Below are 72,089 nucleotides of genomic sequence, written 5' to 3' on the forward strand. Positions count from 1 at the left end.
AGGGGTACAGCCTACAGAAATCAATCCTGGGTGCTCACTGGAAGGACAGATCCTGAAGCTGAGGCTCCAATACCTTGGCCATCGCATGAGAAAAGAAATCTCACTGGAAAAGACCCTGATGTTGGGAAAGTGTGAAGGCAAGAGGAGAAGGGGACGACAGAGGACGAGATGGTTGGACAGGGTCATTGAAGCGACCGACATGACTTTGACCAAACTCCGGGAGGCAGTGGAAGACAGGAGGGCCTGGTGTGCTCTGGTCCATGGGGTCACGAAGAGTCGGACACGACTAAACGACTAAACAACAACAAATATTTTTGTATGGTATTTGTTTGACCTTTTTAGTATTTGTATACTCACTGTTATTACTAATCTCAAATATTGTCTTTTAATTATTGTAAGCCACCCCCTGGGTCCTCTTCTCAAGGAGAAAGGCAGGTTAATTATTCAAAATAGTAATAATAATACATAGAATGCTATCATTCTATTTTGCATGATAGTCAACAGGAAGGATGGAGCTGTGAGCTTCAGGTTTGGGAGAGATGAATCAAAGCACACTGGCTCCTATGGGGGTCCAACCAGAAATTGCCTGCTTCACAAAAGCACTGAGTAAAACATTGATGGCTAACCTTTTTTGAGCCCGAGTGCCCAATCTGGGGGGGGGGGGGGACCCATCAGGCAGCGGCGGAAGTGGGAGTGCCGGGCATGGAGGTACCTCCAGACCCCACTTCGGATCCGTCTCCAATCGTGGCCAACCCCCACCAGCGCCAGCTGCTCCGGATCCTGGCCCACCACCTGTCAGAGGCTAGCACCACGGCTGCAGCCGCCTCCTCAGGTTTGGCTGTCGGGGGGGGGTAGCGATCCAGTGACTTACGGGTCACGTGCCCGCAGAGAGGGCTCTGCATGCCAGCTGTGCAACACGTGCCATAGCTCTGTCATGGCTGGAGTAAAAGATTCAGACCAAATCTTGAGGTCTGCTGCATTTTGCACAACATACAAATGGAGCAGAAAGAGGCCGAGGAACGGATGATATGTTATGGATAAATTGTCATTAGAGATGAAATGACGTTAATGTTCCAGGGAGACGAGTCAAACAGACAGTCGTTTCTGAGAAATGAGCCAGCAAATGACGAACATGCTGATGTCCTAAAGACCAGCCATAAAACAAAGCAAGGTAATTTGCAAATGGTGGGCATGAAAGCTGCCAGTGGTGGCACTTTGCGTGCAAGCAGCCTTCAAGAAGCTCCTTCTTCAAAGAACACATCATCTGCAGCGCATAGTAGCTCTTCTGTTAGAGGAAAGCAAAAGATAGAAACACAGCAGTAAGGCTAAAAGTAATGGTCATGAATAACTGCATTGGAGGGAGTGGTGGAAACTATGAAATTAAAAAAGAACCTAAGCGAGGGAGAGGCAGGAATGGATAGAAATTGTTTCAGAACTCGAACACCATCACGGCCTGTAAATCAGAATAAATTTTGAAACCCCTGTAACTGGACAATAGCATAGAAAACGGAAAGAAAGGACAAAACCTGACATATTTTATGTAATTTATGTCTGTCTACCAAAACATGGTAAATTGAGAACTCCTGGCAAAACATGCAATAGGTTTAGAAAAGTAAACCAGGAATAAGTAATTTCCTTCCCTCTCTTCTCTCTCCAGCACCGTAAGCAAAAGTTGAAAGAAGACTCTCGTCCCTTCCACTGCTTTTCTAGTTCCTAAAGCTCACGTGAGACGGGACTTTGGAGGGACGAGCCATTTTACTTACAAAAGCAGTAGGGTTTTGATTTTGCTTATATGAATTTAATGCACGCCACTACTAAAACTTTATTCGAGAATTTGCACATCCACACTTCCGTTTATTTTCTCATCTTATTGGAGCAGAAACGCTAACCTTGTGTCAGAAATCCACACAATGGCAAGGCTTCAATTATGGTTCATGCGCAAAAGGTCGTGCATGCATACGAAAAGCTTAATGCGTAGGTGAAATTGCATATGCTCCAAAAATATGTTCTAATCCATAGGATGAACGTATACAGAAATGTTAACAGAGTGAAGAGTGTGCAGGTAACTGCATGCATGGCGTAAAATGAGGAAAGGAATGGATATGGAAACGGCATATGCGTTTTCATGTCGAGGGAAAAACAAACGTATGGAAACCTGAGATCCAGATTCCCACACATTGAGCAGGGGGTTGGACTCGATGGCCTTACAGGACCCTTCAAACTCCTTGATTATATGACCTACACAGTGAGGCAAATGCAATTTCCCCTGCATTTCCTTGCTGTGAAGTCATACCAGGAAATTCAAATTAACTAACCACACAGGAAAGCCTTCTCTGTAGTCCGCATCTTTGGAACCAAGTCCTGAATCCCTATACAAAATACATTTTTGCGCCAGAAAAGAAAGGGAGAGGTGGGTGGGTTCTGAGTTGCGAGTCACGTCCGAGTCACTGAAAACAAAAAACCCAAGTTGCCAGTGCCGCTGAAGTCCGACTTGACAGGGAGCCCCAGGACTGAATTCCCCATCTTTGGAATCTGGTGACTCCTTTGTACCTTCGCTCCATTCAATGGACCTCCTACCCTCCTTGGTTTGTCTGTCTGTCCGTTTCCACTTCTATCCCACTCCATTGGTGTGAACACTCTCTGGACAGCTCACAATATATCAGAAATACCATACAGTGAAAAAAAACAAAGTGTACAAAAAGTCAATGGAAATACAATAAAAAACATGCTGCTCCCTAAATCAATAAGCCTACCATTAAACAGAATTATACATATTAAAATCTATTTAAACATCTCAGGTCAACAGTGCAACATGAGCCGAAGGCAGCTTGATATCATTCTGTCTGCATCAGCTTCCCAAAACCTGAGAGAGATGGCGCTTGCCAGACCTTTGGCAGGAAGGGTATTCCAGAGGGAAGGGGCCACGATCCAGCCCGATCAGTTCCTGGTGCTGACTCTTTTGGCCTCCTGACGGGAACGCCAGGGGAAAGGCGTGACTTGCCACATGGAGGGTTGGGGAAGCCCCACGCCAGCCATGAACTCCTGATCTGCTCCAGTGAACCTCCACAGGTAGGTTGAAGTCCTCCTGAAGCAAACATCTCGGGGGCTTCCACAGAACAAAAGACCTGTCCTATCAGTTCTGGTAGACAGGGTGTCACGGAGTCATGGAGAGAACAGGACATGGTGATCCGTCCCGCTCTATCCCAGTCATCCAGCATGAGGCGAAGCCCCTGGAGACCTGGGTCGAAGAGGACAGAGGACTTCCTGATGATATTAAGGGAGTTTCTACAGCAATGCTTGCTCCCCACAACTCGGAACGGTCATGAGGTTGGACTGAACATCCTAGAAGCATAACTCTAGCCGCCTAGAGTGGTCCAGTGGTCCAGATAGGCGGGGTATAAATAAATAAATAAATAAATAAATAAATAAATAAATAAATAAATAAATAAATAACTGGGGAAGGTCTACTCAGTCTCAGTTATAAACACCAGGTGGGCTTTCTCGTCTTCTATCAGATCTGATATTAGTTCAGATTGATTTTGGACTGACCTGGCATTTAACAGCAACACCTGCCGATCAGAAGGCTGGCTGATCGGGTGGATTCCGCCGGCTGGGAGGAAGACCAGAGGACGCAGCAGATATTGTGCAACTGGGGCACCCTTCCCTACAATGGCCAGTCCTCCATTCCGGCCCTGCTCTCAAAACTTGAGTCCAGGCTTGATTTCACCCCTCGATCGCCCAGCCGCCCGTGCTATATCCAGTGTAAGAAAAATGGTCGTGAATTACTAGTGGATTTCAGCAAAATTCAGTATTTGGGTTCGGATCCAATGGGTAGAAATACTAAAGGAGAAGGGGAACTCACCAGGGAATGGGAATCTCTTGAAATATCAAAGGTGACTAAAAATGATAAGGAAGAAGAAAAATTGGAGATTCAAGAAACTGGGGGTGGGGGAGAATAGATCATTCATTCATTCAATTTTTATACCACCCATGTAGCTACCCAGGCCACTGTGTGTGTGTGTGTGTGTGTGTGTGTGTGTGTGTGTGTGTGTGTGTGTGTGTGTGTGTGAGAGAGAGAGAGAGAGAGAGAGAGAGAGAGATCCTTTCAAATTAATGACCTCAATTAGATACCTGGGTTACAGCCAAACATTTTGTCTATAGGAACACAGAGCAGCTATTCATTACGCATCTCAACAACCAGTGCCAGCTCTAACTTCACAACTCGACTGGGGTCTCCATCTGGGCAGCAAGTCTGGCTGACTGTAGGAGGACCACTAACTACCTCTGGCTGGAGTTTTGGACTGCATGTCTCTTCCCCCTCTCATACATTTTGTACCGTCTCGATCTTGAAAGGGCCAGGAATCTGATGAAAATGTCCCGGAAAACTCAGATGCTCCTTCCTTCTGTGACATTTTAACAGTTTAGTGGTACAGTATTACCCAACCCTCCTTTTCAGAAATAGCTGCTTTACAAACCATTTTCATAAAAGCTATCCCCCCCTTCATCAATATCTGAGGCCCTGTTCTGCATCTCATGATGAATTGCCTTTTCCCACTCCAATAGCATGACCGCCCCCCCTTGGATGCACACCTTACCAGTGACACTCAACCTAGCTTCTGTTCACACTGTGCAGAAGAAGGTAATGGTAAACCACTGTTTAATAGTTCCTACCTTGAAAACCCTATGATGAGACAATTCAAAATGAAGCACATTAAAAAGGAGAAAGAGAGATAGTGCTGGAAGATTTGATTCCCTTGTCAGAAGGCACTCATTCAGTTTCTGGGGAAGAGTAAAGGATAAGTATAAATAGTCCGGCCTCTAATGACACAACTGGATTACAGCTGAAAGGATGTCTAGTGGCCAACATGCACAGAGGTGAAAGGAAAGTCCAATGTTATCTAATAAATACAACTGAATGTAGAACATGAGAAGTACGAATCAAAATAAACCAGAAACTGTAAAATAAGAAGTGCAGTGCTTAAACATAGCAGCGACCACAACCACAAAGACAGCATAGTGCGTTGGTTGGACCAGAAAGTGCCAGAGTCTGAAGCATGGTTGACTTGGGGCAACCCGAAACAGACCTCTTGGCTGGTGCAGATGAAGGAAGAGGACCCGGGTTAGCTGTTTTGCCGGCCTCCTTTTCTTTCACAGTAAGGAGTACAGCCCATTCCATCAAAACATCACAGAAATGAATGGAAATAACTCTCCGGTAATGATTTGGCATAGGGTTCACCCCTTGGCTGTACCCTCCAAAGAGCCCCACTCCACGGCCTTATCGTGAAGAGAAGGTGGAAAAGGGGGTTTCCTGGAGGATTGCAAGAACTGGGAGGGGCCACCAAGTTATCGAAACTTTCGTTATGTCCCTTGTTGGGGAAACACATGTCTGCCACCAAAAGTCCTGATATTTTTACCCCACCTTTCTCCTTGAAAAAGACCCAAGATGATTGACATCATTAAAAGACAACGCTTAAAGCTAAAAACGATAAGGATGCAAATACTCAAAAGGATCAAACAAATACCAGTCTAAGAAATGGTAAACACAAGCTGTACCAGAAACACTTCCAAGCCGTAAGCAACAGACCCTCTAACGGTCATTCCCGCTGCACGGGAGCCTCGCTTGCCTGGGGTGGGGGGCAGTTCATCCAAAATCCCGATGTAAACAGGCATCGCCCCCCCCCGGTGGTGGCTGTGTGACACCACTGTGTGCCTGTGCACCTTACAGGGAGCACCGGCAGGAAGGCACAACACTCCATTGGCGAAAAAAAAAACCCCTACTCAGGCAGGCAGTCATTGAAGGAAAGCTTGCCTGCTCACATGCCTTCAGCACCTCCCGCCTGGACAACCACAGCCCGCTCCACATGGGGCTGCCTTTGAAGACAGTTCAGACACGTCAGCCGGTTCAAAATGCACCTTGCCAGACCGCTGAATGGGGGGGGGAACCACAGCTATGGGGGCATTTAGAGGCCCTGCGCCAGCCGCTGCGCCAGCGGCCCATCTGTTTCCAGTCCCCGTTAAACTTGTGTGGGTGATCCCGGCCGAAAACCCTCCATGGCCCGCCTGAAGGACTGTCTCTCCCCATGGGAACCTGCCTGGCTTTTAAGGCCTCCAAGGGAGCCCCCTCCCCTCGGTCCCATTGGCCTAATAAGCTCCCTTGATGGGGACATGAGACGGGGCCTTCTCGGTGGCTGCTCCCAAGTGGTCTGAACGCTCTCCCTTGGGAGTTCAGGAGTTCTGTTCTTTTATCCTTCGGCCAACCGCTGAAGACTCACCTCTTTGGGCAGGCTTTTAGCCACTAGACCTGAGTTCCTGAATGCTGTTCTTTAGCTAAGTAACTTTGCTTTTAAAGTTTTAAATGTTTTTAATTACTTAAAGTGTATTTTTAAATTATCACCGTAGTTTAACTGCTTTTTAATCTGTAATTTGTTGTATTTAATTTTACATTGTGAACCGCCTTGAATCCTGTCCCTGAGAGAAAGGGAGCCGACAAATGACACAAATAAAATAAAACAAAATAAAACAAAACAATAAAACAGGTGAATTGAGTTTAGCTATTTTAGTTTCCGTCAAATTGGACGTGAAGCTGGAAGTCATTTACCAGTCTGAAAGAAATTTTATTCTATTCGCGAAGGCTTTCACGGACGGGATCTAATGGTTGTTGTGGGTTTTTCGGGCTTCTTGGCCGTGTTCTGAAAGTGGTTCTTCCTAACGTTTCGCCAGTCTCTGTGGCCAGCATCTTCAGAGGACAGCAAACTGTGCTGTCCTCTGAAGATGCCGGCCACAGAGACTGGCGAAACGTTAGGAAGAACCACTTTCAGAACACGGCCAAGAAGCCCGAAAAACCCACAACAACCAAATTTCATTCTGTCAATTTTGGTAATGGGAACATGGGGCAATGGGTTGAAGGCACTAATATGTATCAATGCCTACTGTCCACCTGATAAAACAGAAAATCCCACCTCCTTTTGGAATGAACTAGAAGAAGCCATCAACCGCTGCGAGTCCCTGCATCCGAGAGCAGCTATAGTTTTGTGTGGCGACTTTAATGCCAGAGTTAGCTCTGGCTTAACTGAGACGGTATTTGATTCAGATCTAGAGTACAACGAACCCTTCCTATCTGACCGTCTTTCTTTAGATAAAGTCCTCAATAAACAAGGCAGGAAGCTAGTCGAGACAATGTCCGGCCTACAACTAATTTGCCTTCATGGCAGCTCTCGGGATGATTCAAAAGGATACTTCACATTCCTTAATAGTTGGGCAGGGAGTGTCATTGATTATATATTTTGCTCCCCTAGGTTGGTGCTCCAGGAGACAAAATATAATATAATAGACCGACCTGAAAGCGACCACCTACCCGTCTGTCTCTCCATTCCCCTGACGACTCCACAGTTGCCCCCACCTCCAGCTGATTGGGCAGAGAGAACTATGGTTGTAGGGAAACGCTTAAAATGGTCCCCCCTTGTTGACCAAACAATTCGGAAACAGTTAAACAACCCACATCTGCTGAGTGTACATAGGGATATTGCAATTGGACATAGGGATCCAATAGAGGGCATCAACTATATCAATTCTAACTTAAGACCCCTATTAACCAAAAAGCCACAGGAGTCTTCCCCGGCCCCTCATAGAGGGGGATGGTATGACCAAGAATGTAGACTAGCTAAAAAGCATCTGGCTCATGTAACAAGGAAGACGAGGAAGATGCATTCAAAGAATGTTGAGGGACTGGCTCTACAAACTGGATAACGACCAGGACTTATCCTCAATCCACTCTTCAAATTTCTCTCAGTGGTACCATCTGCTGAAAACAAACCACTCAAGGGCGCAATATTTACAAACACTTACTTTTCCCTCCTTGAGAACCGCATTCACAGAACTCCGTTATCAAACCATGCCAACTGCTGTCTTAGACGGCAGGTACATGAATGTACCTAAGCATCTGAGGTTGTGTATTTGCGGAGCAGGTGAGGTAGAGGATGTTGTCCACTATTTACTTAATTGCCAGCTCTATCAAAACCCCAGAAAAAAATTCCTGGGTAACATTTTGGCTGCTCTACAGGACGAAAGCCCCCAGACAAAGGTGGTCAGGTTGCTTTTGGATTGTGACCCATATATCACTTACAGAACAGCACTGTTAGCAAAAGCGGCCAGAAACATTCGCGCTAATTCCCTGAGAGCCATGGCAATCAATTGTGCTGGAGACTCCCAGATATGAACAGTCTCTTATTATTTTATATCTCCGTGTTTTTATTCTGATTTTATTCGATTATATTTGTATTTTAAACAATTGTGACGGCTTTTAGCTAATACAATAAACTTAAACATGGAAAAAATAAAAACAAAACAAAACAGTAATCACCCAGAGATTGGCCAGGTGAATTGAGCCCAGCTGCTGGGGACACACGGATGGTGCGAAGGCGCTGCAGCCTGGACTGGTGTGGGAACCAACATGCACTGCTAAAAATCGTCGGCCATCAAGTATTCACAGCAATAGGGTTTACATGTGGCCTAAAAGAACATCTAGTGAGGCTTACTTCACAGGGAACATAATTACAATTGTAGCCATAATTGATTTAAATCAGCCTCTCCCAAATTTGCCCCCCCCACCAGAGGTATTCCTGCACATCCATCACCTGCGGCCAGAATGGACAATGGTTGGAATTAGAGGGCCTGGAGTTCCACAATATCAAGCAACCGGAGGCTGGGCAAATCTGACTTAATGGGGAAAACGTTCTTGGTTTGAACCAAAAATGAATAGGACAATTGACAATACCTCCTCCCTTCCAGGCATAGAAAGGCAGCTGTTATCCGGATCTGTTCCACTGAGCAATTCTTAAAAGCCGGTGACAGCTGGCTGCTGGCGGTGGTGTAAACCAGCTGCCGGAAATGCAGTGGGAACGCTCACCCTCTTCCATGTGTTGTGCTCATCAACTGCTTGCAAAGCATTGGTCTCTTGGCCATCAAAAGGAGACTCCAATCCAACCCATCGGTGTCTCCTTAGATTTTTGTTATGCACTGTTTCTCTGCTCTCTCATGGGGACAGGATGCTGAATGCTCAGTAAATGCTGAGGCTAAGTAAGTCCTTCTGGATCTGGCGGACAAGGACTCAGAGGTGGCAAGGGTTCAAATCCCCCCTCGGCCGTGGAAGATCACTGTGGAGTGTGAGATTGGTACTGTAAAACCATTCCTTAAATATCTCACTTACTTTGAAAGCCTTATTTGGTTGCTATAAGTCCATCTTGAAAATTGGACCTGCTTTGACTTGGATCCCTGACTTGAGCAGGGGGTTGGACTTGATGGCCTTCGAGGGCCCCTTCCCACTTAATTATTATTTGATCCCATAACTGATCGTACCTGATATAAAAATGCAGAATTAAGATTGCCAGAAGAAATATCAACAACCTCCGATATGCAGATGATAACCATTCTGATGGCAGAAAGTGAGGAGGAATTAAAGAACCTCATAATGAGGGTGAAAGAAGAGAGTGCGAAAAACGGCCTGAAGCTCAACATCAAAGAAATTAAGATCATGGCCACTGGTCCCATCACCTCCTGGGAAATAGAAGGGGAAGATATGGAGGCCATGACAGATTTTACTTTCTTGGGCTCCATGATCACTGCAGATGGGGACAGCAGCCATGAAATTAAAAGACGCCTGCTTCTTGGGAGGAAAGCAATGACAAACCTCGACAGCATCTTTAAAAGCAAAGACATCACATTGCCAACAAAAGTCCACATACTCAAAGCTATGGTTTCTCCTGTAACGATGTATGGAAGTGAGAACTGGACCATAAAGAAAGCTGACTGCCGAAGAATTGATGCTTTTGAATTGTGGTGCTGGAGGAGACTCTTGAGAGTCCCTTGGACTGCAAGGAGAACAAACCTAACCATTCTGAAGGAAATCAATCCAGAGTGCTCACTGGAAGGACAGATCCTGAAGCTGAGGCTCCAGTACTTTGGTCATCTCATGAGAAGAGAAAACTCCCTGGAAAAGACCCTGATGTTAGGCAAGAGGAGAAGGGGACGACAGAGGATGAGATGGCTAGACAGTGTCTACAAAGCAACCAACACGAATTTGACCCAACTCTAGGAGGCCGTGGAAGACAGGAGGGCCTGGTGTGCTCTGGTCCATGGGGTCACGAAGAGTCAGACATGACTAAACGACTAAACAACAACAACAAATATATTAAAAAGTAAATGAGAGACACTGCAGACTAAAACAACCAGAAAAATCTGCTGTAGCTGAACATGCCATAAAACAAACTGGACATGAAATTCTATTTCAAAATACTGAAATACTGGACAACACCAGCAATCATTACATCATACTGCACAGGCAAGCCATTGAAATCCACAAGCATCAACAAAACTTCAACCGGAAGGAGGAATGTCTGAAACTCAACAAAACCTGGCTCCCAGCTCTCAAAAACACAGAGTGCAAAAGGTCAACGAACTCCACCCAGCCACAAGGTCAGGGAATTACTGCACACAAAAGACCAGCTAATGACACCCATCAACCACAGGGACAGATAATCTCCCCTCCTCATCAAAACAATATATCCACAACAAAACACATTAATCAACCATCTCCTGATTAGGACAATAGCCTACCTCACAAACTAGCCTTCTCACAGCCATAAATACTCCACCCACTCTCAAGCCTACCCAGAGCACAGTTTGCTGTCCTCTGAAGATGCCAGCCACAGAGACTGGCGAAACATTAGGAAGAACCACTTTCAGAACACGGCCAAGAAGCCCGAAAAACCCACAACAACCATTAGATCCCGGCCGTGAAAGCCTTCGCGAATACGTAAATGATTATTGCTGTTGTTCATTTGGGAGCTTTTCTTTTCTTCTTTTTAAATCTGAGATACTGCTAATTATTTCTGGCAAAGGACCCTATTGGTACAGCAGTTATGTTTCAAAGAGCAAGAGATCCCCCGCCATCAACGGATGTACTATTTTGCCTACGAGAAGCCCATCTGTACAGTGTTTTACTAAAATGACTTCAAATATACTGTGTGTCAGTGCACCCATCACAGGCACTCCACACAGCACATGGAGAGAAATGCCAAGAGCGGCTGGATGAATGAAAAGCGAGCAAGTTGACCACAAAGGCAGGGGAGGGCCTCGAAAACGATTGAGGTCCTGCTGCTTGGGGAATGGATGGAGGGTTGCCTGAGCCTTTTAAAGCCACCATGATCGTAATCCCGCCCTTTGCTGAAACATCTACCAGCTCTTGATGAGTGGAAATATATTACAGGCCAAGCAGACATTTCTGAGGGTTCTTTGTTTCCTAACGCCCTGGGATTTTGCACAAATATTTTCTGACTGCTTATTGTGGAGGCATTTCCCCCCACCCTATTCTGCAACGACCCGCAGCCCTGGCTCGTTCCGGGCGGAGGATCCAAAGCAGAGGCCCAGCTGCCGACGGAGGGGATACGACGGCCTCTTTTAAAGGAAGAGGGAAAAACCCAAACCAATCCAGACCATTCATCTACGGCTGTGGCCACCCCGGAAACATGAACCACATTTACCGTTGTTTAAATCAATTTATCATAGAATCTTGGAAAAGCTTGGAGGGGGCTGATAAAGCCATCCGATTAGATTTTATCGTTCAGATGACGCAAGGGTGAAATCAACTCGTACAGGCTGCAGAGCGAGTTTGTTTTCAATTGGCTGCCAAGAGCTTTTTCTAAAATCGATTCAATTCCATGCGGTTTTGTGGATGGGAATGCCGCTGTCCTTTTAATTTGTCCCTATGTGGATTTGGGGTGGTAGGGCACCACCATTTTTCCTTTGATTTTTTTTAAATTAACAATTTAAGATAAGGTAGGGGATGCAGAATGTAAAGGAGGGATATGAGGGGGGAAGTAGGGGGAGAGGAACACAAAATGTATTGCCATCCAGTCTATTCATATTGCCATATCAACTCGACTTTCCGCTTTTCTACTGTATGATTTCCCTCCAGGTTATAACTTGCATTTACATCCTAGTTTTAACCTATATTATTCAAGTAGTATCTGGTGATTCTAGCCATTTATATAATAAATCCCATTGTTCATTTGCCTTTTGTATTGGACAGTCTTTCAACACTTCAGATAAGATATCCATTTCTGCCGCTTCCCGTATCTTCTTAATAAGTTCCTCTTGTATCACTGATTTCTTCCAATTCTTGGCATAAAGAATTCTAGCTGCAGTGACTATGTCTATAACTAAGTAGTTCTTTGTCTTATCTATATTATCTGGTATAATACTCAATAGAAACAGTTCTGAGGTTAGTGGAACCTTACAAAGCAATATTTTTTGATAACAAAGTATGTACATCTATCCAATATTGTTTCGCTACTCTACAAGTCCACCGCAAATGATAAAAACTTCCCTCATGTGCTTCACACTTCCAACAAACATTTTTCCTTCAATTTTTTTAAAATATTCTTTCTTAAAATGTTTATCAATGCATCACTTTTATCAATACGCTCTGCATTACAACCACCTATCCTGTCCTCTCCATTCAGCGGATGAAGGAGCCGGCACAGCAGCAGGCGACCCAATGAGAACAGAGCAGATGTCCCTGGATCTGGAAGATGGTCTGTGGATCAGGAGCATCGCCCCCCCCCCCCGCAAAGCAGCTGGAACCCTTCCCCCCCCGTCTCATTTTTTCTTCATTTATCAGCTAGGGTCACCTGGAACCTCCAGAAATAAACTGATTTCCATTCAGGACATGTGAACGCGCCCACCGGTTGAAGTGCACCATGACTTGAACCCGATTTTTTAAAAACACTGAACGGAAATAGATTCAAATGGCCCGTGTGACCACAACCTTAGGAAACAAGAAAGAAGCGCGAGCAGCTGATCAGCAGGGAAACATCCTGCCCCTCCCACCCTTTAGGCATTACCCACGGAAAGAAAGTTGGCCACAGCCACTACCCATAAGGAGCCACGCTGCGCCAAAATGGTTGAAGAATCTCTTTGCTCTTTTGGGTGTTGCAGGAGAACAGGCCCCTTCACTGGCCCAAAACAGTCACCTTGGGTTCCCCAGATGTTCTTGGGCTACAACTCCCGGAAATCACAGTAAAGGCTTCTTGGAATTTTATTCGAAGAACATCTGGAGACCCCAAGGTGGGAATCACTGGCCTAAAAGGACTTAAAAAAATAAATAAATCCTAGTGCTGGTCTTTGGTGCAATGAAGGTCTGGCCTACTGAAATTTACCGTAATTTCCAGCTTAAGGGATGTTTTTCTACGTTTCCCTTTGGAGTCAAGCCAGGCGTTGGCGGCTTTGAAAAAGACCAGGGTCATGAGCCCCCGTGCTCGGCTGGCGGGAGAGACCGGCTGTGCCTCTCAGCCGGAGGTTAAAGCGACCCGTCAAAAGCCCTTCTCTCTTCAGGGTGGCCACATTCAGCTTCCTGCAGCGACACAGACACTCGGCTAGTCTAATAAAAGCGATCTTCCAGACCCGCTTAGAGGCCAGGAACCTCATCGTTTTTAATCTCCTCTTCCTGGAGAAACTTTTGTGTAATGGTCCCTTCTATCCACTTTAAAAAAAGGAGAAGAATTTTGAAAGGCCAATTCTGGAGAGGTCTCAACCCGTCTTTTGCCCCACCCTTCCCCTCACTTTTAGATGTCATTTACATGCCCCCTAATTCTGAATAGCAAAATATTCTGGTGTACCACTATAGGCACTGGTTTACAGGTGTGGCAGAGGAAAAAATAAGGTCGTTGTTCCACTCGTTTATCGTCTGTAAAATATATTGGTTTGCTTTTTTTTTTAAAGGTCATATTTTGCTCTAATTTTCCATTTCAGTCTGCAGGGGCCTCAGAAGGGACTCCTTCCTTCTTTCCCCTTCGAGGACAGTCTGAAAACCGGCACGAAGGGTTTTTCTGGACTTCTAAGGCAGAGCTTTGGGATGTCAACAGCGAATCTGAGGGAGGGAGAATGACTCATTTTGTGGAAAGCCCGGGTAGGATGATCACCAGCAGTGCATGGCTGAATCCTATCTCTCTGCTCTGGCTCTCTGCACATTTACAGCCGCTTCAACGATCAAAATCTGCAACCATGGCAACCCAATCTCCTCCCGAACACAGAAGTGGGGCACGCGCGGATGCCTGCGATGGTTCTTGTGCCTCTGTCATCTCTGGCGCATGAAGGTGCTCTGCGGGGACGCTCTGGGAGGGCTGAGCAGACCCTCTGCCCACAATATGCAGACCTCCCGTAAAGTCCTTCCGAGGTGGCACCCAGCTGCCTAAATCAGCTGAGTTCACTGCCAACCAATTAACAGCCGCATTATTGAACAGCAATAACTGCCGAATGTGACACGAAACGTATGTATATCTGTAGATGTCTAATTAAGTCGAATTTCAGGGCCAGAGATGATTGGCTCTGAGGTGCTAAGAAGGAAACAATACGGGAACACACACACACACACACACACACACACTAACTTTTTTCTATGTCAGTGGGGCGGGGGATGAACTATAAACTTTGATCTTATCCCTCTTTCCCATAAAGGGGGGGGATTTATGCCAACTCTTTCTCTATCTGCATATCCTCACCACAAATCCCAGGGATTTTCAGAGAGTGTCAAAGAAAGGAGAAAATGGGAGTAAACCCTGCTAAGGCACCAGTGCAACGTTCCAAGATTTTGGAACCCTACCCTATCTACCCCAATATATTTGGGAGTCACTCTGGACTGAACTGTAACCCGCAAAATACAAATATCAAACAGAAAGTTGCCGCTGGAAATAATATACTTAGGAAATTGGGTCAGACTGGGTTACACACTCACAAACTGTAAGAGCAACTGCTTTGTCCCTGTGCTACCCCCACAGCAGAATATGCTAGCATCACATGGTATAAAGCAGCACATGCCAAACAAGTGGATGTAGCTCTTATAATGCAGGATTATTACTGGATGCCTGAACCTACCCCCACTGAAAAAGACTTATTTTGCTGGCATTGCCCTTCCAGACATATGTCAAGAGGTGCTAGCAAATAATTAACAAAAGAAGGTAATACAGCACCAAACCCACCCCTAAAATCAAGCTAAAATCAAGGAACCGTTTTCTCCACACCTCTCAAGCTCTAAATATTAAACCAGAAGTGCCTAGGCTAAACCTATGGAGACCAAAAGCTATACATCTTGCTGAATGGAAGTCACTTAGTAGGCTTCAAAGTAAAGTAGGAAGATCAAGAATAATCAGGTAAAATGGGCTACCCGGATATAACACAAATTGTAGAGAAATTCAATCAATGCACCATTTATATACATGCAATTTATGTCCCTCTATGTGTAAAAAAAAGGATCTAGCAAATGACCAAGATAATGCTATTGAAGTAGTCCATGTCTGATCAAAAATTGCCTAATTATTTTAACATTTTTATTTGTTATTAATTTTATCTATATTTCATATATACGTTAAATTCCACAACACTCTGATACCAACGGTCCAAGACTCTGGACAAGTCTCAAACCTGCAATTAACACATATGTAAAAGGACAGACAGAAAAGAAGTACTATATCATATCATCTTGATGTGACATTATGATGTGTCTTTTTATTTCTAATTACCAATTACTTGGTTCTGTAGCTGCTCAATGCCGGTTGCTTTCCAGATCTGATAACTACAGATTCCTCAACGCAAACTCCACATTTGGTGACTGTGGAAATCCTAACCATAAACAATCTAAGAACTAACGGATCCTACTGTTTACAATCCACTGGGTGCCTGCAACCTTTCGTTTTAACCGCACAAGAAAGAGATGGCAAAACCTTCGAGAGCTTTGTGGCAAACAAAGCAAGGCGCCGACAAGAAAGCTAAAACTACGGCTCCTAAACCAAGGATAAAGAGACTCTTACGATTTCACAGCTAGAACCTAAGACAACAGCAAATGACGTCGGAACTTATTTGATCTAAGGAAAGTTTTGGAACTGAATGGAGTTCTGCATTAAAAAAAAACATCCATTGGCAAAACAGCCGTTTGCCCACAAGTCCAGTCGCCGCCATTGTCAACATGCCCATAAGAATGAGTGTCCATGTACTGTATCTGCAGCAGGCATCAAAGTCACAAAAGGGACAGGCAACGGATCCCGACAGCATTTCCAAATATCAAATAAAAGTCCTACCTGTTCCAGATGTTCTTGGTGGTTGTGTCACTGTTGCCGAATCTGGCTGTCTGATAAAGAGCCCTGTAAAAAGAGAGAGAAAACAAAGTTCCAGTGTTGTGACAAGATGTGCTTTCTGTGAACAGGATTTGGCCTTGCTAGCTGGGTCAGCTCGGGGAGTGGAGAGACAGTGTTGGGGAGCTCAGTTCCCAAAGAACCTCCCTAGAAAAAAGAAGCCCTGGGCAGCTTCTGCAGTGGCACAGCGCTGTGCCAACAGAAAGGCCCACGGACTCTTGACACCAACAGGGCAGGATTGCAACCATTAGGCGATTTTATTTTGACTTTAATCTGGCCCCAATCGGCTAAACCTAGTGAGTGTACTAACTAAATGATCACCCCAGTTCCCAGAAGGAGGGTTTCCTGAGTTATTCCCCCTCCTCCCTGGCCAAGCAGAGACGGGTCCATTTCTAAGGAAAGCCAAATGGGTGTGTGTGTGCGTGTGTGCGCATGGCCTGTGCTACATGGCCTGTGCTCCTTTGTCTGAAGAACTGGGGGGGGGGGTTACGATTCAGTCCACCACTGCCTCCGCTGTAACCTGGAAAAACCACACCATACGGCTTCCACCACCTCTGGACTTAACCCTGTTTTCCTGAAAATAAGACCCAACCTGAAAATAAGCCCTAGTCTGATTTTTCAGGATGCTCGTAATATAATCCCTACCCCAAAAATAAACCCCAGTTAAGTGAAACCCCCGCCCTCCACCCTTGTGCAGCAACCAGAAGATGACATGACTGTAAAATAAAACATCCCCTGAAAATAAGCCCTAATGCGTTTTTTGGAGCAAAAATTGCATTTGTCTTATTTTTGGGGAAACATGGTACATCTTAGAGAGACGGCCCCGGCCCCCACTCCGCCCTGCCAAGACATTTTTTACTTTACATTTAAGAATAACTTCCCTGGCCAACTCCACCTGGCCATGTCCGTACTTCGGTTCTCCACACTGCTCCAAGCCTGACCAGGTGGGGTTTGATCCACGAAAGCTTACATATTGTATGATGCCTTTTGTGTTTTGTTTTGTATTGATCACACTGCTCCCATTTATTTCAATAAAACTGTGAGAGTTTGTCAAGGCTGAGGACTCCAAATGTTGTGCGCATACATACAGTAATCAGGATGAATGATGCTCTGGATTCATCTTGGGTAAAGATGGAGGGGGGGTAGAGAAGGGGTGTTGGGCTTTGTCTATTGATTTTAATCTGTCTTGATGGGTAAAGAATTTTGCCGTGACATTTGATCCATTTGGCCAGTCGGATAAGGGAGGCCTCAACAATGGACTGTGGCCGTAAGCCTGCACCAAATGTCAGGCTCAGAAAAGGCTGGTGAGGCTGAACGTGAGTCGTCAACATGATGGATCGCTTGCCACCACGAGCCGTTTGCAAAGCATAACAATAAAAATGCAGAACGCCAACGGTCCGAGGCCGACAGTCCTCAGATCTTGTCTGTCCAGGAAGAACATTTTGAACAACTCAGAGTTATTAATCTATCCTAAAAAAATATCAAAATAATGGATTTAGGGAGTTCACTTTGATGGTAACAATTAGTGTATTAAAACACTCTGACTCTAATCACAAATGGTTTTTCACAAATCTCTTTTGGACACGGCTTGTTGGGAGAGCAAAAGTATTAGAATTATTGCAAGCTACACCTTCAAGAGGTTTTGGCTGGGAGGGCCTTTTGTGGACTGGGCTGAATGTCCATCAACCCAGGAGCAGCCAATGGTTTCCTCTCGGCCTCAGAATGTTGAAGAGAGCCCCGCCTCTCTGCTCAGGAGTTCTTTCCCCCCTCTTTTTTGTCAGTCCGTCTGTGAAGCTATGGAGTCTGTCAGTAGTTAGTTATGAAGCGAGTTAACCCATTAAGCTCTGTTTAAGTAACCAGTCATTATTATTCTATCGAATGCTGTTCTTCTGATCTAAACAGAAACCTCTTTTTGTTCTTTCTCTTACCCAAGTCTCTGATAGAGTTATTGAGACAGTTGGTGCCAGTTGAGGAGAACAAACCAATAATGGGTGGCCTTTTGTGGGGGGACTTGAAGTTAATTCTGTTCTGTAAGTCCCCAAACAGCTGCCCAGTTAGAGGTTTTTAAACCAATCGTTTCCACACTCTGCCAATAAAAACACCAAATGTTTTAAGAGTTCTGCTATTTGCTGTTGTTGTTACATGCTGCCAAGTGGCCTCCTCACTCACGGTGGCCTTATGAAAGAGTCACTTCCAAGATGTCTTATAATTCATTGCTTCTACAAACTCAAATCTGTAGTGTTTTTTTAACTGAGTCAATCTATCTCATATTTGGTCTTCCTCTTTCCCTGCTGCCTCCGACTTTTCCTAGAACTACTGTCTTTCCTAGCAAGTGCTGTTTTCTCATGTTGTCCTCAAAATACAATCGCCTCAGCTTCCTTATTTTCACTTCCAGAAAAAGTTCAAACTTGGCTTGACCTGGGATCTCCTGGTCTGTCTTTCTAGTGGTCCGAGCGTTCTACAAAGCTATCCTCCAGCACCACATTTTATAGGAATCCGATTTCTTCCTGACCGCTTTCTTCACTATCCAGCTTTCACACCCGTACATGGTAACTGGAAATACCACACGTGGATGATCTTGGTCTCGGTCTCCAGTCTTTACACTTGAGGATTTTTTCTAGTTCCTTCATTGCTATCTTTCTAAGTGGTCCATGTTCAGATTTCTTGGCTGCAGTCTCCTTTTGGCTCGATGACTGATCGGAGGCCTACACAATCTTTAACAATCTCAATGGCTTCATGATTCATCTGGCACTGACACTGATGACATTTTGGCACCAGGTCAAATACCTTCCGTTTCAGGTTTTTAATTGAAATAATGTCAACTGTGGGTCCTGATGGCAATTTTTTAGAGCACTGTATTTTAATTGTTTTATATTTTTATCTTTTAATTGTATTCAGATTGTTGTAAGCCACCCAGAGACCTTTGGGTAGTGTGGGCAGCATGATAGACTGACTGACAGACAGACAGGCAGGCAGGCAGAGAGACAGACAGACAGATGACAGACAGACAGATGGTCACCACTGAAGTTATGCAGTTCTTCTCTCCCAGGATTCCCCAACATTGATTTCTTCAGTCCTATTTTTTTAAAATATTCTAAACACATTTCAAATAAACATTACTTTGGTGTAGCTGCACCAAGTCCTCCGATCCCCAGCTACTGGGGATCTAACCTTGGATCATTCTGGTCAACTGTGATATCTATCAAACCGAGGACCCTCTTCCTTTCCAGTGTATGCTTACATGTTGAACATCTTAGGGCAAGTTGGGCCTGACATGGTTCTTTCTTCATGACCTCCATCTGGCCCTCGCTGGATTCTCTATTTTGTGATCTGCCTTTCGACTGCACCAAAGCGCCTCTGTGGCATCTGGATGAAGCTTCAGTTTGTCTGCCAGTCCATTCATGACTTCAAACCCTGGCTTAGAACTGACATGACATCCTTGGATGTCAATGGAGACATCCTGTTGGGGCTCATCCGCATCCCCTTGCACCAGACCACAAATCGTCGGACCTCATCTACCCGTCATTTAAAAACATGGGCAGCGAGACACAACTCCAAAGGACCCCAAAGGGTGGTGGACAGAGATTCCCTGAGCATCCCCTTATGAGAGAACCCACCCAGAGGGAAATATCAAAATCCTTATGAAATGTGTCCTCCAGGTGTTTGTCCGGAGGGATCCTGGGGTTGATGGCACTGAAGGGGACAAGGAGGTCCAACCCAACAGGGGTGCACTCCTCCTTTCTTGCCCAGGTCATCCACCAATGAATATCGAACCCATAAGCAGATCATAACACATCTTGAAATGGATCCAGACCACCTGCGTCATCTGGAACATAAACAAATTCAAAAGTAGAGAATTGTTTCTATTGAGTATGATACCTGATAACATAGATAAGTCAAAGGAATATATAGGTATATTTATAGTTACTGCAGCCAGAATTCTCTATGCCAAAAATTGGAAAAGTCTGACGGTACCGAAACAAGAAGATCTCATAGAGAAGATACGGGAAAGAGCGGAAATGGACTTTTTATCAGAAGTGATGAAGGACTGTCCTTTACAAAAGGCAGCAGAAAGATGGGACTTATTCTACAAGTGGATTGAATCAATAGGTAGCGCATGAATAGCATACGTATATTGAAATGAGAACTTAAACCTGGAAGGCAGAAAAGAGTAAATAGAGTAACGTGGAATCTTGATATGGCAATAGGTATAGAATGGATGTTAGTATTTTATTGTTTCTCCTCTTCCCTATTAACCTCAGTTCCCCCTTTCCTTTTTGTCACCCCCTTTGTTAAAAATAAAAATGTAATATAAAAAAAAAAAAAATTAAATTGCACTGCGACACGACTCAGATTTGTTTCCCCCCCATGCCTCGGACCTGACTCGCGACTCAGGACCCACCCCTTCCTTCCCTTTTTTTCTGGGCAAAAAATCTTGTTTTTAAGAGGGACTCGAACTTGGGACTCTGGACTTGGTACCAAAGATTCAAACTCGGGACTTGAACCCAAAGACTTGCCAACATCCCTGCCGGTAGATTAGGTTCTGACAACATAATTGCACAGACTTGCTTTACCGGGAGATGGCCCACCCACCCATCCAGCCAAGGAGGAGAGATCAAAAGGGTGCCCAGCAGAACGAGCAAGGCCAGAACACTGGAGATGCGGGAAGTGAAGATGTATCGCCAATTCTTGGTGGTTGGTTGTTTTTTCAGCTGCTATGAGAGTTCTTGCATCCAGTATGAGAAAAAAGAAAATTAAACTTGGTTTCTTCAATTTGTACACTAAGGCTAGTTTTCCTGTCTTCTAAAGACGAGTGTGTACTTCCCCATGCACACAGCAAGCAAAAAAGGACACCCTGATTGTTCACAAAAATGCAAACAAACACATGTTGTTTTGACTTGTATACCACCTCATAGTGCTAAAGCACTCTATGGGTGTTTACAATGTAATTATGCAAGGAGCACTTTGCGCGCGCACCCACCCACCCAAAGAACTGGGCACTAATTTTATTGACCTCAGAAACAGAGGAGGCTGAATCAGCCTTGAGCCAGCTATCTGAATCTGTTGGGACCAAACTCAGGTCTTGAACAGAAGCTTTGACTGCATTACTGCAGTTCAACCATTGAGCGCCAGGGCTCTTTTGCTGATTTCTTGTGCTTTTTCAAGGCCCATGCAATAAGACAGGAGTTATTCATATTTCATGCAATAATGCATAGAACGGATCTCTCAAAGTCTCTGTGGCCACCATTATCGCCACCACCAAAACACACACACACAAATCAGCATAAGGAGAATAGATTTTGTTCTTTCTCATTCGATGAACCACGACTGCCATGAGGTCATATGCCAGAAGCCCACAAAATCTTAAACTGGTGCTGAAAGGCTGCTCTCAAAACAGAGTTTGGTGGCTTCCAGAACAACAATAAAACCAGTTCTGAGACCACTTTGGGTGTGAAAGGGGTGCTTTTCTCTCCATTCACCAGATTGTCTTCTAACGTTAAGAAGAGGATTCTGATATGAAAGCTCACCACTGTTTTTCAACTTTGTAGAAATGAAGGGATTACTTGACCTAGAATCTGTTTTACATTTGGATCGCACAACTCTGGATCCCTTCTTAATTCTCCACTTCATGTATCTGTTGCCTGACAGATGTCTGTATCATTTTTTATGGAAGAGATGTGAAAGGCATCCAACGCTCCAAGTAAACAACCACACGGTCACAACTGCATAGAGTTAAGCCTTTTCCCTGCACTGCCCTAATCCTGTTCCAGAAACACAATGGATTAAGTGGGCATTACATCTTCTCTGCCCTCACTCTTGGAAATGAAGGCAGGCTGAGATCTTACATAGCAACAGAAAAAGAACGATGAACGAGGCTCTTGTCTAGCAGACTCTTTTGATCCAAATACGCCTTAGCAACTCGGAACGAATGCATTTGTCTATTTATGGTCAATGTCACTTCTTTGTGTGTTCATCCGTAATCCTGCCTGTGAGCGGCCCCAGCCGTTGTATCCATGAGGAGGCAGCAGGTACGGGGGTGATCTGTTAAGCTTCATTGGACTCAGCATACAAAGAAAAGCAAAAACAGTGTCTCTGTCATCCTTTGCAGGATAGGGCCTCTCGCCCCAAGCAGCAGGGACCGAATTGGTAGCTTCCCGTCCTTCCAGGGCGCAGAGAAGATTCTGCCTCAGCCCCCAGCTCTGAGGGAGTGACTTCACTCCCATAGGAACTCATCTTCGCTGGAAGGTCCAGGCTGTTAAACCATCTTCTTTGCTGGCCAAGCCCCTCAGCACTGGCGTCCAGCAAGGGGAGGAGGCTGTGTAGCCCCGGCTGACCTTGGGAGCTTCTGTCTTTCCGCTTTCAACTTGCCTTCCGATCAGCCCACCATCCTCCGGTTCTCAGCATCTCAGCCCCGGCAGACTCTTTTCTCTCTTCTCCGAAGTTGACAGAAACTCCCAGGCGTCCTCCAAATGTCCGGTCCCTCCTCCCCATCTCCTTGCTCACTCGCCTCTATATCTACCTCAGATACAGCTACAGCTGTTTCTCTGGGGGTGGGTTGAGGGCCTCCACCCTCAGTGGCCTCGGGTATCTCCTTCAAGGCCAACCACCCTTCTGCTGTCACTGAGGGGGGCCGCCCCACGCTGGCACTGAACTCCTTCCCACCCCCCAGCCGGCTGTCGCTGGCTCACACTGTCCCATCTTGTTTCCTTCACTAACCTGCAATTCAAAGCAAAAACACCCAGTCACATTTAAAGGTAAAGGTAAAAGTTCCCTTTGACCTTGAGCCCAGTCGTGTCCGACTCTAGGGCTCATCCCCATCTCCAAGCCGTAGAGCCAGCGTTTGTCCGTAGACCGTTTTCGTGGTCACGTGGCTTGACTGAAGATAATTCTTTTACGTTTTTGCTTGTGGAAGGTCAGCAGAGACCAGCCTGGCCTCCAGCGGCAGGGAGTTCCAGAGTCTCTGGGATCAACCGCAGAGAAGAGGGCCCTCTTCCAAATGCACCTGTAAAGGTGGCGGGACCGAGAAAAAAAGCACCTCCTTTCATGAACAGCCCAGTTCACACTATAAAAAAAAAATTCAGCCTTTGGACAACTAAATGTGTGTGTGTGTGAGAGAGAGAGAGTGTGTGTGAGCGCACCTAAGCATCATTGACAGGCAATATTAAGGCAAGTTCAATAAGTATACAAAAATTTAAGAAAGGTCACTCTGAGAAATGGAAAACACAGATAGGACTAAAAATCATGTCAAAGCAGTAATAAAGCAGTAATGCCTAACAGTCTATCTAAAAACCCACAGGGGGAGTTGATTACTGAGGGAAAAGCCTGCCTGAAGGGAAAATGGTCTTTCAGCTGCTGTAGTTCAGCCCTGCCCTCACCTGTCCGTCACAGTTGAGCAGTGGAAAAGGAGCCAATGAGGGAACGGAAGGTGGTGCTAAAGGGGGAGGGGCTGGGATATAAAGGGGAGTGTATGGAGTATGAGGGGGAGTTTTGTGAGTCTGTGAGTGAGTGAGCCAGTAAGTCAGTGAGAGTAGGGTTGTGTGTGTCCGTGAGTTCAGTGAGTGAGAGAAATTGATTATCAACTTGTGATTTACCTATTATATATATATTACTGATCAAATAAACAAGTTTAAGTTTCAAAGCAACACATGTCTCAGTAAATAATTGGTACTGAATTGGTATTGGTGGCAGTAACTAAAGAAGAAGAGTGAGCACCTCCTGAAGGCCTGAGATAATAGAGGCTTCAGCGCGCTCACAACAGCTGCTTGCAGAAGGAGGTCAAAGATTGGGCCTGCCTGGCCTCCAGTGGCAGGGAGTTCCACAGTCTCAGGGAGCAGCCACTGAGAAGGCCCTGCCCTGTGTTTTCACCAGCCACACCCATAAAGGTGGAGGGACTGAGTGAAAGGCCTCTCCTGAGGATCACACTACCTGGGGGTAGAGACGTGGTCGCTTTGAGACCGCTTGGACGCCAGCCGTTTAGGGCTTTATAGGTTTCAACCAGCACTTGGAATTGTGCCCGGAAACGGATTGGCCGCCAGGGGAGGGATGAGAAGAGCTTCCCGCCCCAGTGAGAACAAAATCTTTCTCATGCACTCTGGAGTCCCTGAAAACATTTCAAGGTTCCTCGCAAGAAGTCACTGGGCCTTCTTAGGGTCTGCTCAGTTTGCTAGTTTTGTTAAGGGATGCGCTGCGTTGTGTCGTTTAGTCTCCAATCTCTTGGATTTTGGGTTGAGTGTGAGTCACACTGCACGAGGTTTTGAGTGTCAAATTGAGCAAGGCCGAGTCTGCATTTCTCCAGTTTTTCTTTTTTCCGCTGTGGGTTTCAAGGTCTTCCTCTTCCACCTGCTACATGCCATACTGAGTGGCCAGGTTCTGCCTGGTTTTCGCCAAAGCAGACTTTCCGCTGCCTGAACACAGCCCTCCTCCCAAGGCTTGCATGTGATGCAATGAATTCCCCTTGTTCAGCAACCAACATTAGTGGTGGGAGGGAGGGAAGAAAGGCGGAAGGAAGAGAGTAAATTTAGGAAGTAGAGGGACAGGAGAAACATCCGACTGCATTCGTTGCTTATTAGCTCCAGATATTGATAAAACTCTGCTTGCAGTCAACACACAGCCATTTTGTCTTCTCCTTATGTGTTTGGTTCACTCGACAACTTCCCTGATGCCCTGACAGCAAGACAATATTCTGTTGCAGACTTCTGAATTTCTGATTAATTCTGTAGCTCCACAGGGATTCAGAGAGCAGAAGAGCTTTTCACATTTCTCCGAGGAGTCCACCGCTTTTTCTCATCAATGGGCACTTACAGTCTCAATAACATATGCTGAGATATTATTAGGATAAAGAGTAAAAGATTTCATTACTTACAGATCAAACAGCAAACTGAACAAACATGGCTGACTTCGGACTGCTTGACGGATTCCAACAGGCTCCAGAGAAGGAGGGGGAAACAGAGCAGAGAGTCAGAAGCAAGGAAGGAACCCTTTGTTACTGCTGGATAGGTAGACAGCCAGCCCAGCCCAGAAAGCCCCCTCCCAGCTGCACCTCCTAGAAGTGATTAAAGATGTTCAGGCTCCTTAAGGAGGACAAGTCTTAGCATCAGCCTCTTTCAAACACCCCCCCCCCATTTCCTGCCTGTTTATTTTCATTTCCGGCCTCTCCCTCTCCCTCTTTCTTCAGCCCTGAAGGGTTTCCTGAGGAGCTGATTCATACATCAAGAGGAAATACAAACACCAAGAGGAAATACAAACACCGTATAGAATAAAAGCACAAATACCTTGGATAACTCTGAAGCGGGAGAACGGGGGCCGCCAAATGCCAAGGAGATTAAAACGGTTCTTATTTTTTTTAAGGGCTATAAAAGCCTGGGTAAATAAAAACGTTTTTACCGGGTGCCAAAAAGGGAACCAAGGGGCCAGATGGCATTCTAAAGACTGGGCAACCCCAACTGGAAATGACGTTGTCACATACAGCACTGATGGTACCTGTCTGTCATGGGTTTGGAGGGAAAGTTCCATCCTATGGGGAGTGGAAGGCGGGACATCAGGGGGAGGAGCTGTACTGTATATATATGTTTGGAGCTGATGTGGAGAGGAAGGAGTTGGAGTCTGTGTGTCAGACTGAGTACAACTGTGTGTCAGTTAGTACATACCTGATAGGTTCAGGTTTCTATATAGGTAGCCAGGACTGATAGGTTCAGGGTCTGTGCTTTACTTTAAAGTGTTCTGTGTGAACCAATTTGTTGTATGTATATGATTGAGACTAAGCCACGTTACAGTATCTTCTTTACCTGATCATTTTATTTTCCCTGTTTGTTATTTAAATAAACCTTGTTCTTTTGTTTAGTAAAATCCATTCCTGGTCTGTGTGACTCCTTATAGGGAATGGTTGGTGGCAGCATATTTATAGTGTGGCATACTCCAGTAGGTCTGGGGTTGTCACATTGATTGGTGTCCAGCGTGTGGGATACGACTGGTCCAGTTGTCCAGTGGTCCAGCAAAGCCTTGGCAAGTGTGCCCAGAGCAAGGGGGGTCTAGTCAGGGAAAATCTGAGAGCGTGTAGGTAATCTTCTAGGCTTACCTCACGGGGAGGTACGCTAGTGGAAGAACGTGCCAACTCAGATTGGGGAGACTAGATTAGGGAGCTCTGAGGCAACCCGTTTTGGCGGGAAAGGGCTGAGGCAAAGCTGTGTGAAGTAACAGTGATCTCGCCTGTCTGCTGAGAGGCCTAGCAGAGGGGGTGGATTCTGCCTGGCAACAGTTGCAAGTTAGTGCTGAAGGAACAGCAGCAATCTATAGAAGGCTGTTTCTGAGGCAAAAGGAAAAAAGTCGTCGTTTTATTTTGAGGCTTGACTTTTGAAGGCAGCCTGTTCTGGGGGGATTATGCCCTTGACTCGAAGTCAAATGGCGGAAATGGGGGAAGTGAGAGATCCACAGGTAGACCAAGGTTCTGAGGAAGAATTTGGCTCAGTGCAGGATGAGAGCACGGGAGAACAGAACCCAGAACTCAGAAGAATGCGCCTAGCCCAACAGCATGAACTGAGGGTGAGGGAAATGGAGGAAAGGGAAAGAGAGAAACAAAGACAATTTGAATTAGAGAGAGAGAAAATTGCTCTGGAAAAAGAAAGGATGGCGTTTGAGTTAAGAAAATTGGAAATGATGAACCAGAATAATAATAACAATAGAGATTCTGAGGTGGGCCAATTGTCTAAAACTGACCTGAAGAAATTCCCTGTGTACAACAAGGGAGATTGCCCTGAGGTGTTCTTTTCCCTCGTGGAAAGAGCGTTTGTGGACTTCTCAGTAAGGGAAACTGAGAAGATGACCATTATGCGATCTTTGATCAGTGGCAGCCTGGCAGAAGTCTATGCAGAGATGCCAGTGGAACTGCTGAAAGACTTCACTGAGTTTAAAAAACTGGTGTTTGCCAGACATGGGATAAATGCGGAACAGCTGAGGAAAGATTCAGGTCACTCACAAAAAAACCAGAGCAGACTTTTACCCAAGTGGGGGCCCAACTGGTGAGGTTGCTAGAGAAATGGCTGTCTCAGGAGGGGACAGAGACCTTCCAGCAGCTCAAAGACCTGATAGCGCTGGAACAATTTTATTCAGTCCTGCATGGGGAACTAAAGTTCCATGTGAGGGAGAGGAAACCTAAATCTGTGTCAGAAGCGGCGGAGATCGCAGATTTTATTTCCCAAATAAGAAAGCCCTTCGGTGCTGAGGGGAAATCTGTAGGTAAACCCAAAGAAACCTACAGCAAGTACTCTCAGGGACCAGGGAAAAACCAGCAAGGGGGAGGGGCCCATGTTGAAGGGAAGCCCTCAGACATGAAACCACCAAGACCTCAGATTTTGGAGGGAAAACCAAAACCAGATGAGAAAGACTCCAAATACAGCAGAAAATGTTATTTCTGTCAAGGAAAGGGCCATCTAATCTCAGAGTGTGAGAAATTAAAGCAGCTAAAGGGAAATTTGCCTCATGATTTGAGTGGAACCAAGCCAAAAGCTGTGTTCTCTGTCCAGAAAGAGCAAAGCTCCTTGCCACTGAGGGAGCCTGTTGCCATGGCTACTCAATCTGGAACAGTTACATCTGCTGATCAGGCTGGGGAAAATGGTCCTCTTGTGGAGGTCAAGCGCTGCTTACTAGTGAGGACAGATTCGCAGTTGTTTGAGACCGCAGGGGTGGACGTAGGAATACTTGACCATCAGTATAGGGGGCTAAGGGATACTTGTTCCCAGGTGACCCTGTGCCATCCAGATATTATTCCTAGGAAGTATATAATCCCAAATGAGAGCTTGAAGGTGGCAGGGATTGAGGGACAGGTGATCGCACTGCCAGTAGCTGAGGTACCTGTGAGCTTTCAAGGCTGGAGGGGAGTGTGGCGGCTAGCGATTTCATCGACTCTGCCAGCAGCCGTGCTCGTGGGAAATGACCTGGCTGAACATGTGAAACGGGTGCTAGTGATTACACGATCACAAGCTACCACGGGGACAGTTCAGGGGGGTACTGAAGGGCCCGAGGCGGAAGCAGATGAGGGTAGTTCCGAAGCTGTGGTAGAAACCTTAACCACAGACAGCAAATTTGGCCAAGAGCAAAAGGCAGACGCCACTCTCCGAAAGTGTTTTGAAAAGGTGACAGACACCCAGCTAACACCTGAAACCCCAGCGAGATTTCGCGAGAAAAAGGGAATTTTATATAGAGAGACCCTGAGGAATATCTCAAAAGGGGGAGATGGGATCAGAAGTCAGCTAGTGGTACCTGAAAAGTATCGCCCCATGATCTTACAAAGGGGGCACTCTGACATGTTTGCTGCGCACTTAGGGGTGAACAAAACACAGCAGAGAATCACACAAAATTTTTACTGGCCTGAAATAGGGAAGCAGATCAAGGAGTTCTGTAAACAATGTGATGTGTGTCAGAGGCAGGGGAATAACCGTGACAGGACCAAAGCGAAGTTGTGCCCTTTGCCTGTGATTGACACCCCGTTCAAATGTATAGGAGTGGATATTGTGGGACCTTTGCCCAAGGCCACAAAGAGGGGGAACCGGTTCATTCTCACCATTGTGGACCATGCCACGAGGTACCCCGAAGCCATTCCCTTGACTAACATCGAAACTAACACAGTGGCAGATGCCTTGGTGGGGTATATGTCCAGGATGGGATTTGCCTCAGAAATAATCACAGATTTGGGCACATCGTTTACATCAAAGCTCATGAAACGGTTATGGCAAATCTGTGGAATTAAACACAAGGAAACCACTGCCTATCACCCCGAAAGTAATGGGTTAACGGAGAAGTTCAATGGGACTCTGATGCGCATGATTAGGGCTTACTTGGCCGAGAATCCAAACAATTGGGACCAGAAGCTGCAATCCCTTTTGTTTGCTTATCGATCAGTGCCACAAGCCAGTACCGGGTTCAGTCCGTTTGAACTTTTGTTTGGGAGAAAAGTGAAAGGTCCACTTGATTTAATCAAACAAAATTGGGAGCAGATCACCCAGGATGACCCACAGGATGTTGTGACATATATAGACTCTTTAATGAATGACCTAAAGAGAAACCTAGAGCTAGCAGCAGAAAACCTGCAAGCTCAGAAGGTCAGACAGAAAACCTGGTATGACCAGAAAGCCAGGGAGAGACACTTTAACCCAGGGGAGGAAGTGCTTTGGCTTAGGCCCTGCAAAGAGAACAAACTGCAGCTCAAATGGGCAGGACCATATAGGGTCATTTCCAAGATGTCGGACCTGAACTACCTTATAGAGCAGGAGGAACACCAAGCAAGGAGGGTGGTACATGTGAATGCCCTGAAACCCTACTACAGAGGGGAACAGAGGGTTTTATTTGCAATAAAAGCAGCTGAGAGTGAGGAAGCTGAATTACCCTTCTGGGAGGGTAGAGGGGAAGTAAAATACAACCCAGATGAGGTAAAGATCAGTCCTGCACTCACCCAAGACCAGCAGCAAGAACTAAAAGTGCTGCTCACCAAATATCAAAAGGTGTTTTCAAATAAGCCGGGGATAGTGAAGGGAGTGATGCATCGGATCCATACAGGGGATGCAACCCCACAAGCAGTATCCCCATACTGAGTAACGGGACCCTATAGGGACAAGGTGCGGAAGGAGCTGGACGAGATGCTTAGGGAGAACATAATCGTCCCCTCTTCTAGTCCTTGGTCCTCTCCGATAGTCCTGGTGGACAAGCCTGATGGGAGCATTAGGTTTTGTGTAGATTACAGGAAATTAAACCGCGTAACCACTCCTGATGCCTACCCAATGCCCAGGCTAGACAACCTGATTGAAACCATAGGGGGTTGTCGGTTCATTTCATCGTTGGACCTAGTAAAGGGATACTGGCAATTAAGGATTGATCCCAGGGATCAGGAAAAGACCGCATTTTGCAGCCCTTTCGGTCTATATGAGTTTAGAGTCCTGAGTTTTGGTCTCAGAAATGCACCAGCCACATTCCAAAGGCTGATGGACCAGACCTTAGCAGGGCTCAGTGACTTTACTGTGGCCTACATTGACGATATAGGGATCTTCAGTAATAAATGGGAAGATCACCTGAAACACCTGGAGATAGTGCTGCAGAGATTAAGTGCAGCAGGGCTAACAGTGAAGGCAAGCAAGTGTCAGCTGGGTAGCCCAGAAATAAAATACTTGGGTCACATAGTAGGGGGAGGAGTGATCAAACCCCTAGAGGCCAAGATAGAAGCTGTTCGTGATTGGCCCAGACCCAACACCAAGAAAAAAGTCAAATCATTTCTTGGGTTGGTGGGCTACTACAGAAAGTTCATCCCGAGGTTTAGCGAGATGGCGACTCCGCTGACCGATCTGACGTGGAAGAAGACTGATGACCGCATCCCGTGGACCAGCGACTGTGAGGAGGCGTTCCGGAGGTTGAAGGAGGCGCTCATCAATTATCCAGTGCTGCGTGCTCCAGACTTCGACCGGGAGTTCATCATATACACCGATGCGTCTAACAGCGGGGTAGGAGCAGTTCTTTGCCAGGAGGATGAAAATGGTGACCAGCATCCAGTGTCCTACCTGAGTAGGAAACTCCAGAAAGGTGAGAGACATTTGGCAACCGTGGAAAAGGAGTGCCTGGCCATAGTATACGCGATTCAGAAGGCCAAACCTTACATCTGGGGAAGACATTTTGTTCTGTGCACTGACCATTCACCACTGCAGTGGTTAAAGACAATGAAAACCCATAATAGTAAACTTATGAGGTGGGCTTTAAACCTGCAAGATTTTGACTTTGAAGTGAAGGTGGTCAGAGGGTCAATGAACTGTGTTGCTGACGCCTTGTCAAGAAGACCCGAAGAGTGAAGACGGCGGAAAAAACCATGGACTATGTATATTTTGGTGACCAAAAGTTAAATGTACTTGTTTATTAAACATGCTTGGTTTGTATTAATAAAGGTAACTTAATGTATTGTAAATATTAATGTTTAAATGCATAAATGATATGTTTAACCTAGAGTGTAAGTATGAGTAAGTATGGTATTGTGTTATAATGTATAACTGTTTTGTGTTTTAATCCTGGTTGTTTTTTTGGAGAAAAGCACTTTAGCTTTTCCCCTGCAAAACAACTTATAAAGAGGGGAGGTGTCACATACAGCACTGATGGTACCTGTCTGTCATGGGTTTGGAGGGAAAGTTCCATCCTATGGGGAGTGGAAGGCGGGACATCAGGGGGAGGAGCTGTACTGTATATATATGTTTGGAGCTGATGTGGAGAGGAAGGAGTTGGAGTCTGTGTGTCAGACTGAGTACAACTGTGTGTCAGTTAGTACATACCTGATAGGTTCAGGTTTCTATATAGGTAGCCAGGACTGATAGGTTCAGGGTCTGTGCTTTACTTTAAAGTGTTCTGTGTGAACCAATTTGTTGTATGTATATGATTGAGACTAAGCCACGTTACAGTATCTTCTTTACCTGATCATTTTATTTTCCCTGTTTGTTATTTAAATAAACCTTGTTCTTTTGTTTAGTAAAATCCATTCCTGGTCTGTGTGACTCCTTATAGGGAATGGTTGGTGGCAGCATATTTATAGTGTGGCATACTCCAGTAGGTCTGGGGTTGTCACAGACGTGGGTTCTCTTAACACCACCTTGGTGACCAGCATGAGTTTAGGGCTGCAGAAGGATCTCTGAGGAAGAATGCTGGGTGGATTTCGGATAGGGGAGGTGGCCTTTGTGAGATGCTGGTCCTACTACTTTAAAAACAAATGAACATTTTTGAACTCTGGGGGTGAAACGATAGAAAGTCAGCAAAGTGGCTGCGTGCCAAGTCAGCGGTACTGGGTTGCGTTCCCTCCTGTGCCTCAAGCCAGCCCGGGTGGCCTTGGGCCAGCAGCGCAATCCCAGAATTGCCCCCAGAAGAAAGGGGACGGGAAGCCTCTTCAAAATCCTCTCTACCTGGGAAGCCCTGGGAAGCATCACTAGAATCAGCTCCATGACACACCATGAGATCTCTGTGCAGATCTGAGAAGCGAATCTATGCAGATCTCTCCCTCCCCCATCCCTGTGTTTCAATTTGACAAAAATTCCTTTGTTTTTGTTTTGATTTCATCAGCACATCAGACAAATTAGTCACCAATGAAGGCACTGATATTCTAAGTGGGATTTCTCCCCTGCCCTGTGTTTAATCACCATTTATCAAAACAGAAACTGTCAATGTAAAAAAACCCCACAAATTTCTGCACTCACTTTTCTCAGTAATGCATCTGAGATTAAATGTTGGGGTGTTAACCCCAGAAATCACACGTGGGATATTTTATGTTCATCTTTTTAAGGGTGTCAGTAAAGCATATGTGACATTTCTGTAGAGAGAGTCAGATGGTCAGAGGGTTTCAAAAGTTTTCAAAAGAGGGTTTGTTGTTAGTTCTTTTTTTCTTTACACTCTTCCTCCTTGGAGCAGCCTGCCCAATATGAGGTCCAATCGTACCCTCCTGGATTTGTGCGAAGAGTACATTATATTCACTCCTATACCTAGTGGGTCTAAAGCAAGCATACTTGTCAACAAAACTGGCATAATTTTATGGGTGGCCCTGCATGGTGGAGACAATATTTTAAAAATCCAGATTATATAGTTAAGAATCCCATGGAATTCAGAAGTTCAAGATGGAAGCCATTAGAAGAAGGAAGGAAGAAAATCTTTATCCGATGTGGGTCTTCTACCATTATATAGAATTATTTCCCCCCATAGTCAGAACTGGTAAATTTATTTTATTAAATTACTTTTTAAAAATTAGTTGCAATAGAACTAAAAATCAGTACCCAAACTCAAAACTGAAGGGGTGAAACAAAAGTATTCGCATTTCATACGATTTATATTAGGGATGTGAAGAAAGCTAATTTTTGCCCATAGAGGCCAAATAAAACTGTCAAGCAAAACATCACAGAGAGAGAGAGAGAGCAAACAGAAGAACTTTCTTTGACAAAACCACAAGGCATCTAATCCATTGTTTTCATTTCAGCAGAAGATATTATGCCACTTGTTCTTTATTATTGTGTTCTGTCTATTTGTTGGTTATTCATATGCTTAATTACTGATTTTGCTGCTGGTGTTTGTAACATTGATATCCAGGCTTTTTGCATACCCTCCGCCCTGAGAGTGCTTGTTCCCTATGGGACAGCATAAAATAAAATTAATTTTTTAAAAAACAATAAAATATAACAAATAAATAAAACCAGGAATTTTACAAAACCACTTGGGACAAGTAGCAGCTACTGTAGTTCAGTCACATAATTCACGAAAGAATCTGAAATGCAAAAACTCATTGAGAGTGGCAGAATTTTTTCTCTCCATCTTACAAGAAGGAAAAAAAATGTGGGTTCCTTTTTAGCTCATTTATCCTGGAGATATTTAGGGACTTTCAAATGTTATTCATATCCCAAGGTATACAGTACTTCAGAAAATACCCTGCTTTTGTTTGGAACAATTTGGAATTCACTCACTTTCTTTGATTTAGGTCTCAAACTCACGTCAAGGTACTGGCACCTGGAGTTCTGTGCATTGTGTTGGCCACCGTAGGAAACACGGGGGGGGGGAACTTACCCTGTCAAGAATGAGTGGGTCTGGTGACAAAATTGTCCTTGCTAATTTGCAGGAAAGTAAATGGAGTGATGAAACATATTTTGCCAACTGGAATAAAGGAACAAAATCCAAAAAGATCTGGATCGGCTTAAGCACTGGGCTGGAAAGATCAGAACAAAAGGGTAAGGGCAAAGTTCTGCATCTAGTGGGGGGGAAAAGCAAAGGCTCAGCTCAAGGCCCCCTCCAGCTCTGTTCTTCTATGATTCTCGGTGACGGGAGAATTGCAAAGAATTGTCCTAAGGGTGGCTCCTTTCCTGAGTGCAGAGGTCATGCAAAAGCCGCCTTGCATGTCCTTGAACTAAGAGGCCTTCAAGCAAAGGGAACCTGGAAGGGCTGGTAAACTGGGGTGGAAATCCACCTTTATCTCACGGTTGGGTGTGAAGACAAGAAAGGGCAGGACCCCCATGCCCTAGGAGAGGCGAAGGTGTTTGGTGGAATTCTTGACCAGAAGAAAAAGAGAACCAGGACTAGTATTTGCACATGCGAAGCAGAACGATACACCTCGCACAAAGAGCTAATGCAAAAACTATTTTTTGGGGGGGGCTGCCTTGTGGTATTTCAAGAATCCCAGAAGTCTTGGAGGCTCTGCCCCTTGCCTTTCTGCGCTTGCAGCAAGCGAGTCTTGCTTCTCTGAGGAAGAAGACAAGACTTTGGTCCAGAAGAAGAAAAGATGTATGCATTTCCATAGTTCTCCTTTCAAAATTTTGTGTACACTGTTTCTGGATGCATCTGAAGGTCTCACAGGGTTCTTCCTGTTTCGCGTCTCAGGAGATGGGAAAATGTTCACCAAGCCTGCTGATTTCATCGAAACGCTTTTCCACCCTTGCTCAGCGACGGCAAAGATGTGAGCAACCGAAAGGGCCATAGTCCCTGGGTGGATGTTGGCCGGCCGGCCAGGAATAGAACCTCCCTAGACAGAGGCAGGTGAGCGGGCGCCCAGAGCTGAGCACGACCACCTTTGTGACCCTGATACAGACCCTGGAGGGCCAGCAGGAGGAGGGACAGAAGGCGCCCCTGGAGCCTTGGAGAGCTGAGCGGGAGGCTGGGCAGGCCCCAAAGCAAGGGAGGAAGGATGGTAGAGCCGTGGGCCAACCCTGGGGTCCACACCTAGAGCTGGATTCAATATCCCGCAGGATGCTTTTATTCAGTTTAGACTCAAGGGCTCCAATGTTGGTGGTCTCAGCAGCCGTCTTCCCTCAACAAAAAGACCACAGGGGCCCAGGAGACCATCTCTTCTCCCCAAACCCATCCGGGGCGAGGAAGCTCTGCCTCCGCAGTCCTCCTCCATGAAGACCTCAAGGAGGCGGCAGCTTCTCGTCTCTGCAGGAAGCAGCAAAGGGCCTGCCGTTGGAGACACGGGGTCTCGGCCGCCTGCCGAAGAGGGTTGCAGCAGGTGCCCCAGGAAAGGGGCACAGACCTCAGGAAAGCATCCCAACAGCAGGTAGTTCTTCAGCTCTGACCCGATAAGGGTTGGCGAACCAGGCAGGGGTTCGGAGCAATGAAATCTCAGCAAAGGGACGTCAGCTCTTGGCGAGCCAAGCCTTGGCTGGAGCTCCGTCTCCTCTTTTCCTAGCACCGAGACCCACCAAGGCCACGCTCTGTTCTGGGGAACCCAGCTGCACTCCTGCGAGGTAAGCATGCTGACACAGAGAGAGACACAAGCGACCTAACTCTTCCTTGCTCTTCAACTTATTTCAGCAGTTACAATAAAATGCCATAGCTCGGTGTAATATGCTAAAGCTCCCTACTAACACTGGTTCATGCACGGGTAATTCCAAGGATTGACTACTGCAATGCTCTCTCACTTCAGTGAAACCCCCGCCCTCCCGTCATTGTGCAGCAACCAGAAGATGACATGACTGTATTTGAATCAATGATAGATAGATAGATAGATAGATAGATAGATAGATAGATAGATAGATAGATAGATAGATAGATAGATAGATAGATAGATAGATAGATAGATAGATAGATAGATAGATAGATAGATAGATAGATAGATAGATAGATAGATAGATAGATAGATAGATAGATAGATAGATAGATAGATAGATAGATAGATAGATAGATAGATACAGTATTCTGGATTTAAATGCTAGGTTCTCTCTGCCCTTTCTGCTCCCAGCATTTGATGTGGTGTGTGGCTTTTTCTCTCCAGCTTTATAGGTGGACTTTGCGCAGGGCTGGTCTATTCCTACAGACCAAGTGTAAGCTTTGGCTTAATCTTCCATGTTCAGAAATAATTGGCCTCTGAACAGCCCTTTGCTGCCCAGCGAAGGACATAAAGAAGGTACCTTCTGTGAATGGTGTTGGGGTTTCTGCCACCCTCTGGATGATCGTGACAGGAAATGTCACCCTAAATGAGGTCGTCATTGGATCTAATCCAGCAGGATTGTTCCTAAGATCCTTGGTGTTTACATTTCTTCATCCAGCTTGCCTGACAAAGCATCTTCCTTGGGAGAAAATAACTTATTCATGGGTTTTAAAAAAACAACCACACAACACTGGCGGTTCCAAGACTCAAGGCGGTGTTTACATCCACCATGACCTTTTCAATAATTCTGAGAGGAAATACAGCAAGAGGTTTTCTGGGATTTGAAACATTCCACCAGGAAAACAAAAAAAGAACCCAATTTCATGTTTTGTGCACATCTGTACCTAATGAAATGTTATTTTGTGGCAACCTTGACTGCAGATATTTCTCATATATTACAGCCTTTTTATCAGAGATAATCCGTAGCTATTCTGCACAAATGACATTTCCGAACTGAAAATTGCTTCCTAATGGAAACCCGTTGTGAATAGCAAAGCAGAGTGAAGGGCGCTGGTTGCCATGAATAAGTTTCCTTCCTCCCCTCCTCTGTTTTCTTTTTTAAAAAAGGCCTTGATGCATAGTTTCAAATCATGCCTTTACCATGAAGTCATCACTGTTCTATGTTATTGGTAGTCACAGGGGGGAAATGTTCCTGCATCCTGGACAAAACTCTTGGCTCTGACCAGGAACTCACCAGTGGTCTGTCAGGAATAGAGATGGACATGAACCTCGGTTCGGAGGTTCTTGCCAGTTCATTGTTGCCACGCCTCTCCTTCCTCCATCATGCTAGCCAGCTCTCCCGCTCACTAGCTGGAACACACACTGCTCTCCTCCTCCTTTTTGGGCATTCAACCAGTCCCAGCAGGAGCGCCTGCTTCCCTCCTCTGCCTCCTCCAGCAGCTGCCCTTTCAGACAAGAGGAGGTGGGCTGGGGATTCCTGGAGGGCTGCCTTTGAGTATTGTGCCCATCTCTAAGCAGGAACATGGGGTGGTTAAGTGTACCCTTTCTCAAGACCCTGCAAATCCAAAGGCTTGTTTTGCACACAAAAACTCAGCTTTGCATCCTGGTTCCCACACTGTCATGAGTGCAGCCGAAGATCCGGAACCTGAGGGGTTAACTGCAGCTGAGAAGAATGCCGATAGATTAGAAACACAAACAGGTGAATCGCCTCCAGATTCTCCTCCCCCAGTAGATAGGCAGAGGGCCAGGATTCGGGGAAGACTTATGACGAAAACGTCAGAGGATCGCTTGAAGGCTGCCCACAGAAACATCCGATCAACTAGCCCTGAGTTCTGACAGGATGAAAAGGCTTCCAGCAGTTCAAGGACTGTTTTACTATATAAACAGCTCTCAGATGGCTGAAAGTCCGTGGAAGCAACAAGTCAAACTTTTGGCTTGCATCCACGCTCCTGACTATTTTGTACCTTGTTCTCTGGACCCTTGGCTTTGGACTCTGACCCTGGACTACGTTGTGTGAGTTGGCTTTGGTATTTGGATATTGGCTCTGCATTCCCTGAATTCCTGACATAGGACTGGCTTATCGGACTCTGCTGTTGTAACCCTCGGGAATGTGACACACACAAGGAAGAAGGATGAAGAACCAAGATAGTGGCCATTACCACTTTATTTCTCCTCTTTTTCCTCAATTGTCTGAGATCATTCTATGATTTGTGTAGCATAGGACAGAGCAGGGGGCAAAGTGGGTTCCAAGGACTAGATGTAGTCAGTTTTTGTTTTTTGTTTTTTTGGTAGCTCTTCATCTCCCACAGAACCAGGTTCCAGAAATAATGATGAAACTAAGGGTGCAATCAGGTGAGGAAGTGGCTCCCATTTTGGACCTCTCGGGTGCAACGTATTTCTCAGAGATGACACAATATGTTGGCCCTCGTGATCCAGCCCAATCCTGATCCGTGCTCAAGCAGAACCTTTTTGCTTCTGTGTAAGAGCTGTTAGTTTTTGGAGCTGAGCGGAGGAGCAGTTCTTGGATGGACGGAATAGTCGCTTAAAGGAAGATGGCTCCTGACCGAGCGATCCTTTCCAATCCAATCAGAGGCGACCTTTTTTCGTGGTGTGATCACACACTAATACTGATCCTGATAATGGCATTCTGCAAAAGATTTGGGTACCTTCGGGGGGACATATTTTTTTTGCATCTGATAGGAACCCTGAAACAATCATCATGGGAACTGGAAATGGATTCCCCTTTTTTTTCCTTCTGTTTTGCCTGTTATTTTAAATTTCTAATCTTGGTTCAGCCCAAAGCAGGTGCGGGTGTGAAAATAGGGTTCCTGGGCCTGCCTCGGATGTGGTGGAGACCTGCTCTGTCTTTGTGTGCCTTCATCCGACCTCTTCAGGAATTGGAGAGATGAGCTTCTGCCATGACTGGCAGAGCAGAAGGATCCTACCGCAGACTTTCCTTTTACTCTCTTTGGCAGTGGGCTTGGTTTTATATGAAAGAAAGCTCCCCCAAAGTCCATGTGAAGCCAGTCTTCAGCCCCTGCCCTCGTCTCCCACCACCCTCAGACTCTGCGCTGGCACACTGGCAGCACGAGGAAGCGGTTTCAAGGTGCTGCATCCTGCAACAGGAGAGCTGCATAAATAATGGCACCACGAATACGTTATTCAGCAGCAGCAACGAATGTAAATGACCAAAAAATTGTAATGACTGTGGAGTGTTTTCCTCTTGGAAGCCTCAGTGCCACTAATATCGGCAACATTTTTAAAACTGATTCATTCATTCATTCATTCATTCATTTTTACCCCACCTTTCTCCTTAAAATTGGTTAGCGCTTTCAAGGGTCAAAGATCTGGGTTTTAATGCAATGGTTTTGATGCTTTAATTTTATGTGGTTTGGGTTGTTTACTTTCAAATCCTTTTACTTTAAAATTGTTTTTTAAAAATTTATGTCTTGAAGGGGTCGATATCGCTTTGTCACCTGCTCTTGAGATCTTATGCTATAGCGTTGACTATCATATTTTAAATGAAATGAAGTCAAACAAAATATACTTGAAAAAGACAAAATGTTCCCACGCTCCTATTCTTGGTCTTTCCTTTTCTATTATTCATCTTATCTAATTAGTACATTAAATTTCCATCTTTCTTCCATCCTAGGACTCATGATAGTGTGTAGAGGGATCTCAGGTGGCCTGTGCCACCCACCCTCAAAACAGATGAGGAATATGAGGAACATGACATAAAATTTCTGGTTCCCAGCTATTTTTCAAATATCAATCCGTTGAGATTTCCCACTGAGACCTCCTCGTGCGACCATGAGATTTTCTAACATCGTTGTAAAAGCCATATCCTGGTTTCCTGTTTCTGATTTTGGCTTTGCTTCATTTTTGCCTGTTGGTTCACTCACAAGACCCACCTACGTTCGTGCATCTCCAGGTCTTTTCTAGGAAATCTTGCTCAGAACCGAAACCATTTTGGACAAGAATCGTAGCAATTCTATACGGAACGGCATTTTCTTCTGGGCCAAAATGGAAACATCCAAGAAATTGGTGAGATTCCTCAAGGAAACACAAACTTATGAAGTGGGTGATACCTTTTATTGGACCGTTTTAAGAATCAAACAGATGGCAGACTTTTGTGGAGAAAAAACATTGCCTTCATGGATCATGCTGGAAAATTGAAGATGAGATTCCAAAATGTGATGGTCCATCTCTGGAGGGGTTGAGGACCGTCTTCTTGAGGCTCCTTCTTCAGGCGTCCTTACAGCATGGTTTGAATTTTTACACCCTTCTCTTAGGGCCGAAAGGTTGTCTGTTATCCTTGTTCTTTTCTTGAGAAAAGCTTCTATCTCAGAGAAATATCTATGTGAGGAGAAAACAGGGTGCAAGTGTGCTATGCCCAGAGAAGACGTGACTCTTATCTTAAGAGTGGACCACATGTGGTCTGGGAGCCATTAATTTTGAACCTTAAGCACCTCTGGATACTTTTTCCAGGATAAAGCAAAGCAAGGGGTGCTATTTATAGGCCACCTCATAGTGCTTGAAGCATTCTCTTGGAGGTTTATAATTGACACATTCTGCCCCCCCCCAGCGAGCTGGACGCTCAGTTTACCAACCTTGGAAAGATAGAAGGTGGAGTCCACCTCGAGCCAGCTACCTGAGGCCAGGATCAAACTCAGGTTGTGAGCAGAGTTTTCACTGCAGTACCGCTGTTTAGCCACTGTGCCATGAGGACAGAGATTTGCATAAATGCAATAACACAATTTGAATAAATTTTTTCCCCAATTTTTTTTTATTTTTTTTAACATGAGGGGTGACAAAGGAAAAAGGGAGTTAGGATTTATGAGGAAGAGGGGAGACAATGACATACTAATATCCAATCTATTGCCATATCAATTTTTGAATCATTCTATTTACCCTTTTCTGCCTTGTATATAAAGTTCTCATTTCAATATACAGTGGTGCCTCGCTTAACGAGCGCACCGTTTAACGAAGAATCCGTATAGCGATCCCTTTTTGGGGATCGCTATACGGATCTGCCCCAATCGCCGCACTCGCTTTGCGACGATTGGGGCGTCCGGCGGCCATTTTGGAGCCACCGAACAGCTGATCGGCAGCTCCAAAATGGCCGCCGGACGCGAAAACATCGCTGGAGGGGTAAGTTTGGAGGGTTATTGGAACGTATTAAACTAAGTTTAATGCGTTCCAATAGGCTTTCCTTGCCCGTACAGCGATGTTTTCGCATAGCGAAGGTTAATCCGGAACGGATTAACCTCACTATGCGGGGCACCACTGTATATTGTTCAGCTACTGCCTGTTGATTTAGTCCATTTGTTAAATAAGTCCCATCTTTCTGTTGCCTTTTGCAGGTGTTGATCTTTCATAACTTCTGTTAAGATATCCATTTCGGCTATTTCCCATATCTTTTCAATAAGATCTTCTTGTTCTGGTACCGTCGGACTTTTCCAATTTCTGGCATACATAATTCTGGCTGCCGTAATAACGTATATAACTATGTTATATACATAGTTATAAACACAATTTGAATAAATAACGAGGAGCAAAATCCTGGAATGGACAGGCTGCTTCTGTTCAGCGTTCTAGATGTCTCAACACAAGGCCTCAGCAACCAGCCACATCCTTCCAAAAAGGAAAAGAAACCCTCAGAGGAGCGTGACTCGGTCAAGGGGTAATGGTCAGAACCTTCTTCCCGGCCTTCCCTGTTAGAACCGGTTGTAGTCAGTCTACTTCAGGCAACCAAGTTTCCGTTCTCTGAGGCAAAAAACCTGTTGTGTCTAGCTGAGGAACCGATGGCCTTCCTGATGTTGCACTCCCTCTGGATCATCCCATCCCATCCCTCTTAGTCTGGACAGTCTGGAGGATGATGAACTGCAGCGCATTCGAGTCTGAAGGGCCATAGGGCTTCCATGCGCCACAGCTAGAAAAGAAGGAGAACCCCAACCATCAGTGCCCAATAAGGAGGGGGGGTGGGGGTTTGGATTTCCTAGACTACAAACACCATAATTCCCCTTTCTTCCACACGGAGGTCCACCTCATTTACAGGCACTTTTCAAGCACCTCCATGTATGCACCTGGGAGAAAGACCAAAATTGGAAGGCTTTAAGGCCAAGCAAGGCCTAGCTTCCTGCTCAGACAAACAGCTCCCAGCTAGCACTGGGGCAGGAGCAGGAAGTTGGGACATAGCTAGGCCTAGCTCAGCCCTGAAGCTTTCCAATCTATGCTTTTCTCTCAAGTGCATGGCATGAAGGGGTTTTTAAAGGAGCCTGCAAGGGAGGTAGAACTCTGCAGAATTATGGTACTTGTAGTCCAGAAAATCCTCAAAACCCATCCCTGGTGCCCACTAGTTCTGGTTTCCTACATGCTGCTTTGAGCAACCATGTCTGCCTGGAAGAGACGTGACTGACAGAGACCCAAGTCTCAAGAAGGAGTCCGTCCGTCCATCTGTCCGTCCATCCATCTTCTGGGTCCCTCAATTGCACATCTTTTCCCAGCCTGCCATCGGAGTCTGTCAAAGTTATGAAAGCCCAGTGAACCTCACCTCTTCATGTTCGGCTGTTTTGGGTTTTCCACTACCTTCCTTCCTTCCTTCCTTCCTTCCTTCCTTCCTTCCTTCCTTCCTTCCTTCCTTCCTTCCTTCCTTCCTTCTCTTCCTCTCTTTTTCCTTCCTTCTCTCTCTCTTCCTCTTTTTCCTTCCTTCCTTCCTTCTCTCTCTTCCTCTCTTTTTCCTTCCTTTGTTCGTTCGTTCCTTCCTTCTCCCTCTCTCCCCCTTCCTTCCTTCTTTCCTTCGTTCGTTCGTTCCTTCCTTCCTTCCTTCCTTTCCTATCTCTCTCTTCCTCTCTTTTCCCTTCCTTCCTTCCTTCCTTCCTTCCTTCCTTCCTTCCTTCCTTCCTTCCTTCCTTCCTTCCTTCCTTCCTTCCTTCCTTCCTTCCTTCCTTCCTTCCTTCCTTCCTTCCTTCCTTCCTTCCTTCTCTTCCTCTCTTTTTCCTTCCTTCTCTCTCTCTTCCTCTTTTTCCTTCCTTCCTTCCTTCTCTCTCTTCCTCTCTTTTTCCTTCCTTTGTTCGTTCGTTCCTTCCTTCTCCCTCTCTCCCCCTTCCTTCCTTCTTTCCTTCGTTCGTTCGTTCCTTCCTTCCTTCCTTTCCTATCTCTCTCTTCCTCTCTTTTCCCTTCCTTCCTTCCTTCCTTCCTTCCTTCCTTCCTTCCTTCCTTCCTTCCTTCCTTCCTTCCTTCCTTCCTTCCTTCCTTCCTTCCTTGGCAATGCTTGAAATCTTGGAGCTCTCTCAAATGTTCTGGTACCTCCCTCTCCTCTTTTAATGAAGCAATTTGGCTTTATAGAGTTGAGTTTTCTTATTGGTAGGCAAACATAGGTTTGGATCCAGAAAAAGCCAATCCCATTGAAAATACTGTAATCTGAAACGGTAGTTCTTGATTTCAGTGAGGGCCTACATCTGAATAATTTAGTATTGGAACCAGAAAAAAGTGCTTATGGTAATTGCTGGGTTATTTCCTCTTTTCCTGACAGGGCTGTTGTGCTATTACCATGGCTACATTAAGTTCTGATGTACCATATTTTTTTTGGAATAGATAATTGGGCAGCTTATTCAAGTCTGAGCATTTTCATAGGCCTTCAAAAACCTAAATATCTTAAAAACACAGAATTCTGGAATGTGCACATCCACTCTACTGACTTCAAATAGAATTCTAATGAAGAATTTCATGAAATTTCCTTTTTTTTCTTCTTCTTTAAACAAAATGTTGCATCACGTATGTGAAGTGTTTCTCGTTAATTCAATAATGACCTTAGCTGGAATTCCCTCTTAACCACTCATTTAATTGCTTAGGAGAAAGTTCATTGTTTATTGAGTTGTGTAGCTACTGTACCGGGTTGAACAAATCTTTAACTAAGATGATATGCAAAATTAGGTTTTTGGCCAGCTGGAGACACAGATGTATCCTTTGTTGCTTTTCCTCTAACATAATGAATGGGCTTATCCTAGATCCTTATTGTGTAAAATCAAAGGGAAATAATACACGGACAGAAAAGGGTGGCTCTTCCATTCATCTCTGGACTCCGCACTTGAAGAAGGATGCTGACGAACAGGAGCAAGTTCTGAGGAGGGCAACGAGGATGATCATCAAGGGACTGGAAACCAAGCCCTTTGAGGAGGAAAGACGGAACGAATTGGGCAGGTTGAGCCTTGAGAAAAGAAGATGGAGGGGAGACAGGAGAGCGCTCTTGGTTGGTTTTCAGCCGACTCATCATCCTTGTTGCCCTCCTCTGAACTTGTTCCAGTTTGTCAGCATCCATCTTGAAGAGCGATGTTCAGAACTGGACACATTACTCAAGAGGAGGCCTAACCCATGCCGAATGGAGAACTAGTACCTCACAGGATTTGGAAGCTATTATTTTGTTAATTCATCCTAAAATAGCATTGGCCTTTTTTGCAGCCACATCACATGATTGGCTGATACTCAGCTTGTGATCTGCAACGACTCCAATATCCTTCTCGCTCGTTGTATTGCTGAGCCAGGTCTCCCCCATCTTGTATATGTGCATTTGTTCCCCCCACCCCACCCCCGCGGGATGTAGAACTTTGCAGTTATCCTTGTTCAATTTCACGTTCCTGGATTCACTACTTTTTGAAAACCCATCTCCAAACGTGAATTAGAAACTTGTGCATTCTCCCACCACCACCCCGTGCCTCTTTCCCAGTTGACTCAGAGTGTCTTAGCACCTTTTTTTTTTTGAAGGAAGTGCCATCTAGCACAGTTTGGTGGGATGGAGGAAGAGGTGGTTCAGAAAAAGTCAATAAGCCATCAAGTGCAATTAGTGCCCTGTATTGATTTAATGTATTGAGTTGTGCTGTGGCTGATGGCCCAAGAGAAGTCAAGCGCTTTCTTGTCTTTCCACCCACTCAAATACAACAATTCTCCCCCCTGAAACGCAGCCGCCTCTTGAGAGGGAGGCTCGAAAAGTGTCTCAGCACAGAAGAGAGTGTGAAAGGGCCAGGCCTAGAAAAGGGCCACCTGAAAGACTGACCATCCTGTGTCCTTTCCCCACCAAACAGCATTGCGATCATTTCTAGGTGAAATTGCTTCTCTGGTCCTTGTGAGCTACAAAGGCTGGACTTGGGAGGTTGAGGGCTAGAAAAGGAGGAGAAGTACATTTTTCTTCTCTTTTGGCTTTTAAACATGTTAAAACATGCCACCCAACTTTGCCATGATTTGAACCATAATTTCGAAACACTTTCCGTCGTTTTAAAATACACATGTACATCTAGACAGACAGACACTAGAGATGGCCATGAAATGCGCTTCGGTGCTTCGGTGGATTCAGCGCACTGGTCTTGTCCTGAATTCCCGGCCCTGCCTCCTCTCGCAGCCACCCACTTCGAGGCAGCTCAAGCTATGTTGCCAAATATTCACACATATAAACAGATGTTTTAAAGTGCATAATATCTGCCTTTATCAGATGTGTACCAGCAACAGTGGTTATATAGAGCCTAGATTCTGATGAACCCCAAATCCAGAAGCGAATCGGGTTCATTTGGAGAAGTCAGGAGATGATTAAATCGGAGTACTGGTGTTCCTGAAATCTTTGTTTGGAGGGACAATGCTGCACAAATAATTTCACCTGCAGAAAACAGTGACATTTCTCTACAGACTCTCCACATAAGGGAGCATCCGTAATAAGGTGGGGAGGAGTGAGGGCTATCGTTTCGTAACTGGCATCTCTAGCAAAGTAATTGCAATGTAATAGACAAGTAGCTCTTCTAGGTCGGAGTCACCAGGAATTGTTTTACTAGGGCTTTCTGTCCCACTGAAGGCGAAGATAAATACCATGGCGCCGTGGTTAAACTGCAGTATTGCAGCCAAAACTCTGCTCATGACCGAGGTTCAATCTCAGGTAGCTGGCTCAAGCTTTGCTCAGTTTTCCATCCTTCTGAGGTTCGTAAACTGAGTTCCTAACTTGCTGGGGGTAGGGGTGGTCATGTGTAGCCGGCATAATTAAATTGTAAACTGCCCGGAGAGTGCTTTAAGCGGGACGGAGCAGTAGATAAGCAGCAGACTTTGCCTTTTGCTTTTATATCTTGGGCTCCTTTCTTAACATCGCATCTTAGAACTGCAGAAGCTGGAGGGGACCCTATGGATCCCTGAGTCCAGCCCCTATCCAGGAGACCCGGGGGGGGGGGGAGAATCAAATTCCCCACCTCTGGCTCCACTGCCAGATTTGATGGGGTATTTGGGGAATTTCCACTCCAGTCTTGCCTGAATCTGCCAGCAGCCATTTAGCTGCGGACGATCTGCTTCAGCTGGGGGTAGACTTGACTCTTGGGGTTACTCCAGTTCTATTATTCCAATGTTTAAAGAAAGCAAACAAATATAAATAAAATGCAAGACCACTACAACACACTGGGTGCGTATCCTGCTTTCACACTCAGCTCAAGGCAGCCTACAAGGTTCTCCTTTCCTCCTGTTTTAAACGGAGCGGCATTTAAATAGGACGGTTGGTGACACTCTTTTGGCTGGGGGGTGGATTCCATTCTACGAACCGTTGAAGCTCAAAGCTCTCACCGCTGGGGTTGTGTCGATGCCCACCCATGTCAACCGCACGGTGCCCCCCGTGTTTCCCTTTCTCGTGGTATGGTTGGCTTCTAGGGAAACCAGACGCCCAAGACGGGAAGGAGATAACAGGAGCGATTAACTCCTAAAATATTCTCTAACAAAAACGCAGAAGGATGATATCCTTATCAACGGCTTCTGAGACTGCAATGCTAATTGCTCTTCCATGGACACTTTGCCTCCCCAATGGATTAATTAAAATGAAGGCTGGCTCTTTTAAATGACAGCCAGCTCGCTGTGGAAGCTGGCGTGCTGAGCGGTGGGCATGTCCTACCAGCCTCGAATGTTTTCTGAGCCTCTGGTTGAGCAGCAGGATTCTCTGGGTTGTCTAAATATAATTCCTTGGATAATTGAAGCAACAGATATTTATAATTAAATCTCTTCATTAACAATGCAGCCCTATCCATGTTTATCCAGAAGAATATCCCATTGGGTTTTTAATGGGCCTTAACGCCCAGGTAAGTGGGAAGAGAATTGCAGCCTCGATCTGATCATTAAGAGCTGAAGCTCAAAGAGGTTCTTCCTGCAGAGGATGTGCGGGATGAGGTTGGGTGGGTGGGGAGCTTCTGCCTGCTTCTTTGACTCCGACAGAAATGCAGGTTCTTAGAAGGACTACAGAGTATGATGGATGCAAACTCTTTAAACACTTCTAACTCTTCTAATCACTGGACAACTTAAGAAACGTTGTATGATGACAGACTCAACTAAAATAATCCTAATATTCTTGGGTTGGCCTTGTGCTGGTGTTCTCCTTACTAAAACCTTGTTAGGTAAAGGTAAAGGTTCTCCTTAACATTTAGTCCAGTCGTGTCTGACTCTAAGGTGCGGTCCTCATCCTGGTTTCCAAGCCACAGAGCCAGCATTTGTCCGTAGACAGCTTCCGTGGTCACGTGGCCAGCGTGACTAGACATGAAACGCCATGACCTTCCCACCGTGGTGGTACCTATTTATCTGCTCGCATTTACATGCTTTCAAACTGCGAGGTTAGCAGGAGCTGAGACAAGCAGCGGGAACTCCCTCCATTGCATCTTATGACGGCTGGTCATCTGACGTTGCAGCACAGAGGCTTCTGCGGTTTAACCCACAGCGCCACCACGTCCCCCAAAAACTTGTTAGGAACCTAGAAAGGAGACAGACTATTTTTCTAACTGATTCAATTCTCTCTCTCTCTCTCTTTCATTGAAAGTGTGTGTGAGCATTTTCATAAACTAAACATTCATTTCCATGTTTGAGAAAGCATACAACTGTGTTGCCCCAGTACATGTTAACCATCACGTGACATGTTTTGGTTGCTTTTGCATTGGGCGCACGAAGGCAGCGTGGATCCTGTTCTCTGCAATACGGAGTCACAAGTTGAATGCTCTGTTCTCCTGTTGGATGGCCATTAAGTCGCCCATTATGGTTGTTATGGGTCGTCACATCATCTCAAACTTATGCCAAGCCCATGAATGGGCCGTCTTCACAATGTCCTCTCCTCAACTGCTCTGCTCCTCTCTTGTAAACTCCATCCTGTGGCTTCTGTTAGGGAGTCTGTCCATTTCGTATTCGGTCTTCCTCATTTCCTGTTGCCTTCCACCTTTCCCAGCATGATGGTCATTTGGTCATTTCCAGAGATGATCCTGCCTTCTCAGGATGTGCCCAAAATACGATAGTCTCAGTTTCAGCATTTTCCTTTTTTTGCCTCCAGACAGAGTTCAGGCCCAATTTCCTCTCGGACTCACTTGTTCATCTTTCAGGCAGTCCAGGGGATCCACAAAGCTCTCCTCCACACTTCAAATGAATCACTCCCCCCACCCCAATCAGCTTTCCTTACTGTCCAGCTTTCTCACACCCCAACATGGAAAGACATGCCCCTGGGGAAATTTTTACCATGCGACTGGGAGTATTTGGAGGGTCGTCTTCCAGAAAAGCTATAATATGTAGGTACAGTGAGGGCAGGGGGTGCCATACTTGCCTGTTTTTTTATCTGTGGCCAGAGGCCTGTTTCCTTCGGCAGCCACAGAAGGGCACGCAAGCTTCCCTCTTCCCTGGCTGCCTCCTCTCTGGCTCATCCCTGACGTGGCAAAACCAGGTGCATCCAGTGTAAGAACGGGAGCCCAAAGTGGTGGTGGTGAGGGAGACGGGCGCACCCATGCTTCACAGGTGCAGATCTCCCCATTTGGTATCCAGTGAGGCCGTACTGGCATCTCTCCGGTTCAGCTTCATGATGATGGAGGAGAGACGGGCGCGAAATGGAAAACCAAGGAATCGGGGCTGGTGCCTGTTGAACCCCCATGAACTTCCAGAAAAGCAAACGGGTTCATGGTTCATTTTTTCAGTTCATTCCCCGGGGGGGGGGCTCCCTGCTCCTGCCCTCCACACCTGCCTGCCCCCCTCCCACTGGCCCCCCATTGCCTCCCTGCCTGCTCTCACCTCCTCCTCCTCCTCCTCTATTGCCCAGTTCACAAAAGGAGCCACAAAATAAGCCTGATTCGTCGATTCTTCTGGTTTGTATTATGAAGCCCAAATAGGAGCAAGGAAAGGAAAGCTTTACTCCGAACTCCATATTTTTCTCTGTAGAAAGGATTGGTGCTTTCAGATCCGTGCTGTTCTGGTTTGGTCTTATGTGTCTGTTTTTCTTTAGAAATGGTGTGAAGCGCTGGAGCACATACACAAATCATGATCATAAAAAGAATGCTTGCCATGCCCAATGCTTTGCGGGCATGAGATGATGATGATGATGATGATGATGATGATGATGATGATGATGATGATGATGATGATGATGATGATGATGATGATGGTGAATAATCTAAGAACTGCAGAGCTAGAAGGGACCCTATGAATCATGGAGTCCAACCTCTGTCAAGGAATCGAACTCCCAACCTATCTGATCCTGGTTCTCTGTTCACAAACTCAGTCATTTCAGCAAAATTATATCTCATTAATGTTTAGGAATCAAAGCTGAGAGAGAGAGAGAGAGAGAAGAGAAAGAAAAAGATGAAAGCAGGAAAGCTGTCTATTTGCCTCACTGCTCCCAGAAATGGCCGGCCTAGCAGTTGCAGGCGAACAGGCCATCCATGGTAACCCCGCCGGACCTCCGCTTGGGCCTCTTGAGTATCGGCAGGTGAGGCTTTAGCTCACTTTGACCTTCATGCCGGGAACGTCATGGACTGACCCGAGTGCCCCTTTCCTCAATGAAAACGGCGGACTTTTTAAAACCCAGCAAATGCCAAATGGAATAGGAAGTATCTCTTCTGGTGTTACTTTGCCTGAGGGGTAAACATTGGCTTTGGGATCCATCTTGTTGTCAGCTTGGAAACCAAAACACTCTGGTTTCGATCCTAGAATCACAGAATCTTAGAACCATGGAGTCGAAAGAAGCCTCGGAGGCCATCGAGTCCAACCCCCTGCTCGGGGCTGGCATCGAAATCTGTTTTGATGCACACGGTTGAACACCCATCGTGCCCAGGAGATACGCCTTAGAGGTGCCTGTCATGACCAAGGTCCCATTGGGTGTTTTGATAGCCACTGCCAGCAGAAGCAGGACTCCACCGCTTTCCATTCCCACCCTTCATGGCCTCCCAAGCTTGTCCCTGCTGGTTGCGCAACAGTCTTTGGTTGTGGGGCGACTAAGAGACTAGGTTGTGGGGCAACAGCCTCCTTTTGTGGGGGCCCTTAGAGACAATGGATGTGCACCAGAAGAACCTGGTCCAGGTCCTCTGCCTTCAAGACCTCTTTGAGAGAAGAACCTCGCTCTAGGAAAGCCTGCCGTGATTTCACGTTGGAAAAACACAACGGAGAAGAAGCTTCTATTAGCAACCACTCCTGGCTACCTTCCCAAAGTAAGCCGCTTTTGATTCCTCCTGGCTCCTGCCAGTCGTGTGACATATAGGCAGGGTCAGCTTGCTCGAAACTCAGGGCACCATCGAATCCGTGAACTCCGTCGCCCATGGCTGAGGGCGGAGGAATGCATCGCACAAAATTATCTTGTCGGCCAGAATTCATTCCGAGACACAGCAAACCATATTTGACAGGAAAACAAAGTGACTCGCATGCAGTAGATACCATGCCTACATTATTAAAACCCACCGTCTGCTCCCTCTTGAGCTTTTCAGTACAAAGCCCATGTAAGAGATTTGTAGGTGTGCCCTTGGTGTTGAATATCAGGCAGGTACATCAAAGAGTCATCATTTTGCTTTTATCTAGGGTGGGGATCAAATCGTGTTTCAGTTCTGTCTTTGTTAGATTCCACAGCACCCAAGCCGTTCCAACCTGGCTCATGTCAGACGGCAAGACCTTTTGTTTTTCTTCCTCTGTGGAGATGACTGCTTATTTTTTTAAAAATGAAATGTAGGTGCGTGTATGCAAACATTTGATGTAAACGTTTTATTCATCCCCCCCCCTTCATGAAAGCAATTCAACAAGCAGATGTTCCAGATACTGCTATGGTGATATGAGCATTTCTTCAAACCAAAGGTGAACATTGTGCTATCAGAATTCGTGGTGGTGAAGTGCTGTCATTGAAGCAACCAACATGGATTTGACCCAACTCCGGGAGGCAGCGGAAGACAGGAGGGCCTGGCGTGCTCTGGTCCATGGGGTCACGAAGAGTCGGACATAGTAACTTAACAACAACAAGTGCTCTCAAACCATGCCCAGCTGAAGGGCTGTCGCTGTCCAGTCGCTAGAGACCGAGACTAAGACCAGCCACAGTCCAGCCACTCTGATCTCCGTGAGTGGGTGGGAAAGCTGGAGAGGAATGAAAACTAATAGGAAGGAAAGAACGGATTCATTTGAAATGGGGTGCTGGAGAAGAGCTTTGCAGATACCCTGGACTGCCAGAAAATCAAGTGGGTCCTAGAGCAAATTGAGCCTGAACAAGCTCTGGGGACAAAAATGTTGACACGGAGGCTGCCCTACTTTGGGCACCTCCGGAGAAGGCAGGATTCTCTGGAAAAGACACCAATGCTGGGGAAGGTGGAAGGCAGCAGGAAAAGAGGAAGACCCAATAGGAGATGGACGGATCCCCGAAAGGAAACCACAGGCCTGAGTTCTAACCTGACCAGGAGTGTTGAGGAAAAGGACCTTTTGGAGATGGCTCAACCCTAGCGTTGCCATACATTGGAGGCGACTTGGCAACACGTAACAACAACAGTAGAATTTTCAAGAGATGTTTGATGCTCAAGGACTGGTTTACCATTGCCATTCTCAGTGAGTATCCATTATCAAATGGAGCGAGTGGGTTTAGAAATAAATAGTTCTTCTGAGTCCGAGACTGCCCACCACCACCACCCGGTTGGCTCTCACTGACAGACCTGTGAATCGACCATTTCTCTAGGGTTATGTGAATTGAATACCATTTTCCCCAACCCTCATATGTCACTCAGAAGGTGGTAAGCACAGCCAAGTACATGTTTTCTGAGATTCCACTAATTTCATTTTAAAAAAGGATTCAGCTTTACTCTCTATGAACCTTCTGTCTAATTCAGTTTGGGTCCCATTGTGGGGATCTTAAAAATTGTGTTAACTCATAGACATATTTCCAGACAATAAACATGCAGACTTAATAAAGTAATTAGTTGGTTCATCAGCTTACAACCTAATTCAGTGTACAGTGATTCACGTGGACAATGCGGGCCGTGACGAGTCTGAGTCTCAAACCGTTTTGACAAGGAGGGTAGCTGTAAAGTGGATAAATTCGACTGCTATAACCATGTAGACACAAACATGAATAACATTCGCGTTCACACAAAGAAATCTTTGTATTCTCGAAGGCTCTGTAGGATTACCTTTCATGTCCTTGAAACAAGCTGGACATGAAATTCTCTTTCAAAACGCAGAAGTACTGGACAACACCAGCAATCATTACGTTAGACTGCACAGGGAAGCTATTGAAATCCAGAAACACCAGCAGAGCTTCAACAAGAAAGAAGAAAGTCTAAAACTCGACAAGGCCTGGCTCCCAGCAATGAAAACTACAGCCTGCAAAAGGTCAACAAACTCTATCCAGCCTCAAGGAGGGGTTGCGCAAAGCCTTCCTTCTTTGTAAGGGTTACCCCTTCCTGACCCCATTCTCTCTGGGGCACACCCTGCCCTTCCTCCGATGGTTGGCCAAGATGCTGGCCCTGGCCTTTCTGGGTTGGCATAGGGCTCCAGGTCTGTGAGGAAGTAGACTGGCCCCCTGTGCAGGCTTCAGAACTAGGAGCAGAGAGTTCCAGGAACTCCATCGAGCCCTGGCCTCTTCAGCATCTTCTAGACATGCAACCAACACTTGGCTTCTCTCTCTCTCTCACCTGACACCACCACCACCCTGCTGCCGCCACCAGGTGCTGGCCACGAATGGCCCCCATCCCTCTCCCGTGGGTGGCTCCTCTTTTCTAAGCCCAGTCACCGCTATGCCTTCTGGCCATTAGCCCAAGTAGTCTCTTGGAGGTGGGGAAGGCCAGGCCCTTCTCCTCTAGCCGGCCATATCAAATGCCAATTCTGGGGCACAGACAACTGGGGGAGAGTGTGCAAAGCTGGGCAGGGTGTGCGCGCAGTAGGGAGCCTGGACAAGGGCAATCCCGCCCTGGTCTGTATTGGGGCAAACTGAAAGGTAAACACAGGTGTACTTAGAAAGATGTGTTCCGGTAGACTGAAAGGCAGAGAGCGAGCCAGAAAGGAAGTTAGATACAGGGTCTACTACAGTCTTAAACTACAAAGTGTTGAAGGTAAAATGAAATCTTGAATAGTCCTCGCCCAAAATTTGCGGACTTTTTTTTTTCAAACTGTGAAATCAATTGACAAAAATCATGATATGTAAAATTCAAGAAATTATTCCAATTTTGATCTCAACAGAGGGAGAAAAACACCAGCAGGGGTGGAAGCTGAAATGGACAGATTGATCAGAAACTCAATAGCCATTAGTCATTCCACGAGGGGGTTCGTTACTGTTGTATAACTCATGATGAACTTGTCTGACATTCATATGAGCATAAAATGCAAATCCATGCAAATATCCTGCCATCTGCAGCACCCATTTAAAGCCTTGTTAATCTCCTTCATGAGCTCCCAGTATGATTGGAGGTCTTTCCTGAGAGAGCTCAGCTATTACCAAAATATAAAGAAGTGATAATTGGACTGTTGGGCACCGTATGAGATTGGCAAAAGGTAGCAATTACTCATTGAGAGAGAGAATGAGATAAAGAGTTTTCTACTTGCAGGAATTAAAGCTCAAGTAACAAGAAGCCAAGGCATAATCTCAGCCTCAGTTAAGAGCTGCGTTCTTTCCCCTTAAACTATCAAATTTAATAGGAAGTTCATTTTATTCTTCTGCCTCGTCGCCTTTTGTACTGCTGACATCAGAGGGTTGACCGTACCGCTTCTTGCTCATTAACCTATCACCGTGTTTAATTCATGGAAAACCTTGCCTACAGTCTTCTTTTGAACCATCTTTTCTGGCTAGAAAATTTAACATTGATCGCATACATAAAATTAGCAATGGGTAGAACAGTTGATTTCTGGCCCATTAGTATTATATATGATAATTTAAGGTACTCTTCCATACTGCTTCAGCAAAACAGGCGTTCTTGAAGCATTTCCTTTCAAAATACCTACTGTATTTCTGATCCCTCCCAGAAGTGAACATTTTAAAAACTATTTCCTTCCTTCCTTCCTTCCTTCCTTCCTTCCTTCCTTCCTTCCTTCCTTCCTTCCTTCCTTCCTTCCTTCCTTCCTGCACATATGTATTTTTTCTGCTACATTTAAATCATAGAATCATAGTATCAGAATACTAGAGTTCAGGCCTTCACACCCCCCTCGTTCAAGACAGGGATCCAAATCAACCAAGTGGTTGCTAAATTTCTCTTCAAGGCCTCCAGCCTCTGAGCAATCCCCCACCTCTTGAGGAAACTGGTTCTGTTGTTGCACTGCTCTAACAGTTAGGAAGCCTAAATCTGGCTTCCTCTCATTTGAGCCCTTTATGACGTGTCCTGCCCTCTGGGAGGATTGAGAACAGATCCTGCCCCTCCTCTGCAGGACAGCCATTGTCCTTGAAAAGTCAATCCTGTCTCCCTTTCAATCTTCTTTTCTCAAGGCTAAGCCTGCCCAGTTCTTTCACTCTTTCCTCGTAGGACTTGGTTTCCAGTCCCCTGATCATCCTCATGTTTGCCCTCCTCTGAACTGGCTCCGGTTTGTCGGCATCCTTCTTAAGGATGTCTCCGATCTCCCTGGTTTTGGGAACCATGTACCCCGTGAAGAGAAATGTGAAGTCAGAAGGATCACTTCTGTTCAAAACCACACATTAGCTATAGAGCTGGGTGTCACGTTAGCAGGACTTCTTCTGGGTTGGCCAGATCTAGAGATGTGTTGATCTCATTCTTAGCTGCAAGAATAACAAAAGATTATTCTCATCCATCACCCCCGAGTCCCCCACATATTTTCTACTGGTCCTAACCACAGCACTCCTGTCTGTAGGAACCTATCATGACCTTGTTTCATGGACTTAGAAAAAAAAGTGAGAAGCCTCAGAATAGTTGCTTTGTTTATTTTTGATCAGTTCTCCGGCCCTTCGATGCTGTCTTGCTCTCTATGCTTTGCTATTTAAAACAGAGAGGCAAAGGCACATTGGTTTTGTGGAGGCACATTTTCCCCCTCCTGGATTGTAAAACCCTGGATTGAAAAATGAGTTTCTTGACTCCTTTTTGTAATGGAGATGAAAAACTCCTTGGGGAGCTCAGTGGTTTAGGAGCATCTGGCTGTGGAACCAGAGGTTGTGAGTTCGAATCCTCCCCCCCCCCCACGGGGCCTCCTGGAGAGGGGTTGAACTGGATGATCCTGAGGGTTCCTTCCAGCTCTGCAGTTCTAAGATGATGATGATGATGATTTAAAAAATGTAACCAGTGATGTTGAAATAAGCAAAGTAGGACTGGAAGGACAGGGCCAAAACATCTTATTCATGGCAATTTTCAGAAGGTTTGCACGCCAAGACTCCTTGATGAGTCGTCTGTCCCCTTATACCCATGAGATTTTACAGCTCTTCATAAAAGTGAGACTTTTGGTGTCATTCTCTCCGTTTCCATGACATCTTTTCTTTTTTCACCTGAAATGACTCTAGTCTGGGCGGCTCTGCCGGGAAGATGGGAGGCTGGGAGCCATTCTGTGGGGCAGACCCCACAGTTTTGAGCCCCAAAGAATGGGCCAGGTGGGAGAAGGCTCCGGGAGGCATAGGGCCCCAGGAGAGGGTTGCCCCATAGCCCTGAAACAGTCCCTCTGTTAGAAATACGGTTACCCCAGAACCCCCCCCCCCCATGGAAACAAGGGAGAAGGGGCTCCACCAGTCTTGGGCCCCCCATGTTGTGACCCCCTGAAGAGCCGTCTTGGGGAAAGAAGGGAACGAAAGCCAGCAGAAGGCGGGAAACTTTCGGAGGGGTCTCCAGGGAGCCTTTTCCTCCCCTCAGCCTCTTCCCGAAACTATTGGGTCCTGATCCGCTTCCCTTAGAAAGAGACGAGGGCCCCTCTTCCAGTAACTCCTCCAACTCACTAAACCCCCTACCACCCCCTACCCCATTAAATGCTCTCTGGGGTCCCCCACCCGGGATCCAGGAGGAGGAGGAGGAGGAGGAAGAGGAGGCTCGGCTGGACCTCCCTGTCCAGACCGAGGAGGCCAAACTCTTCCTGCCTCTCCCTGGGATTCGGGAGAGGTCAAGGGCTGTCCTCATCATCGTCAGATGGCTGGCTCTCCTCCTCTGTGACTTTTCATCCTCCTTCTGAAAGTCCAAGACAGAGGGAGGCTTAGGTGACGCTAGACGAGACTTCAAGCAGTCGCTCACAGGCTTTGATTTTGGATGCCACAGAAAAAGAGTGGTTTTTAATATATATATTAAATAATTTTATTTAAGAGAAACAAGACATATAGAAAAAAGACAATTTTGCAAAACACGACATGAAATCAACGTATTAAAGAACAAAACCTCTCAACCCTGCTACCCCCCAGCCCCACCCCCGTGACTATTTCTGTATTCTTCATTCTTATATTTCCTACCACCTCATTTCTCTCCAGGAATACATTGACGCTTCTCCCTTCCCTTTCCGAAACGCATGTACCCCAAAACAAATTCCTTATTTCATTAAAAGTCTTGCATTTCAATGTTAATTTATTTATCCTTCATCCAGGCTGTTCTGGAGTGTTTGCGCTCCGAGCAAGACTTACACCCTGGGTGCGAGGGGGAAGGAACGCCATGCTGGTGGCCATCGGAGCTGGGACCCCAAGCGGGGCTGTGGGGTGGAGTGGGGGACACTCCTGGAGCTAAGTCGGACCTTGAGAGAGCCGGCCTTCCGCTGTGCATCTCTCTGATGGTTTCAGTAAAGTTTCCAGATGTCTCAACAGGTTATGCAGCCGAGGGAAAAAGGCAAGATTTGATTAATGCCTGGGGTGGAATAGCTAACACCCTGGAAGACAGAAACAATATTCAAAATTACCTTGATAGGATGGAACACTGGACCAAAAGCAACAGAATGAAATTCAACAGGGAGAAGTACAAAGTCCTGCACCTCGGAAAATGAAACCAATGGCACAGTTACAAGATGGGGGATACCTGGCTCAGCAAAACGACGAGCGAGAAGGATCTTGGAATTGTCATAGATCACAAGCTAAATATGAGCCAACAGTGTGATGTGTCTACAAAAAGGGCCACTGCTATTTTAGGCTACATTAAGTGAAGCATAATCTCTAAATCTTGAGAAAAGATCTTGAGAAAAGAAGACTGAGGGGAGAGAGGAGAGTCCTTTTCAAAGACTTGAAAGGATGTCCTTCAGAGGAGGGGCAGGATCTGCTCTCCATCATCCCAGAGAGCAAGACACGCAACAAGGGGCTCAAGCGACAGGAAGCCAGATTTTGGTGGAATATCAGGAAAAACCTCCTAAATGTCAGAGCGGTACAACCGTGGAACTGATGGCCTCAGAGGAAGGTGGCGAGTGCACCAACACTGGAGGCATTCAAAAAAAAAAGAAATTTAGACAACCGTGTGGCAGATTTCCTGTGACTTCTCATCCTGCCTTGAGTAAGGGGTTGGACTGGATGGCCTTCCAGCCCCTTCCAACATCACAATTCTGATTCTAGCAGATTCACAACTAGCCTCTGTCACAGGCTGTGAAATAGCAGAGCAAAGCTAAACCTTTTGGGTTGCCAGACTCCCTTCTGAGGCAGCGCTCATTAAGGATTTGACATGGGTTCATTTAAACAATCAAAAAGATTGTGAAAAGCCTATCTTTGACATTTTAAATATCCTTGACAATTGAACTACCCTGCCTTCCAAATGCCCGATAAAGTTAAAAGGGGCTTTTTGATAGCCTCCTTAGGAGAGGCTTTCATAGAATACTAGAAAAGTGAAGTTGGAAGGGACCTCCAAGGCCATCAAGTCCAGCCCCCTCCTCAAGGCAGGAATACCATCCAAGCAGATAAGCCAGGTGATGATCTTAAGTTTCTCTTGAATGCCCCCAGTATTGGAGCACTCAACACCTCCTCTTGAGGTCACAGGTTCCACTGTCCTACTGCTCTAACAGTTAGGAAGTTTTTCCTGATATTCTATAGAAATCTGGCTACCTAGCACTTGAGCCCACTGTTGCATCTCCTGCTCTCTGGGATGATGGAGAACAGATCATGCCCCTATTCTGTAGGACAGCCTTTCAAGTATTTGAAAAGAGCTATCGTGTCACCCCTATGTCTCCTTTTTTCAGGACTTAACATGCCCAATTCTTTCAGCCTTTCCTCATAAGGCTTGGTTTCCAGCCCCCTGATCATCCTTGTCGCCCTCCTCTGATCTTGTTCCAGTTTGTTAGCATCCTTCTTGAAGTGTGATGTCCAGAAATCAACACGGTACTCAAGAAGAGACCTAACTAATGCTGAATAGAGGGGGGACTAGCCCCTCGTGACCCCTTCATGGATTGCTGCCTTGTCATGGTGAAGGGGCTTGAGTAATTCGGGGAAGCTGTGGGCTATGCCGTGCAGGGACACTCAGGACGGATAGGTCATAGTGGAGAGTTCTGACTAAACACAATCTACCTGGAGCAGGAACTGGCAAGCCACTCTAGTATCTATGCCAAGAAAACCCCATGAACAGAAACAAAAGGCTAAAAGATATGACGCTGGAAGATGGGCCCCTCAGGTCGGAAGGTGTCCAACATGCTACTGAGGAAGAGCGGAGGACAAGTACACGTAGCTCCAGAGCTAATGAAGTGGTTGGGCCAAAGCCGAAAGGAAGCTCAGCTGTGGACATGCCTGGAAGTGAAAGGAAAGTCCGATGCTGCAGAGAAAAATACTGCATAGGAACCTGGAATGTAAGATCTATGAACCTTGGTAAGCTGGATGTGGTCAAACAGGAGATGGCAAGAATAAACATCGACATCCTGGGCATCAGTGAACTAAAATGGATGGGAATGGGCGACTTCAGTTCAGACGATTATCATATCTACTATTGTGGGCAAGAATCCTGTAGAAGAAATGGAGTAGCCCTCATAGTCAACAAAAGAGTGGGAAAAGCTGTAATGGGATACAATCTCAAAAATCATAGAATGGTTTCAATATGAATCCAAGGCAGACCTTTCAACATCAGAGTAATCCAAGTTTATGCACCAACCACCGATGCTGAAGAGGCTGAAATTGACCAATTCTATGAAGACCTACAACACCTTCTAGAACTGACATCAAAAAAGATGTTCTTCTCATTCTAGGGGACTGGAATGCTAAAGTAGGGAGTCAAGAGATAAAAGGAACAACAGGTAAGTTTGGCCTTGGAGTTCAGAACGAAGCAGGACAAAGGCTAATAGAGCTTTGTCAAGAGAACAAATTGGTCGTCACAGATACTCATTTCCAACAACACAAGAGGCGACTCTAAACATGGACATCATCAGATGGGCAATACTGAAATCAGATTGATTATATTCACTGCAGCCAAAGATGGAGAAGCTCTATACGGTCAGCAAAAACAAGACCTGGAGCTGACTGCGGCTCTGATCATCAGCTTCTCATAGCAAAATTCAAGCTTAAACTGAAGAAAGTAGAAAAAAACCACTGGGCTAGACAGGTATAATCTAAACCAAATCCCTTATGAATACACAGTGGAAGTGAAGAACAGATTTAAGGAACTCGATTTGGTGGACAGAGTGCCTGAAGAACTATGGATGGAAGCATGTAACATTGTCCAGGAGGCAGCAACAAAAACCATCCCAAAGAAAAGGAAATGCAAGAAAGCAAAGTGGCTGCCCAACGAGGCCTTACAAATAGCAGAGAAGAGAAAGCATGACTAACAACAAGGCCAGTGGGGTGATGGCATTCCAGTTGAACTATTTAAAATCATAAAAGATGACACTGTTAAGGTGGCTCAATATGCCAGCAAGTTTGGGAAACTCAGCAGTGGCCAGAGGATTGGAAAAGATTAGCCTACATTCCAATCCCAAAGATAGGCAGTGCCAAAGAATGCTCCAATTACTGTACAATTGCACTCATTTCACACGCTAGCAAAGTTATGCTCAAAATTCTACAAGGTAGGCTTCAGCAGTATGTGGACCGAGAACTCCCTGAAGTACAAGCTGGATTTCGAAGGGGCTGATTGCTAACATGCGCTGGATTATGGAGAAAGCCAGAGAGTTCCAGAAAAACATCTACTTCTGCTTCATTGACTATGCAAAAGCCTTTGATTGTGTGGACCACAGCAAAGTATGGCAAGTTCTTAAAGAAATGGAAGTGCCTGACCACCTTATCTATCTCCTGAGAAACCTATATGTGGGACAGGAAGCAACAGTTAGAACTGGATATGGAACAACTGATTGGTTCAAAATTGGGAAAAGAGTATGACAAGGCTGCATATTGTCTCCCTGCTTATTTAATTTATATGTATTTAATTTATATGTAAATTATTTAATTTACATCATACGAAAGGCAGGACTGGAGGAATCCCAAGCCAGAATTAAAATTGCCAGAAGAAATATCAACAACCTCCAATATGTAGATGATACCACTCTGATGGTAGAAAGTGAGGAGGAATTAAATAACCTTTTAATGAGGATAAAAGAGGAGAGCACAAAAAATGGTCTGAAGCTCAACATCAAAAAAACTAAGATCATGGCCACTGGTCCCATCACCTCCTGGCAAATAGAAGGGGAAGATATGGAAGTAGTGGCAGATTTTACTTTCTTGGGCACCATGATTACTGCTGATAGTGACTGCAGCCGTGAAATTGAAAGATGCCTGCTTTCTGGGAGGAAAGTGATGACAAACCTCGACAGCATTGAAGTTCCACGTAGTCAAAGCTATGTTTTTTCCCGTAATGATGTATGGAAGCGAGAGCTGGACCATAAAGAAGGCTGGCCACCAAAGAATAGATGCTTTTGAACGGTGCTGCTGGAGGAGACTCTTCAGAGTCCCCTGGACTTCAAAGAGAACAAACCTATCCATTCTGATGGAAATCAACCCTGTGTGCTCACTGGAGGGACAGATCCTGGAGCTGAGGCTCCAGTGCTTTGGCCATCTCATGAGAAGAGAAGACTCCCTGGAAAAGACCCTGATGTTGGGAAAAGGTGAAGGCAAGAGGAGAGGGGGACGACAGAGGACAAGATGGATGGACAGTGTCACTGAAGCAACCAACATGAATTTGACCCAACTCAGGGAGGCAGTGGAAGACAGGAGGGCCTGGCATGCTCTGGTCCACGGGGTCAGGAAGAGTCGGACACGACTTAATGACTAAACAACAACAAGGCCCATTGTGGGATTTGGAAACTATAATTCTTTTAATGCAGCCTAAAATAGCATTAGCCTTTTTTGTAGCCACATCACACTGTTTGCTCAGATTTAGCTTGTGATCTATGACAATTCCAGGATCCTTCTCGCTCATTGTTTTGCTGAGCCAGGTATCCCCCATCTTGTAACTGTGCAATTGGTTTCATTTTCCGAGGTGCAGGACTTTGCACTTCTCCCTGTTGAATTTCCTTCTGTTACTTTCAGCCCAGTGCTCCGTCCTATCAAGGTCATTTTGAATTTTGTTTCTTTCTTCCAGGGTATCAGCTATTCCACCCAATTTGTTATCACCTGCAAATTTCACAAGCATTCCCTGCACTCCCTTATTCAGGTCATTAATAAAAATATTGAAGAGCACCTGGCCCAAGACTGAGCCTTGGGGTCCCCCAACTGTTACCTCCTATCAGTTAGAGAAGGACCCATTAATCCTCACCCTCTGAGTATGATTCTGTAGCCAACTGTGCATCCACCAGACCCTTGATCCATCTGGCCCACATCTAGTTAGCTTGCTGATCAGGAGATCACGGGGCACTTTCATTCCCAGGTTATTCTTTTTGGCCCTTTTTGAAGATAGGGACGACGTTAGCCCTCCTCCAATCCTCTGGCCAGTGCATTTTTGGGTTTCTGTGTGGGACTTTATCAGATTTGACTTTTCTTCCCTTTTTTGGGTGGGGGGAGTTGTTCCAACGCAAACCAAGGATATGAACATGTGAGTACCAAAACCTTTGCAACTGCAACCATTTTCTGAGAGAAGGGCTGCATTTTCTGACAGAATCGCAAGGGTGCCAATATTTTTGGCCATGACTTTTCATAAGCATTAATCCAGAAAAATCCACTCAGATCCTCTACCCTAGATAGCACAGCAGCTGAAGTGTTCAATGGCACTGTAAGGAACAGAGGCAAGGGCCCAGTTATGGGCACCAAGATTCTAGCTCAGCAACAAGAGACCGACTGCTCCTTTTATCTTTGTGCATCACCAAAGGAGAGCAGGGCAGGAGTGGCCAGGAAGGGCCCGTGCAGGGCTTCTCGGCCTCCAGCTTTCATTCACCTGCTCCAGGACCAGGGGAGCCTTTCTACAAGCTCAAGTTTGGCCTCCAGATGGGAATCACTTGGATGAGCCCTGGCCTGCCCGGTGATTTAGTCAGCCTTTTTCTCTTCTCATTCCCTTCAGGCACCACTTTTCTCTCTCTCTCAACGGTTTGAGGGTCCTGCAGAGGAAGGCACCGCCTAGTCCTGCCGTGAGGCCCTGGAGGAAAAGCAACCCCTCCCCCCAGGCTTGGGGAGAGGCTGGCACCAAGATATATTGCTCCATGGGTTGTTGTCACGGACATGTCAGTAACCACTCCTTTCCATCACAATGGAACCCTGATTCAGGAGCCAATGGTTGTACAGAAAAGGCGGGACTAAGTAAATATGAGGAGAATGGATGACAGTTAAAGAGCAGTTAGAGTTTCAGTTAGGGATGAGTTGGGGATATGAGTTGGAGAAAAGTAGTTTAGGCAGTTAGGACCAGTCCTATGTTAGAGAAGAATAAAGAGATAGAGAACAAGAGATGAGATGAATAGTTTGATTAACATGATTATACATTTAAAAATATAAATGTTTTAAAAGCACAATTGATTGAATGAATAAAATAAGACCATCCATGATTTACTTTATATGATTTACTTATAAACACATAAATAAACATTGTTTTAATGAATAACACTGTTTTAAGAGTCATATGTAATAGAGTGAGGAATATATCCTCTGGTGGCAGTGGAAAAGGGTTGAAAAGGGAGACATAGAAGAAGAAGGGAGAGCAAATCGAAGCAACCGGGACAAAGGAGTGGGGTTGTGAGAAGGCGGTTAGCTATGTGATGAGATGGGATTTTGAGTTAAAATCTTTTAAGGCATATGGGTTTTGTAATTAAGAAATGAGCCAGAGAGGTTCCATCTTATTTCTTTGTATAAAGTATCTTTGCTATGCTGACAGGTTGTTTTCTAGGCGAGCAGAGAGAATGTTATTCTGAGAGCCTGAGAAAGGACTCGGTGTGATTAGATAGATGGGAATTGTTGTGACTCTTTGATAAACCACCGTAACCCAAATAACATCTGGTGCGTATGAGAAAGAAGTCATGTGATGCGACAGGACTGTTTGCCTAGTAACGAACTCTGATTGGATGACATCGTGGGAAGGTGCGATAAGCCCTTGCCAGTTACTCTTGAAAAAGGAACTTTTTGCCTATGGATATTGTCTTTCAAGACCGATCCTTCAGTCATTCGTGACACATGGGACTAACCTTTACTATGCTGGATTATCCTTGGACTTATGGGGTTTTTCCCTAAGGACTATGCATGGACTATTTTCTATGGACTGTTACCTATGGAATATTCTTTATGGACTTCTTTTCTTGGAATACTCCATATGGACTATGCTCTTGTAATCTTGTAAGGACTATGGTACATTTACTGGATTTGACTTTTCTAAGGATAATGGGACTTTTACTGAATTTTTCTTTTTAGTACAGGATTCTTGTTCTACAGGATCACTGAGGACTATAGCCTTTTTATAACCCACTTGGATTATTTTGTTTTTACTAATGATTTCCTGGACTGGAACTGTTTTTATTCTTTTTAATGGCTTTTTGTGTTTTTGTAAGGTTTTTGAACACTTTTCTATTTTTCATGTTTTCTTTGCCTCACTACATCTTTGTAACTTACCAGCACAATGCTAGTTTATTTGTTTTGGTTTAATTTGGCTTTGATACCTAGTAACATGCTTATTCTTTAATAAAATAAAGATTATAAAACTTAATTGGTTTCCTGAACAGTACACTTGTCATAGGGTCATCTGAGAGTGCTGCCTCGGCCTAGCTTACTTAGAGTCCTGTCAGTGGTGCAAGTTAAGTCTAAGGACTACAAAGCCCACTTGACCTTTTCATAATAATATCTGAGAGTACCAGGGTGTTCTTATGTGGGCAGATCTGTGAGAAGGAGTGTTGTATCATGGCTAGCTGAGTTTGGACTCATTCAGCCCATTTTAGCATGTGCAAACTCCTGATTGCTCTCTGTCCAGGCTTACACGTGTTTTTGGACCCGTGTTTGTTGACAAGCTATTCCTAGAAAGGCCAGGCAAAGCTGGTTTGGACAAAGCTGTCCACATGGATTTTATATTGTGAGAAAGTGGGGCACTTTCCCAACTATAAAGTTCAGACTTATTTTAAAAAAAGTAATTCAATTCTGTTACACTTTAACAAATATTTTGTCACCTTAGTCGGTAGGGGCAACAGCTTATCATCCTCATCCTCATCTTGGAATGGCAGAACTGGAGTGAACCCTATGGATCCTTGAGTCCCGTGGCTGTAAAGGAGGCCCAGAGAGGAATCGCTCTGAAGCCGGACACCTCGACGCCTGAACTCTCCAGGCAGCTAATCATCTTGTGGCTGCAGAGCTGGATGGGACCCTCTGGATCATTGGGTCCAGTCCCTGTCAAGAAGGCACATCGGGGGGAGGGAATTGAGTCCCCAACCACTGGCTCCACAGCCAGATGCCTACACGGCTCAAGTTCTGTTAGGATCCTTTTAGAAATGCCTAGAAATTTCCCTTAAAATAGACCTTTGAGACCTGACTAGGAAATGGCACTCGTTCCACTAAAAAAAAGGGCCTTCGTTCCCCTTGGCTCTGTTGTTGTTGAAATGTGGCTGAACGACAACCTCAGTTCCAAAAAAGCTGCTTTATAGCTTGACAGATTCGCTAGCACGGTTTGTGACCCACAGAGAGCAGGGCGGCGGTTTTATTTGGGGACCCCCATGAAGGTGACCTTCCCGGGTCTTGCCGGCCGCCTGGGTCTCCTCTCACATGGCGACCGGATGGCGTTTGGGAAGTTTGGCTTGTGTGTCTGATCCCCTGGAGAGTGCGTCAGGCCTTCGGGACAGGGTTATCCTGGACCGGTGGAGGCAAGCGACCCGGGGAGCCTTCTCCGTTCCACCCAGGGAGTAGGGCGTCCTCCACCCATGGAGCTTCTCGGAGCTGCAGACCCAGATTTTTCAGGGCTCCAGGGGGCGTGGAGAGCTGCCACGCCCAGCCACGGCTCTCTTTTCCATCGTCAGTAGGCATGAAAAGACACCAGGGACGGAGGAAGTGGGACTGCTCTGCCTCCTTTCCTTACTCATTTCGGATGCCTGGAGAGGGCCCGAGAGAGCCCAACTCAACCAGCCGTGGGGGATCAACTAGGCTGTGCTCGAAGCAAGGCTCCTTCTAGCCGTGGGAAGCGGTTTCTTCCAACAAACCATAGGGATGCTTAACCCACATTTCTGGATTCAGACAGTATTCCAACCATTGGAAAGCCATCCAAGCCCAGAGTAATTTTTCCAGACTCTGGCTCCCCAGATGTTGCTCCAAAATCCTTCCTGATCATTTAATGGAATGATAACTAAGTTCTAATACTTAGAACCTAATGGTATCAGGATATGTGCCATGAAGTGAAGGCCTGAAGAAGTATTCCAGCTCTCTCTGTGTGTGTGTGTGTGTGTGAAGAAAGAAAGAGAATATTTGCTATGATTCAGCACTGAAAGAAACAGATCGCAACTTGGACTGCTTGTGGAGTGGTCGGCTATGATGCATTTCTGGGCGATCCCATGGCAGATGTGAAAACGCTCTCCAGCCTGGCTCTGATTCATGCCCAGGCTGGTCCTTTTTGGTCTGGCTGAAAGGTTTCTACTCGGAGGTGGATCGAAGCTCCTGTGAAAGCGATCCTTTCCATTCCAGAGCAATCCGTCAGGTGCCGCCTTCGCACCCAAAGCGATGGAGCCAAACCGTATGAAACTCAGAAATGGTGTGAAGACAAAAGGATCTTCTTCCTTAAGATTTTTTCCATTGGTACCTCTACTCAGAGGAGGACCAGGCAAAGGGGGGGCGGAAACAGACAGCTTCTGTGATCAAGGTTGTTTACTCATTTATTGACGGGGACAAATGTCTGTTCCAATTTTTGACAATACAAACACCACACTAAAAAAGCCATGACAGTTACAACACAAATGCAAAACGAAAAAGACAGCAACTGCTTAAAATCTGTTTATTACTTGGAGTGCAAACACCGCTGCGTTAATCAGGAAGGCACAACAACGGTTGTATTTTCTAAGGATTCTTAGAAAGCTACAATTGACTGAGAGTTTGTTAATCACCTTCTATCGGAGTTCGATTGAGAGCATATTATCCTACTGTCTCTGTGTATGGTTCACGAGCTGCACAGTGGCAAAGAAAAAGGCAATTCAAAGGGTGATTAAGACGGCCCAAAACATCATTGGCTGTTCACTCCCCTCTTTGGAAGAATTGTATAAGAACAGATGTAAGAGGAAGATATCTAACATACTGAAAGACTCCTCTCATCCGGGATATCAGCTCTTTAAACTATTACCATCAGGAAGGAGATTCAGGGTATTGAAAGCAAGGACAAGCAGATTCAAGAACAGTTTTTACCCAAGTGCAGTATTGAGTTTAAATGTGGGGCCATAGGTTTTTGGTGGATTTTAATTGCTGAGAGAAAACGGGGTATCTATATTTGGATGATGAAGGTTGTGTATATTTTAACTTTTTTTTGTAGTGTTGTCCAGTTTTACCTTGGGGAAGAGCACCTCATTTCGTTGCACCCACTTGTGAGCGCAATGACAAATAAATTTCTTATATCTTATGTCTTATGTCTTATTATGCTTTGATTTTTTTTAAAAAAAACTTTTATAAAGGTTGTTTAAAAGGTTGTTGATGCGATAGTGAGCTTCTGTGGAAGCATTCATATGAGAAGGAATACCCTCATTCATTCATTCATTCATTCATTCATTCATTCATTCATTCATTCATTCATTCATTCATTCATTCATTCATTCATTCATTCATTCATTTCCACTTCTATACCATTCCATTAGTTCAAACACCCTCTGGATGATTCACAACATACAATAATATCATGCAATGAAAAAACCAAAGTGTACAAAAAGTCAATAAAAATACAATAAAAACCATGCCGCTTGCTAAATCAATAAGTCTACCTTTAAACAGAATTATACAGATTAAAACCTATTTAAACATCTCAGGTCAACAGTGCAACACGAGTAGAAGGCAGCTTGACATCATTCTGTCTGGATCAGCTTCCCAAAACCTGAGAGAGACGGCGCTCGCCAGACCTTTGGCAGGAAGGGCATTCCAGAGGGAAGGGGCCACGATCCAGCCCGATCGGTTCCTGGTGCTGACCCTTTTGACCAGCTTGGGTGTCCCAATTTTAACATCAAGGACTGTGAGGAGGGAGCAGGATAGCCAGCCAGCTATTCTGCAGGAGAGAGGTTTCACTAAGTCTTGAGGAAGATGGAGTAGTTTTGAAGAAAGGCTGTGATTGGGATGGTGGGTGACGATTGCCACCCTTTAGACTTCCTGGGGGATTTGTTGGTTGGTTGGTTCAGGCATTCCAGCTTCTATGCTGGCCCATCGGTGCAAAGAGTCTCTTCTAAGCAGTTTACAATCCATCAATAAAACAATTTCAGTCATAGCAATAAACCCACAAAATGCAATAAATACAATGAAAAACAATAAAATCCAATCTCTAGCTGAATTGCTGAAACCTACATTTAAATAAATTAAACAAACTGAAAACAAATTTGATCTTCTGAGGTCAATTAGTCAAACGCTATTAAAAGGCAGCTTTGTACAGTTCAGTTTTTATTAACTTCCTGACGGAGTCGGATGAACCTCTGGAGGAAGCTTATGCCAGAGGGAAAAGGGGGTCACGGCTGAGAAAGCCCAGTTCCTCCTACGTGCTTTCTCGGCCCCCTTCAGCGGCACAATGTTGAGCCCCAAGGACAGCAAAGAGCTGGTGAGGTGGGCAGCTGTTTCGCAGGAGAGACCTTCTGACAAGGGATGAGATTCGAAACCACGAAGGGTCGTAACCAGTGCCTTGAGTTGGGCATGAAAATCGACAGGAAGCCATGATGGGTTCCGCGATGGGGGATACTGGTCCCTGTAATCAATCTGGCGGCTACATTTTGGACCTCCTGGGGTTTCCATCCTGACTTCAAGGGAAGCCCTGCCTAGCAAACATGACAGTAGTCTAGTTTAGAGATGACCAACACGCAAACCACTGTTGTTAGACATTTCTTATCCAACTGGGAAATTAACCAAATGTGATAAAAGGTACTCTTGGCTTTAATGATGTGAGTAGCCCACTCCACTGTCATTTCCTTCCGAAAGCAGCAAAATTAGGGAGCTGGACAGGGGCAGATGGTATTGGTCTTCCGTCTGGAAGGGATGGTCTGTCGTCTCTTGAGACTTCAGGATGCCTAAACACACCTGGAACAGCAGCAGAGGGAGACACAGGGGAGCCTCTCCAGGGCCCTGGAGGTTTGTCATATGGGCTCCATCATGTGTCAGTGGTGGCCCTCTAGGCCAGCCTGCAGTGTTGCTGGGCAGGGTGTGAATCAGAGGTTTCCGTCCTCCATCAACGTCGGGCCTGGGGGAGCAGAGGAGAAGCGGAGAGACCTTCAGGAGAGGGGGGCTGGGGTGGGGGGCTAAGCCCGGCTGCCCACTCGCTGTCCTTTTCCCCCAAGAGGGAAGGAAGCCCAAGCCCCCTCCCTGGACTGAGGGTGGCCGGCCGAGGGTGACCAGTCTAGGGCGTGCCAGAAACCCACACGTTTCAGCCCCGCTCCCCCCACAAATTGCAGGGGACACCCAGGGAGCCTCCCCTTCTCAGCCGCCCACCTGGTTTGGCTTTCTCAGCCTTTGCAAAACTTGGGTTCCAGTCCTGCAAAGGTTTGGGCTGGCTGAGGTGCTCTTTCCTCCAGCAGGAGGCTGGATGGGGGGGTGGAATGGGCCTCTGCCCCCCAACAGGGAGGAGCGAAGGGGGGTTGGCGACCAAGAGAGGCCAGCAATGGTCCAGCGGAATGCCCAGAGATAGATGGCCAATGGGCACGGGCGAAATGCCCCAAACAACAGGGGGCGCCCTGAGCAACGGTTGAAACCCCTGTCCTGGAGGTGGGACTTCTCTTAGGCCCCTCCCCAGGCTGTGCACACCTGGCTGCTCGCTGCCCCGCCCCCTGGGAAAGAAGCCTGCCCACCTGGACTAGAAGAAGGAGGTTGGCATGGCCGACAGGTGGGCCCCTCATGCCAACCCAAGGCTTTCTGCTGCCTGAGGCAGGGAGGCCGAAGCAGGGCCACGCTGTGCCCAGGTTCCCCTGCTACCTGAGGCAGGGAAGGGGTGCAAACAGCCGTCCTTCCTCCCCCTCCGTCCAGCTTTCTCCCTCCTCCGAGCAAAGAAATACCACCCCGTAGGGCCAGCTGGGGATGATGGGAGTTGTAGTCTCACGGAAAGGGGAATTTCTTCCAAAAGCAATGGTCTCTGATGCGGGATGTCTAATGGGGAAGCCGGCTGGACCTCGGGCGTCTTCGTCCGGCGACAGGTCCCCCCCACTGGGGTGGGAACAGGTGGGGCCCCTTGGGGGTCCCCAGCTCAGGCCATCAATGCAAAGAGCATGGGGGGGGAGGCTCTGGAAAATTTTGTGGAATTAGTAACAGATTGGTTTGAAACCTATGAATACGCTGTTGACATTTTACCGAAAAAGAAGGCTGGGGGTATCAGGGCAAGGGGGAGGCCCCTCTCCTGTGGGGACAGGCTTGCTCCGGTGTCTTCCAGCAGGAGGGGGGGGGTCTGGAAAGAGACAGAGATACGGGGGGGGGGGGGGAAGAGGGCAGGCCAGCCCAGGGGCCTCATCCAGACTGGTGCTGGAGAGAAGGCTCTGGGTTTCTTGGGCTGCCAGCCAGGGGCCAGGAAAGGCTGGAGGGTGATGGGTGCCAGCCTGAGAACCCCCCCCCCCCATTTTAACGGGAGAGCCTGCTAGGAACAGCCCTGAAGGAGGAGAGCCAGGGACCCCGGACCCACCCACCCCCGGCTACCGCAGATCCCCCTGGAGCCAAACCGGGTGTGTGTGGGGGCTGTTGGGGAGAAGGGCTGGCGCGGAGGGGGCGTCCTCCTTCTGGGCAGCTCAGAGCCCAGGGATGCTCACCGGGAGGCCAGACCCAAGCCGGGCCCCCTGCCCTCCCCCTCCAGGATCTGCCCTTGGGGGACCCTCGGAGGGAGACGTTCCCCCCCTGGCCGCGAAGGAGCGCCTCCAACACTATGGCTGGAGGGGAGTGTCTGTGACCCCCCCCAAGAACCCTGAGGAGTGGGGCTCTTTCCCTCCGGGGCCCCACCTGGGGCTGAGCGCCCTCCGTCCCCCTGGGCAGGATCCTTCTCCTTGGGCTGGATCCTTCCCCTGCCTTTTGGGCGTCTCCTCTCCTGGAGGGGTCCTGATCCTGAGCTCTCCTATGGGAGGGAAGGCGCTCCTTCGCCCAAAAGTGAAAGCACCTCCCGGGAGGGTCCTTGCCTCGGGCGGCCTCCTCCCTCTCCAGCCCTGACGGTCCCGGGGGTGGTGGAAAGAGGGTGGGTGGGGGAGCCCGGAAAGCTCCTGGCCTCCACCTGGCCCCTGCCTTTGGGGCATCTCCTCTTCTGGATTTCCCCAGGGGAGTGGGCCCAGGGGAAGGCCTGCCCCATAGCCAAAGGCAGTGGCCTCGGACTCTCTCTGCCTCACCCACCCCAATGTCTTCCTGCTTTTGGATCCTCTGCGCTCTCTCGCTCTCTCTTGCTGGATGAAGGCCCAGGAGCGGGGGGGGGGGGAGGCAGCGAGGAAGAGGGGGCTGAGGGAGGGGGCCGAGAAACCGGGCAGCCCCTGAGGCCAGATCCTGACCCTCCACCTTGTAGGAGGAAGGACCAGGAGCCAAGCTGGAGACGCCTGGGCTCCCCACCCCTCTCTGTTTAGCTTCTTGCGAGATTATTCCCTGTCCCTGCTAACGCTGCGGGGGGGGGGGGGAGACTGTTAATTCAGGCTTGGTCTGCTTGGGGAGGGATGTGTTTTGATGGGAGCGAGGATGCTGTTTGCGGGGGGGGGACAGGAGGCAGCAGCTTTTGGGGTCTGTTCAGGGCTGGGGGAAACGGGGGGGGGTCAGCCCTCACAGCACCACATGAGAGGGGAAGCGGACGAGGGGGGGCCAAGGATATGGACTCTCTGCAGCCCTGTTGTTGTGGTCAGATGGTCCTCTGGTGGGGTTTAGCCTGACTGGAACTCGGAGCCTCTGCAGGGGTGGAGGAACCAACAAACATGTTTCCAAATGTTCTCCTGGCCGGTCTTGGGGAGTTTCCTCTTGCCTCGGCCAGCAATTACATAGAAGCCCTGGTTGACCTCTGGAATGGGGAAATGGCCGGGGCGGTGGACGGCCTCGCCCTTAGGCACCCCCCTCCCATGAAGTCGAGCCCAACCTCCCCCCCCCCGGTTGACTGGGGAGCTGGCATGGAGGAAACAGATGCGACGGAAACCAGAGAGAGCAGGGCTGAAAATCCAGAGTGAATCCGACCAGACCCGGCCTAGAGCCCATGGGAAGGCCTCTTCCGTGGCCGTGGTGGCAGTGAAGAAACCGCTCTTTGTGGCCACCATTGGGTCGCCACGAAGGTGAGGCTCTTCCAAAGGCCTCTGACCTCACGGCCCACAGGAAGATAGTGCTGGCCACTCACTGTGAAAAATGTGCACTGCACTTTGCAGGCAAAATCGCTCAGATCCACTGTAGTTCATATAGGTTGTGTAGATGTCCCTCTGGCTCCTGCTTGTTGATGGAGAAGCATCAGTTTTTGCAGCCAGGTGATGTGGGCAGGCCCCTTGGAGAAGAGGTGAAGGCTCCCACAGGTCTCTTGAACCTTTGCCTGTCCTGGCTTATGGGTCCAAGCTGTCTCAAGAACCGCGTCTCCCTCTATGAGCCTCCCCGGGCTTTAAAATCATCGGGGGGGGGGGCTTTCTCTCCGTTCCTCCACCTCTACAGGGGCATTTTGATGGGGGATACGGGAGAGGGGCCTTCTTGGCGGCTGCTCCCGGAGACTCTGGAACTCCCTGCCACTGGAGGCCAGCCTGGCCCTCGTCTTGGCTGTCCTTCCGCAGGCAGCTAAAAAACCTTTATTTTCAGGCAGAATTTCCTCTTACGAACTGTCCGGGAAAGATTTTTTAAATGGTATGTTGGGCCTTGCTGCTTTGAATCTGTTTTTAGTCTTTCTTTTTTACCATTTTTAATATCTGTTTAAATTTTTTGTATACTTAACTGTTTT

Source organism: Pogona vitticeps, chromosome 7 (genome assembly GCF_051106095.1).
Source record: "Pogona vitticeps strain Pit_001003342236 chromosome 7, PviZW2.1, whole genome shotgun sequence".
NCBI classification, from domain to species: Eukaryota; Metazoa; Chordata; class Lepidosauria; order Squamata; family Agamidae; genus Pogona; species Pogona vitticeps.